Genomic DNA, 72089 nt, shown 5'->3' on the forward strand with positions numbered 1-72089 from the left:
AGTATGAGTTTCGGCTGCACCACTAGTGAACAGACGCTGACTACTTCGCGGTCTACTACAAGACAGACGCAAAGTGGAATTCGTTTCGTTTTCTCCATTACGTTCTTCCGCTCTCTCTGCCGTTGGGAGTTAGTATTCCTCTTCCGCCTTTGAGACTCTTGACCGGGCTTCACCTGTAACCCTATTCAGGGCCCACACAGGGTGCTACAATCTAGAGCCAGATAGTCAGTGTTATTTTTACAACGTGTTACTCCTCCCCCTCCTCCTACCTCATTATTTGCGAGATGAGGCACCGCGCTTGGGACCGGCAGTGTTTAGTTTTTAGTACAAACAAACAAATATTAAAGTATGTAATTATGAAAGGACGAGATAAATACGCAGTTCATTTGCAGGCACAGTCCTGTTTACTTGAGAAGCATAGTCAGCACATGTTATATCAATAAACCCTAATCTGCAAAGTCATGTGAGTTCTATTTTTGTAAAATTAATGAAATTTTCCAAATTTTTCCGGAGAAAATTGTAGTGAAATAAAAACAAAAAAGGAAGTCAGGGCTGAGAATAAACAAGCAATATGTAATACTAACATGCATTGTTTTTCATTCCTTTCAGCCCTGAATTTTTTTAAATTTCACTACAGTTTGCTCCACACACACACACACACACACACACACATATATATATATATATATATATATATATATATATATATATATATATATATATTACCGCTGGATATATTTCGTAAACTACATCAAATACTGACGACTCGATTCCACAGACCGAACGTAAGGAGAGAGCTAATGTAATACAAAAGTGCACGGAAGTATGTTTTTTAACACAAACCTACGTTTCTTTAAATGGAACCCCGTTAGTTTTGTTATCACATCTGAACATATAAACAAATACGTAATCAGTGCCGTTTGTTGCATTGTAAAATGTTAATTACATCCGGAGATATTGTACATAAAGGTGACGCTTGAGTACCACTCCTCCGCTGTTCGATCGTGTGTATCGGAGAGCACCGAATTACGTGGGGAACCAAAGGGAACGGTGATGGACCTTAGGTACAGAAGAGACTGGAACAACACATTGCGTCCACATGCTAACACTTTTTTATTGGTCTTTTTCACTGAGGCACATGTACATTACCATGAGGGGTGAGGTACACGTACACAAGTGGTTTCCGTTTTCAACTACGGAGTGGAATAGAGTGTGTCCCGACATGTCAGGCCAATAGATGTTCAATGTGGTGGCCATCATTTGCTGCACACAGTTGCAATCTCAGGCGTAATGAATGTCGTACACGCCGCAGTACATCTGGTGTAATGTCGCCGCAGGCTGGCACAATACGTTGTTTCATATCCTCTGGGGTTGTAGGCACATCACGGTACGCATTCTCCTTTAACGTACCCCACAGAAAGAAGTCCAGAGGTGTAAGATCAGGAGAACGGGCTGGCCAATTTATGCGTTCTCCACGTCCTATGAAACGCCCGTCGAACATCCTGTCAACGGTCAACCTATTGTTAATTGCGGAATGTGCAGGTGGACCATCATGCTGATACCGCATACGTCGACGCGTTTCCAGTGGGACATTTTCGAGCAACGTTGGCAGATCATTCTGTAGAAACGCGATGTATGTTGCAGCTGTTTGTGCCCCTGCAATAAAGTGAGGACCAATGAGGTGGTCGCCAATGATTCCGCACCATACATTTACAGTCTGTCTGAGCCAGCGAGGATTGACCAGTAATGCATGTTGCGTAGATTCACTGCTCTATGGTTTCTGAAACCCGCTTCATCGGTAAACAGGTAGAACTGCAACGCATTCTCTGTTAATGCCCATTGACAGAATTACACTCGGTGATTAAAGTCATCACCATGTAATTGTTGATGTAGCCGACACATGAAACGGGTGAAAGCAGTGACGATGCAGTATGCGTATGACACTAATTTGACTCAGTCCACCGGCTTCCGCAATGTCCCGTGTACTCATGTGTGGGTTCATGGCAACAGCAGCTAACACACCAACTGCACCCGCTTCTCCTGTGACGGGCCTGTTACGGACCCGTTTGCGTGCTACGACCATACATGTTGCATACAGTTGGCGGTAGGTGTTTTGCAATGTGCGGCACGTTGGATGCTCTCTTTCCGGGCAGGCTTCAGCTGCATTTCGTCGACACTCGCCATAGATGAGTGTCATCTCCGTCTTTTCAGAGTTCGAATACACCATGGTCACAGTTCCTACAACACTACACTATTACAGACGTCTGGTAACACGGTGTACTACAGTTGGTCTGCGTGCGGAGACGAATGCAGAATAACAATAGCAGCAAACGCTACATGCGGACACTGCGACAGCTAGCCCAAACCACAACAGTGCACTACAGCCACACTCGCAAACACGGTCGTCATCGTAAACATGTCCCTGCAGATGCTCCTCGCCGACCGTGGCCCGTGTTTGTTACGACACGCAACTGAACGTCGGAGGTTTCAAGCGTCAACTTCAGGTTACAATATCTCCGAATGTAATTAACATTTTATAATGCAACAAACGGCACTGGTTACGTATTTGTTTATATGTTCAGATGTGCTAACAAAACTAGCGGGGTTCCATTTAAAAAAACGTAAGTTTGTGTTAAAAAACATACTTCCGTGCATTTTTGTGTGGTTTGTATTAAACAATTACACTAGCCCCTCCACTCACGTTCGGTCTGTGGAATCGGTTCGTCAGTATTTGATGTGGTTTACGAAATATATCCAGCGGTAACGTTAGGTGACTCATCCTATATATATATATATATATATATATATATATATATATATATATATATATATATATATGTGTGTGTGTGTGTGTGTGTGTGTGTGTGTGTTTGTTTGATTATTAATATTTGTTGTGGTTGGCAGGTAAGCCAACACCGTGTTACTAAAGGAGGCCGAAATCCACGCGTTTTAGCTCACGCAGGCAGGCGTGAGGTCTGGAACATGACAAGGGAATTAGAATTTAAAAAAAACGGACGTAGCTGGTGGAATACTTAACTTCAATCCATTAATGACGAACGTCGCTCTTGACATTACGTGATTCACAGTATCAATAGTAACTGATAATGGCGCCTTGCTAGGTCGTAGCAAATAACGTAGCTGAAGGCTATGCTAACTATCGTCTCGGCAAATGAGAGCGTAGAAGTCAGTGAACCATCGCTAGCAAAGTCGGCTGTACAACTGGGGCGAGTGCTAGGAAGTCTCTGTAGACCTGCCGTGTGGCGGCGCTCGGTCTGCAATCACTGATAGTGGCGACACGCGGGTCCGACGTACACTACCAAACCGTGGCCGATTTAAAGGCGGTGACACCACAATATTATATTATATTAACATTTAATAATTATTAATACTGCTGAACGTCAGCTACAGGGCGCAATCCTCAAGGCGCAGTCTTGGGCTGTAGCGCATGGTTTTCAGTTTTCGGGAGCCAAGACCTGCGTTATGCATTTCTGCTGGCGACGCACTGTTCACCCGGAGCCGCGGCTTTATCTTGACTACGAGCTTCTTACAGTGGTGGAGTTACATAGGTTTTTGGGGGCGGTTTTTGATGCCCGGTTGACTTGGCTGCCTCATATTCGGCAGCTTAAACAGGCGTGTTGGTGGCATCTAAATGCTCTGCGGTGCCTGAGCCACACCAGGTGGGGCGCCGCCCGATCTACTCTCCTACGGCTTTAACAGGCGTTAATCCAGTCCCGTCTGGACTATGGCAGTCTGGCTTATGGCTCAGCATCCCCATCTGCATTGCGGGTGCTGGACCCAATCCTCCACAGCGGGATACGTCTCGCCACTGGTGCCTTCCGGACCAGCCCTGTGGACAGCATACTTTTGGAGGCAGGTGTCCCTCTACTGCTGTTACGACGCCAACAATTACTTGCTGCTTATGCTGCCCATGTTTTTAGGTTGCCCGGGCATCTAAATTATCGTGTCCTGTTCCCGCAGTCAGTCGTCCGTCTGCCAGAACGTCGGCCCCGGTCGGGTTGTCCGATCGCCGTACGCGTCAAACAGCTTCTCTACGGGCTTGGGTGTTTCCCTGTTCCACCTCCTTTCCGGGCCCCTCTGCGTACACCCCCGTGGTGTGTGCCTCGCCCTTGCCTTCGGCTCGACTTGGCACATGGCCCGAAGGACTCAGTCCCTCCGGAGTCCTTCCGACGCCTCTTTAATTCCATCCTGGCCACGTATCAGGGCTCTGGTTCGATGGTTGCTGGTCGTGTCGGTTATGGACTAACTCTAGGGGACCATTCTGAACAACGTTCGTTGCCGGCTGGCTGCAGTGTTTACTCTGCTGAGCTGGTCGCCATCTTTGGAGCTCTAGAGTATATCCGCTTCTGCTCAGGTGAGTCCTTCGTTATCTGTAGCGATTCCCTGAGCGCTTCACGAGCTCTCGACCAGTGTTTCCCTCGTTCTCGTCTGGTGATGGCTATCCAGGAGTCCCTGCATACTCTTGCCCGTTGCGGCAGATCTGTGGTCTTTGTTTGGACCCCGGGCCATGTTGGGATACCCGCCAATGAAACTGTTGACCGCCTGGCGAAAGAGGCCACCAGTCAACCATCTCTGGAGATTGGCCTCCCGGCGACTGATTTGCGGGCACTATTACGCCGCAAAGTTTTCGATTTATGGGACACTGATTGGCGCAACCTGCCCGTGCCAGACAAACTCCGCCGTATCAAGGAGACGATTACTGTGTGGCGGTCATCCATGCGAGCCAACCGCAGGGACTCAGTCGTCCTTTGTCGGCTCCGCATTGGCCACACCCGACTCACGCACTGTTATTTACTGTGTCGTGAGGATCCCCCTCTTTGTCGTTGTGGGGCATCCTTGACGGTGGTCCATATTCTGTTGGAGTGCGCACTTTTAACTGTGCTCAGGCAGACTTTTGCGCTGCCTGATACGCTCTCTGCGCTTTTATCTGACGACTCTTCCATAGCGGACATAGTTGTGCGTTTTATTGTGTTTTTGTGTTGATTCTTGCTTATGGCGTACGATTTGTCTGATTTTTTTTTCATGTGTTTCTCGGTGGTTGGCTTTTCCCTTTTGTTTGTATGGTCGGCCAACCACCGTCACACACTGTGTGATTTTAGATCGTCTTGTCTGGTCTTTGTCTACGTTTCTCTTGTTCTGTGTCGTCTGTCTTATCGTCTGTTGATCGTTTTTATTCTCTGTGGGTGTTTTTAGTATTTGGAAAAAGGGACGGATGACCGTAGCAGTCTGGTCCCTTTAACCCCCACAAACCAACCAACCAATTATTAATATTTAATATATATATAAATTTTACGAATGTATATACGACAATCTGAAAACTGTTATATAGTGAACTCACTGACGAACGCGAAATCTCTCCGAAACATGTGTGAATGTTGAAGAAAAAGGATTTGTGTTTGCTCTGAACCATGCTTCCATAATTATACATTTCTTGATAACGTTTGTGTTAGATAGCGTTGTATATAGCGTGAGTGCACACCAGGTCTCCTATCGTCTTCCTTAACAACAGCAACAATAAAACAGTCTTTGGATAACTGTGTGAAAAGTAAAAATTTGAATGCTTGTGCCCTTGAACTTGATATCACAGTCGAAATTACGCAGTAGTAAATGCAAAGTAATATACTATTTTAATCCATTAAGTGACAGCCAGGTCGCAGAATGTTATTTTGGAAAAAAGTTGCGGCGATAATTGGTTCTTCGAAACTAAATTTATCTGTCAGCCATAGAAAAGAAATATATAAACTGAAGATTGTATTCCGAAAGTCGTTCTTTCTTCACACCACTAGCGGGTGGATCATTGATAGGAGTTGGCACGGTACTCGTTAAAACTGGTGTTGATATAGCTCCTCCAGAAACGCAATAAAGTAGCTGGAGGAGTTCAAAAGTAGACGCAAGGGAACAATACTACAACATAATTTTCTTTTTCCTAGCTGATTTCCAAACAGCAGAACTGCCATTTCTTCGCAGCAGTTCATTACATAACTGCTAATCTCGTATGGAACGCAGGCTGTGAAATACTGTGCCTGTCAAAAGCTTTCGCGAGAATGATAGAGAATGGTAAACTTCACCTGTTTACAAAGCTTAGATTCGTACAAACGCTGCACTATCCCAGGAATCAACAGAGTGCTCACGACGTTTCACAAGTCCTGGCTTAGGCTGAAGTCTATTTGGTTTGTTGAATTATAGCTAAGTGGGGTAAGAGCCAGAGGCAGAACTTGAGAGCAGGAGGATTACATCCTTGGAGACTTCTCCTTGGATACCCGTTCAGCGACAAACGCCTCCGGCTTTGAATAGCTTCTTTGATGTGGTTTGATTCCTACATTATTCAGGTCACCTCAGAGACGACACTACTCCATGTATAATACAGGCGGTGAATGGACTGTAACGGACTGTTCCTTGGCACTGTTAAGAACACGACTCTACGAACTCTGTGAAAGATTAATGATCGGATGTAGATAACAATACGTGGTTAAAGCTCAGGAAGACACTTTATTTTTCTTTCATTAACGAATTTTGAACTTTTGGACGATTACCAACTGTACAGGGGTATCATGTAAGACAAACTATTTGTATTTTACAAGACATGTTTTACCGGTAAGTTTCTAGTTCGCTGAAAGCTGACATATACATATCTCGGTTTGAAAGTAAACTATTAAGTACGTTAAACGGTAAACATCCGTCCGACCATTAGCTGCATAGCTGCAGAACGAACAACAGTCGCTTGTACGTACATTCGTCAGTCTTAGTACTAAGGAACCCGATGGAGCGAGACATTCGGAGGAAGCTTGTCCAGAGTTACTTGGCTTTCTACCAGTGCTGTAAATGTGACAACAATGTGAAATGAGTGATTTAGTGCAAAGTGCAGCGCCCTATATAAAAGCTAGAAACTCGAATGCATTACTACGGAAAAACAATAGGAAGCATATGAGGACAGGAAGGGAAACATTCTCCGGCGGGATATTTTTTTGTAGAACACTGAAAGACCTGGTTTGCAACCAGGCCTCGTGACGACTTTAGCTCAGAATTATTTAGATCCTTGGAAAGAACAAAGGATGGGATATTATCCCACGTGGTATACAACATAATGAAATAGATTTAAAGAATGATGCAATTTCAAAGAGTACAGATGCAGACGGATGTGATTACCACTAAACCATAAGTTTAATAGATCATGGTAGCAAAATACTAGCACAATTGGGTAGAAGCTGACCTCAGGGAAAATAGAAATGAGGACAACAGAATTATATTATAAGTTAAACTGATGTTTATATGAGATGGTGGCGGTATTGGAAATAAGATGAAAGGATGGAAAAGATTGACTGAGTTAGCGCCAACAAACATTTGCATTTGTTAAATTGTAACTTAGATAATTCCATAAGAATCACTTAGGTCGCCCCATAAAGCGTCATAACAATCGCATTGCCCTACTTGTTATCTTTTAGAGGAAACAGGAACGAGGAACAGATGCTGTTCATGAACAAAGAAATCAGATGTTAATTTATTCTAAATCTAATGCCAAACAGTAAAAATAATACATAACTTAGTTGCTGTTGTGCCAGCGTCAGTTGCTAACATTAGATTTGAACGAGGAATGCTCATAAACTAAGGGTACTGCTGATACATGGTGAAACAACGCTGTGGTGGGCGGTTAGTGGGTTTAAATCACCTCTGGTATGACCATGCGGTGCATTTGCCCTGCGGTCGTCACACGGTGGCGCTGGCAGCAGTCCACATACGCAGAGGTGTGTTGGTGCATGCCAGAGTACGATGCAGCGAGTAAATGTACACACGTTTTCAGACGTGCTAATGGTGACCGTATGTTGAAAATGGCTCAAAGAACACATATTGATGACGTTATGAGGGGTGGAATACTGGGGTGACTGGAGTCTGGTCAAACACAGCAGGTCGTAGCACGGGCCTTCCGTGTGCCACAAAGTGTGGTCTCGAGATTATGGCAACGATTCCAGCAGTCTGGAAAGGTGTCCAGCCGCTACAGTACGGGACGTCCACAATGTAGAACACCACAGGAAGACCGATACCTCACCATGAGTGCCCGCAGATGGACACAGAGGACTGCAGTTAGGCTTGCTCGGGGCATTACCGCAGCCACTGGAACAGTTGTCTCCAGACACACAGTCTACAGACGACTGAGCAGACATGGTTTTTTCGCCCGGAGACCTGCAAGGTGCATTCCACTGACCCCTGGTCATAGGAGAGCCCGCAAAGCCTGATGTGAAGAACACAGTACATAGCCATTGGAAGAGTGGTCCCTGGTTATGTTCACGACGAGTCAAGGTATAGTCTGAACACTGATTCTCGCCGGGGTTTCATCTGGCATGAAGCAGGAACCAGATATCAACCCCTCAATGTCCTTGAAAGGGACCTGTATGGAGGTCGTAGTTAGATGCTGTGGGTTGGGATTAAGGTTGGTGCACGTACACCCCTGCATGTCTTTGACAGAAGAACTGTAACATATCAGGTTTATCGGGACGTCATTTCGCACCAGTATGTCCGCCTTTTCAGGGGTCATGGGTGCAGTGGGTTCCACCTTCATCCTGATGGATGATTACGTAGGGCCCCACCGAGCTGCCATCGTGGAGGAGTACCTTGAAACAGAAGACATTATGAGAATGGAATGGCGTGCCTGTTCTCCAGACCTAAACCACATCAACCGTTGCACTCAAGACATAAACTTTATTTCTTAAAACACACCATCACACGAGCAAGAATCAAAACTCTCAAGGTTTTAACGAAAGACCTCCTTTGATTTAATTTAGATCGGCTGAAGCCACAAGGAAAATCCAAGGCACAAGGCCTAAGCAAAAAATTGAGGTACAGGAGTTCTTCTGGAGTATTCATTTCCTTAGATATTATTTTTATCTTCAATATAAATAGGCTGAAAGCCTTGGCTTAAATTTTTCCCATAGAACTCGGCTGAAGGCCTCACATTAATCAAGAACTGTGTTACGGCTTAAGGCCGAGACAATGATTTTCAAAGTTTAATCTAAATAGGCTGAAAACTCGGCTGAATGCCGCATATCAGCAAAACAATTTAACGGCTAAGGAATAAGAAAAAGAGCTTTGAATTTGAAAAGGGTGAAGGCCTTATCTTAAAATAATCGTGTATAACTCGGCTGAAGGCCTCATATTAAAGAACAACAATCTTATGACTTAACGGAAAGACAAGGATTTTGAATTTTGAATTTAAGAGGGATTAAAACTCATCTCACAGCACGCAGAAAGCAATTTTACAGCTTAAGGCCTAAAGGGAAGAGCTTCTGAATTTCAACTAATTTAGGCAAAAGGCTTTATCCTAAAATGTTTCACACAACTCACGGCTAAAGGCCAAATACGAAACCCAAACAATCTCATGGCTTAAAGCCCAGACAAAGAAATTTCCAATTTTTTATGTAAGCTGGAAAACACTGCTGAAGGCCACAGAAAAATTAGAAAATATTTCTTACAGCTTAAGGCCTAGACAAAATTTTTCAACTTTTGATTTGAGAAGGCTGAAAACTCGACTGAAGGCAACATACTAACTTGAAACCAATTTACAGCTTAAGGCCTATGAAGAAAAGCCTTGCAATTTTAATGAGCTGAAACTCGGCTCAAGGCCACACAGAGTACTTGAGACTAAAAAGGAAATCACTATGTAAAACAAGGAGCGGAGCACAGACGGTTCCCAGGATCGATCTGGGAAGGAACACTAACTTACTTTTAGGTAAGACAGACAGCCAAACCGACAACTTCTTAATCGGAAGGCAACCCAACCGAAAGCCAGCGGGCGAACCGGCCAACAAGATGAGTTCTGCACAACCCGACCAGCAAAACGACAACAAGATGTCAATAGCACAATGAATCCGTACTGGTGCCCAATCCAGCCAAGTCAGAATAAACGTCAAGCCGGCCGTGGTCTTCCTGCGGTTCTAGGCGCTGCACTCCGGAAACGAGGGACCGCCACGGTTGCAGGTTCGAATCCTGCCTCGGGCATGGATGTGTGTGATGTCCTTAGGTTAGTTAGGTTTAAGTAGTTCTAAGTTCTAGGGGACTGATGACCTAAGATGTTAAGTCCCATAGCGCTCAGAGCCATTTTTTTTTAATAAACGTCAAAAGCTACCAACAACACCTCAGCTGTCGAACTACACGCCGTGCTGGACAGCATCAACACGACGAGGAAAATACACTGCCGGAAACTACGTCAAAGCCCAGGGCAGGTAACCGGAACGTCAATGGCCACAAGGCAGAAGAAACTGGTGGTACACTTCATTTAAGTAGGAATGAATTAAATTAAGTTAAACACCACACAGGAAAACTGCTGCAATTGTAGCCAACTTCAATGTACACACGTTGTTGCCCGCGGGAATTTCCCAGGATCAAACGAAGAGATGTGATATCAGTTGAGGCTTGATAGTAGGTTCAATGAGCACTCAACTTTACTGTCCAGGATCGGTGGGCGACGAACTTCGTAACTCTCGCAAGAAGCACCTCACAACCGCAACCGCGCGTGCACGCCGCCAGCGGCTTCGGCCTGACTACGTGCCACGGATACTTCCTCGCTGCTTTGCCCCAACCGACCGACTGCCTAGGCCTGGAAACAGTCAGAGGACCAAATACACGTCGGCCGATGAGACGACCGACCGAACGACCAACCAGCAGTCGTTCCCACTCCAGTCTCCTTCCGTCAGACAGTTCAAGTGTGTCGTCATCGGTCGGCGAGCACTGGCTGTCCGCGCCTCACAGGAGCTCCGTCCCCGACTTCACTGCTGCTGTGTCCCCACTCAGCTCCAGATACAAGACGACCTGGTCGCTCTAGAGATAGTACGACAGTGCACTTATTGATAAACGCTGCTGCCGCCACTCAAGGCAGGTAAGTCAGGCAGTCAGTGACGCCAGTAAATGGAATAAGACAACCAGGCGGCAGTACCATAAGAAAGTATGACAAACAATAAACGGCATGAACACGAGCGGCGCACGACTCAACAGGGTTAATGCAGCTTGAAGTACTTGATTGAACCACTATCCACTTAGTCGAATAGGGAATTTTTCCTTGAGCGATTCATAGTAAGGTAGCTTGACCGGAAATCCCGGCCATTGCTGCCCACACAGCACCTATGAGCCACATACTCAAAAAGCCAAGTCCGTGCTTCCACCGGAAGAATGCTGCCCTACCTTTATTGCTGATATCCGTTGCTACCACTCCGCAGTCAGTAACACTCCAGTCGGCTCACAACGAAACATTTCACAATGTTGACAGAAATACACACTTTCAAATTCTGACGGTAAAATGGATAAAGAGCACATATAACATGTACACACACCAGACCTCAGTTATACAAACATGAAAAAGGAGCAATAGTTGAGAAGGAAGTGAAACAGATTTGTAGCTTATTCCGAATGTTTTTGGGTTAGTGCGTTGAGGAGGCAACGAAGGAATTTAAGAAGGAATTCGTAAAGACAATTAATGTTCAGAAAAGGCAACCAAAATTTTTCAGGTTAACCGATGACAGCACAGGTCTGTCAAAGAGGGCAGGGGACTTGTCTTGAATGAAATGAATGGTGTCTTGAAAATGGGTTACAAGATGGACGTCAACAAAAGCAAACAACGGTAATATAGTGTACTGAACTGAAATCAGATTATACTGAAGGTGTTAGATTAGGAATTGAGCCACTAAAAGCTGTAAATACATTTAGCTGTTTGCACAGAAAAATAACAGACAATGGGAAATGCTGATACGATGAAAAATGATAACTGGCAATTGCAAAAAAAACTTTCTGCAAAGCAGAAATCTTTCGACACACAATACAAATTTAGGTTTTAGGAAGTTTCTTCTGAAAAAAAACTGTCTGAAGTGTAGCCGTATATGGAAATTAAATATGGACAGCAAGCAGTATATACAAGAGAAGAGGCGTGGTGATAAAGAAGAATGCTAAAGAAAAGATAAACAGTTCAAATAACCAATGAAGAGGTGCTGAAGCGGACTGAAGAAGAAAGAGTAATTCCACAACTTGACAAAAGAAGGATTGGGCAGATAGCAAACATCCTGTTACATCAAGGAATATTGAATTTGTGTATGGAAGAATGTGTGGTTTGTCAAAGTGATGGATGTATTTGCGGTTAGCCTGCTGTAAGGAAGGTAATGTAGATACAGGCTGTAGTAGCTATTCAAAGATGAAGAAGGGTGGAAAGGGTATACTGAAAGCTGATGGAACCAGTTTGAGTAATAAACCACGAAAAATCGATGTTTTCCGAGGCAGAAATGAGTGATACAGTTCAAGTCACTAACTAATCGAGGTGCAAGAAGTTTTAATAACGCTATATAATCCAAATTTCCCTATTAGTGTCAATAACAGCTTGGAATCGGTATTGGCATACTGAAGGGAAACACTAATAACTAACTGTTCGAATGGTGAGATCTACATGTAGGTCTTTCAAACAAAGCTTAATGAAAGTATAAATAAATAAGAAGCACCTTCTTCTCCTTTCGGTAGATACGGTTAGCCTCTAGGGTAACACAGTGAGTAAGTAAATTATTCGCAGAAACGATATAAAAATCTACGTTTGACAGTTAGTGAAAAGTGCATGACTTTCTCGGACATACTATGGATCGTCCTCGACACTGAGGGAATTTATCAAAAGAATTGCACATTTTACAAAGAGGAGCAGGTTTTTGGTGCCACTGGCAGGTAAACAGAAACAACGTGTCAAACAACATGAGCGTACACACGTTTGGAACAAACTGTGCGGTCCGCAGTAGCAGACCACCAGGAGAACTGTAGCCAGGGTACACACAGTGAAAATGTACCTGTGTTAAACAGCAAATGTAACATTCCTACAGCGAAGGCTGGAAAACCATGAAGGTCTGTGTGAATGAGTCCAGTTTCCGAGAGAAGGCTACGGGTTTCCATGTTAGTGGCTTTAAGTCGTCGCGGACGTAACTAACCCGGAACTGACAAGGTCTTCTTTTCCGTAATGTATACTGTGACGTGCAATCTGTGTGACTCCTACGTTTGAACCGAGATTTAAGGTGTAAACCATGTGAAGCAGGGGTTTTACATAAATAATAATAAAATTATTTTTCCCCACTTGCAGCCATTCTCTCAGTACTCAAAAATATTTTGGAATTAATTTTTTTCCTGGATTATGTTTGAAATTGCTACTTTACAGTGGAATTTTAAAACAGTGTGTAATCGTACCCTTAAAAGCTTAACCAATGAAAATATTTTATTTTCGTTAACAACCGCATCTAAATCTTGCATAATTTTATGTGGTGTATTGTTACTAAGTGTAAAGAGATAGGTTAAATATACAAAAAGTAGACATAATATAATGTAGGTTTTTTATTATTATTTCGTTTGGCATCAAGGATACATTACTTGAATTGAGCAGCAATGATGTTACTGGTAACAAAATATGCATATACTACAAATAAAATAGATTACATTCATTTATGGTAATAAAAGTTTTAGAGTAGATCGATAAATCAATAATATACATATGGATAAAAACAATAGGATGAGTTATGTGTAAAAGAGAAAATGTTGTTTTTATAAACAGTAATATTGACAAACAGAGCTTCAAATTCTAATAAAAGCCAGGAGATTGCTTCTTCAGAGACCTCTTGTATGCTTGTCACAGTTCCAGCATATTTACGTAGAGGACACCCTGTGACTATGTGGTGTATTGTTTGTCGCTGGTGTCTGCAGTCACTCTTGGCACTTTCAGCAATTCCCCACTTATGCTTCAAGTCCTGGCATCTTCCGTGCTTGGTGCGTATGCGATTTAGGGTGGTCCACGACCTCCTAGGTAAGTGGAATCCAGGAGGGACAGCAATCAGACCTGCAGAATCGGGATTGGCTGCGAACCATTCTTCCCGCCATGCTGTTTCTGGTTGGAATCCTTCAGAAGTAAGCCTTTTTCCAAGTCTCCAGGAGGGTTCCCTGGACTTAAGACGTTGCCTTTGAGTGACATCACAGTCCTGTAGCGGTAACTCGGGATTCTTGGAGCATTTCTCCCATTCTCTTTTCAACGCTGCTTGACGTCGTAACTTCGGTGGTGCTATATTAAACAGAACAGGTAGCCACTCTGTGGGTGTGGATTTTATTGTCCCGGATATGCTTCTCATGGCTACATGCAGCTGCGTGTCTACCATGGCTGTATGAGCGCTGTTCAGCCATACTGGGCTGCAATATTCCCCAACTGAGTATACAAGAGAGAGGGCAGTTGTTTTGAGTACTGATGCCTTAGCTCCCCAGCTTGTGCCGGAGAGTTTGTGTAATATAGTGTTTCTGGTTCTCATTTTTAAAGCTGTTTCAGTTAGGTGTTTTCTACATTCTAGCGAACGATCCAAGGTCACGCCGAGATATTTTGGGAATGGGTTATATAACAGCAACTGATTTCTAAATGAAATTTGCGGTTTATAGCGAGCATGCCTGTTACTCAGATGGAAGGTGGAGGATTCAGTTTTATTTCTGTTGACTTTGAGTCGCCATCCATTAAAAAATTCATCTAGAAATCGCAGATCCTGAGTGAGAGTCATTTATGAAGTTGTAAAATCGTTAGCCTGCGGCACCAAGGCTATGTCATCAGCATAGATAAATGTTCTTGCTTTCGTTTCTGGCAAGTCAGCGACATATATGATTTCGTAGACTTTCCCGGCGTAATAACTGCTGATATTCTTCCCGGGTTTGCAGCCGGATCATTTCGTCCTCCAGACACAATATTTCGGCGGACCAGCTGGCCGCCATCCTCAGGTGAGTTAATGCTGGTGCACTGCCTCGCCGGAACTGAGTTCCAGCCACAACGACGGAAACCTTTATACACCACAAACCGTTCACCGCGCATGCGCGAGAAGATAGCGCCTCCTGGCGATAAGAAGACACGCAGCGCGCCGGTGGAGAAAGACGGCGGAAACGATAAATCGCATCAGGAAGGATCCAAAGATCGAAAAGAAGAACGTTTTTGTTTAATATCCGACAACATCGGATTCCATATTTTGCTTAGAGGAAAACCTCTATCCCTGTTAATAATATTGCTTGCTAATCTGATTTCAATAGATTCTTTAAGAATACATTCCCAATAGCGAGAAGCAGGAGAGATCAATTGTGTCCTGTCGTACATCATTCTGTGTCCCTCGTTAAGGCAATGTTCCGCCACTGCAGATTTCTCGGGCTGGAGCAACCGAGTGTGCCGATGATGTTCCACACACCGGTCCTTAATCGTTCGAATAGTCTGACCAATGTACTTCTTTCCACAGTGACACGGGATTTCATATACACCGGGTTTCCTCAAACCCAAATTATCCTTAACTGAGCCGAGAAGGGCTCTAGTCTTGGCTACCGGCGTAAAAACACTTTTAATATCATATCTCCTTAGAATTCTTGAAATTTTAGATGATATACTTCCCGCAAAGGGTAAATAAGCAACAGCTACAAAAGTATCCTCTATAGGCTCGCGTGACGGACCAAACTGAAGAGCACGGCATATTTGTTGTTCCGTATATCCATTCCGTTTGAAAACAGTTTTCAAATGGTCAAGTTCTTCTTTCAAATGTTCCTCGTCAGAAATGGCATAAGCTCTTTTTACCAAAGTCCGCAAAACTCCACTACGTTGGTGTGGTGGATGACAGCTGGTCGCATGAAGGTAACGGTCAGTATGAGTAGGTTTCCGATACACACTGTGTCCGAAAGTCCCATCGTCCTTTCTTTCAACCAAAACATCAAGAAATGGAAGTTTGCCATCACTTTCAATTTCCATGGTAAACTGAATGCTCGGATGTAGACAATTAAAGTGATCCAAAAAACGATTCAAGGCATCAATTCCATGCGGCCAAACCATAAAAATGTCATCAACATATCTGAAAAAACACTTAGGTTTAAGAAACGAAGTTTTGAGTGCCATGTCCTCAAAGTCTTCCATAAAAAGGTTAGCGACTATGGGGGAGAGGGGACTCCCCATAGCCACTCCGTCAGTTTGCTCAAAATATACATCATTAAAAAGGAAATACGTCGAAGTCAACACATGACGACATAACTTGGTGGTTTCTTCATCTAATTTCTCACTGATTAGTGACAGGGACTCTTCAAGAGGAACCCGAGTAAAAAGAGAAATAACATCAAAGCTGACAAGCAAGTCAGAAGGACCAGAGTATAATGATTTTAATCGTCGAATGAAGTCAGACGAATTAGATATGTGATGTTCACATTTTCCCACATATGGCCTGAGGACCGAAGCTAAATATTTGGCCAAATTATAGGTAGGGGCGCCCAAGTTGCTGACAATGGGACGCAGAGGAATACCACTCTTATGTATTTTGGGTAAACCATACAATCTCGGAGGAACCGCCGCACCAGGATGAAGTTTCTTGATGACATCACTAGGTAAAGAGCTCTTCTTTAAAAGTGAGAGAGTCTTTCGTTTTATACAATCCGTGGGATCATTTTTGATTTTCCGATAGGCCGATTCCTGTAGCAAAAGATCCATTTTGGCAACATAATCCTCACGTGCGAGAATAACCGTGGCATTGCCTTTATCAGCCGGAAGAATGATTAGATCCCGATTTTCTCTCAGAGACCGAATAGCAGCCCTTTCACAAGATGGAATATTATTCCTTGGAGGTGGAGTTCGACGAAGTTTATAGGCAACCTCCTGCCTGATCTCTTCTGCCCTGTCCTCAGGAAGGCGGGCCACAGCTTGTTCTACAGCACAAATAAAATCCGTAATAGGAGTCCTCTTGGGAGTAGGTGCGAAATTTAACCCTTTTTTTTCAAAACAGATAATGTAGCATCATCAAATTCCTGAGTCGTAAGATTAATAACCACCCGTTGACGGGTGTCGTCACCAGACATAATAGGAGAAACAGAGAGACGTTGGAACTTAGATGACTGTTTACCAGCAGCAATTTTCTGCACCGAGTCCGAAAAAGCCCATGAAGCGCTATCCACCCATTCCCACGATGTGGCAGACAGTCTCGAAGATATTTCCAGATGCAAATAAAATAAATCTTTGGATATAAAATCCAATCGTCGACGCGTAAAGCGAATACGTTCCCGTACCAATGCACGACTGGCCCGCTTCTTGATTTTGTTGGCCGCTTTTGTGTCAATATAATGATTAATTCTGGCGAATTTAGGGATAATACCCTCGTCCCGACATCTCAATAAAAACACAAGTGCACTCAGTAACTTCCCTTTCTTCTTGCGAAAATTATCCAACTTTCTAACAAGACTCACCATCTCCTCCCCGTAGAGGTTTTGGATGTGATTTCGTAGACTTTCCCGGCGTAATAACTGCTGATATTCTTCACGGGTTTGCAGCCGGATCATTTCGTCCTCCAGACACAATATTTCGGCGGACCAGCTGGCCGCCATCCTCAGGTGAGTTAATGCTGGTGCACTGCCTCGCCGGAACTGAGTTCCAGCCACAACGACGGAAACCTTTATACACCACAAACCGTTCACCGCGCATGCGCGAGAAGATAGCGCCTCCTGGCGATAAGAAGACACGCAGAGAGATTGTATGGTTTACCCAAAATACATAAGAGTGGTATTCCTCTGCGTCCCATTGTCAGCAACTTGGGCGCCCCTACCTATAATTTGGCCAAATCTTTAGCTTCGGTCCTCAGGCCATATGTGGGAAAATGTGAACATCACATATCTAATTCGTCTGACTTCATTCCTTTTTAATGATGTATATTTTGAGCAAACTGACGGAGTGGCTATGGGGAGTCCCCTCTCCCCCATAGTCGCTAACCTTTTTATGGAAGACTTTGAGGACATGGCACTCAAAACTTCGTTTCTTAAACCTAAGTGTTTTTTCAGATATGTTGATGACATTTTTATGGTTTGGCCGCATGGAATTGATGCCTTGAATCGTTTTTTGGATCACTTTAATTGTCTACATCCGAGCATTCAGTTTACCATGGAAATTGAAAGTGATGGCAAACTTCCATTTCTTGATGTTTTGGTTGAAAGAAAGGACGATGGGACTTTCGGACACAGTGTGTATCGGAAACCTACTCATACTGACCGTTACCTTCATGCGACCAGCTGTCATCCACCACACCAACGTAGTGGAGTTTTGCGGACTTTGGTAAAAAGAGCTTATGCCATTTCTGACGAGGAACATTTGAAAGAAGAACTTGACCATTTGAAAACTGTTTTCAAACGGAATGGATATACGGAACAACAAATATGCCGTGCTCTTCAGTTTGGTCCGTCACGCGAGCCTATAGAGGATACTTTTGTAGCTGTTGCTTATTTACCCTTTGCGGGAAGTATATCATCTAAAATTTCAAGAATTCTAAGGAGATATGATATTAAAAGTGTTTTTACGCCGGTAGCCAAGACTAGAGCCCTTCTCGGCTCAGTTAAGGATAATTTGGGTTTGAGGAAACCCGGTGTATATGAAATCCCGTGTCACTGTGGAAAGAAGTACATTGGTCAGACTATTCGAACGATTAAGGACCGGTGTGTGGAACATCATCGGCACACTCGGTTGCTCCAGCCCGAGAAATCTGCAGTGGCGGAACATTGCCTTAACGAGGGACACAGAATGATGTACGACAGGACACAATTGATCTCTCCTGCTTCTCGCTATTGGGAATGTATTCTTAAAGAATCTATTGAAATCAGATTAGCAAGCAATATTATTAACAGGGATAGAGGTTTTCCTCTAAGCAAAATATGGAATCCGATGTTGTCGGATATTAAACAAAAACGTTCTTCTTTTCGATCTTTGGATCCTTCCTGATGCGATTTATCGTTTCCGCCGTCTTTCTCCACCGGCGCGCTGCGTGTCTTCTTATCGCCAGGAGGCGCTATCTTCTCGCGCATGCGCGGTGAACGGTTTGTGGTGTATAAAGGTTTCCGTCGTTGTGGCTGGAACTCAGTTCCAGCGAGGCAGTGCACCAGCATTAACTCACCTGAGGATGGCGGCCAGCTGGTCCGCCGAAATATTGTGTCTGGAGGACGAAATGATCCGGCTGCAAACCCGTGAAGAATATCAGCAGTTATTACGCCGGGAAAGTCTACGAAATCACATCCAAAACCTCTACGGGGAGGAGATGGTGAGTCTTGTTAGAAAGTTGGATAATTTTCGCAAGAAGAAAGGGAAGTTACTGAGTGCACTTGTGTTTTTATTGAGATGTCGGGACGAGGGTATTATCCCTAAATTCGCCAGAATTAATCATTATATTGACACAAAAGCGGCCAACAAAATCAAGAAGCGGGCCAGTCGTGCATTGGTACGGGAACGTATTCGCTTTACGCGTCGACGATTGGATTTTATATCCAAAGATTTATTTTATTTGCATCTGGAAATATCTTCGAGACTGTCTGCCACATCGTGGGAATGGGTGGATAGCGCTTCATGGGCTTTTTCGGACTCGGTGCAGAAAATTGCTGCTGGTAAACAGTCATCTAAGTTCCAACGTCTCTCTGTTTCTCCTATTATGTCTGGTGACGACACCCGTCAACGGGTGGTTATTAATCTTACGACTCAGGAATTTGATGATGCTACATTATCTGTTTTGAAAAAAGGGTTAAATTTCGCACCTACTCCCAAGAGGACTCCTATTACGGATTTTATTTGTGCTGTAGAACAAGCTGTGGCCCGCCTTCCTGAGGACAGGGCAGAAGAGATCAGGCAGGAGGTTGCCTATAAACTTCGTCGAACTCCACCTCCAAGGAATAATATTCCATCTTGTGAAAGGGCTGCTATTCGGTCTCTGAGAGAAAATCGGGATCTAATCATTCTTCCGGCTGATAAAGGCAATGCCACGGTTATTCTCGCACGTGAGGATTATGTTGCCAAAATGGATCTTTTGCTACAGGAATCGGCCTATCGGAAAATCAAAAATGATCCCACGGATTGTATAAAACGAAAGACTCTCTCACTTTTAAAGAAGAGCTCTTTACCTAGTGATGTCATCAAGAAACTTCATCCTGGTGCGGCGGTTCCTCCGAGATTGTATGGTTTACCCAAAATACATAAGAGTGGTATTCCTCTGCGTCCCATTGTCAGCAACTTGGGCGCCCCTACCTATAATTTGGCCAAATATTTAGCTTCGGTCCTCAGGCCATATGTGGGAAAATGTGAACATCACATATCTAATTCGTCTGACTTCATTCGACGATTAAAATCATTATACTCTGGTCCTTCTGACTTGCTTGTCAGCTTTGATGTTATTTCTCTTTTAACTCGGGTTCCTCTTGAAGAGTCCCTGTCACTAATCAGTGAGAAATTAGATGAAGAAACCACCAAGTTATGTCGTCATGTGTTGACTTCGACGTATTTCCTTTTTAATGATGTATATTTTGAGCAAACTGACGGAGTGGCTATGGGGAGTCCCCTCTCCCCCATAGTCGCTAACCTTTTTATGGAAGACTTTGAGGACATGGCACTCAAAACTTCGTTTCTTAAACCTAAGTGTTTTTTCAGATATGTTGATGACATTTTTATGGTTTGGCCGCATGGAATTGATGCCTTGAATCGTTTTTTGGATCACTTTAATTGTCTACATCCGAGCATTCAGTTTACCATGGAAATTGAAAGTGATGGCAAACTTCCATTTCTTGATGTTTTGGTTGAAAGAAAGGACGATGGGACTTTCGGACACAGTGTGTATCGGAAACCTACTCATACTGACCGTTACCTTCATGCGACCAGCTGTCATCCACCACACCAACGTAGTGGAGTTTTGCGGACTTTGGTAAAAAGAGCTTATGCCATTTCTGACGAGGAACATTTGAAAGAAGAACTTGACCATTTGAAAACTGTTTTCAAACGGAATGGATATACGGAACAACAAATATGCCGTGCTCTTCAGTTTGGTCCGTCACGCGAGCCTATAGAGGATACTTTTGTAGCTGTTGCTTATTTACCCTTTGCGGGAAGTATATCATCTAAAATTTCAAGAATTCTAAGGAGATATGATATTAAAAGTGTTTTTACGCCGGTAGCCAAGACTAGAGCCCTTCTCGGCTCAGTTAAGGATAATTTGGGTTTGAGGAAACCCGGTGTATATGAAATCCCGTGTCACTGTGGAAAGAAGTACATTGGTCAGACTATTCGAACGATTAAGGACCGGTGTGTGGAACATCATCGGCACACTCGGTTGCTCCAGCCCGAGAAATCTGCAGTGGCGGAACATTGCCTTAACGAGGGACACAGAATGATGTACGACAGGACACAATTGATCTCTCCTGCTTCTCGCTATTGGGAATGTATTCTTAAAGAATCTATTGAAATCAGATTAGCAAGCAATATTATTAACAGGGATAGAGGTTTTCCTCTAAGCAAAATATGGAATCCGATGTTGTCGGATATTAAACAAAAACGTTCTTCTTTTCGATCTTTGGATCCTTCCTGATGCGATTTATCGTTTCCGCCGTCTTTCTCCACCGGCGCGCTGCGTGTCTTCTTATCGCCAGGAGGCGCTATCTTCTCGCGCATGCGCGGTGAACGGTTTGTGGTGTATAAAGGTTTCCGTCGTTGTGGCTGGAACTCAGTTCCGGCGAGGCAGTGCACCAGCATTAACTCACCTGAGGATGGCGGCCAGCTGGTCCGCCGAAATATTGTGTCTGGAGGACGAAATGATCCGGCTGCAAACCCGTGAAGAGTATCAGCGACATATAAATTGAAAAGTAGGGGGTCCAATACTGATCCTTGTGGTAGTCCATCATTTAAATTGTATACCTTGCTTATTTGACCTTTTAGGTGAACTTGGAATTTCCTGTTGGACAGCACGTTATTGAGTAGTTGTGCAATTATTTTACATGGAATTATTCTTAAGAACTTAAGAAGCATGCCTTTCCGCCACACTGTACCATATGATGATGTTAGGTCAATAAATACGGCCATTGTTTTCTTCAGGTCTTCGAAGCCCTTCTCTATTTACGTTGCCAACGCTAGCTCTTGATCGCTACAACTGCGGTCTTGTCTGAAGCCAGGCTCTACAGGAATGTGTTTCAGGGTAGCTGGTGCAATTCTATTATAGAGTACTCTCTCCAGCAGTTTATAGCAGACACTTAGAAGTGCAATGGGTCTATCTATAGTCTTCAGGATTGTTACCAGATTTTGACAGACTCAAGATGGCAATTATTTTAGTTTTCTTAAAAAGATTTGGCAGTCTTCCTGTTGCGAGAATTTCATTAAACAGTGCAGTTAGCCACTGCACTGCACATTGGCCAGCATGTTTAAGGAACTCCGGGTATATGCCATCACAACCAGCCGCTTTACCAGATTTCAGAGTATCTAGGGCTGAAACAACTTCGGCTGCAGAGATTTTCTGTGCAAATTCGGAAGGCTGTGCTTGAAACATTTTAGACTTTAGCACATGTTTTATTTCTTTGGCTTTCTGTTTGTTGTTGTTGGTTGGTGTTCTTGTTATATTAACAATCCTGGCTGCTATTTTGTTAGGATTTATTTTGTCTGATAAGATATTAACTTTTGTGGCACTGCCAAGCATTCTTAATAAATTCTAAGCTTTCTTACTCGAGTGTTGGAAAGACATGTTTTCAGTTAGTTCCATCCATTTCTCATGCCTAGCTGAATCTAGTGCCGAAATCAATTCATCTGCTACCTTGGTATCTCGAGTCGTTTTAAATTCTTCTTACAATTCTTGACATCTAGGGCTCCATCCAGGAATGTAGTTATCTCTGTAGCCTCTTGGAATATGTTTTTTGCCAATGGAATGAATTAGTCTAACAAAGCGGTCGTAGTGCCTAACTTTAGGTGGAATAAACTGAATAATATGATCAACCTCTTCAGAGAATTTTCCCATTTGGCTTTTTGGCAGTTCCATCGTGGCTTTAGTATAGACTTCACAACTGGGATTTCGAGTCCAATTTTCACCAGTACAGGTCGGTATTGGCTTATGGGAAATCAGTGAGCACCTCCCTGCTGCTCTGTAAGGGTAATCCTTTGTTGTTAGTGGTAACGAAACAGAGATCGGGAGTGTAGTCCTGAGCCCATCTAGCTGAGCGGAATGTCCCTTTGTCCTTCCCGTCAAATAGTAAGAAAAGTCGGTCCATTTTAGCCCATTCTGATACTTTCTCACCATCTTCATTCGTGGTTCTGTAGCCCTATTGTGTGTTATGGCTGTTAAAGTTTCCAATTACTATTCCTGGATGTGGAATATTTTGAGCAGCTTCATTTACCCATGGTTGTGCTGGGGGCTTATATATGTTCACAATCTCTGTGTTGGCTACTTTCAGCATGATGGTATGGTTGTTGTTTTCCGTTCTTGTTTGGACATCTGTTACCTCTTCAACATCATTCTTGATATACGTTGCATATCCGTAACTTGCAAAGTATGTCGCAGCAGCTAACGTGTGGCCACGGAGCTTACACCTGGAATGAAGTTGGGTTTCGTCTGAGCAGTGGGTTTCCTGTAGTAGAACAACTTCCACCTTGTTTTCAATCAATATTTGACTGAGATACTCACTTTTTGCTCTGCCTGTTCCCTCTATGTTTAGCTGTAAGAGCCGGAGGGTATTCCGTAAGTCCTTTGTCAGGTAGTTCTTGGCAGAACTGTTTTGCTTCGTTGCTATGTATCCTCTAATGTAGGTAAGGTTACAACACAAAACCATAAAAGTGCAAGTAGGACTCTGGGAGGTTCCGTATCCACTTAATTCTGTATATAGATAGTTCATCTACAAATTTTGATGAATAAGTTAACGAATATCAAAATATGTAGCTTAAATAACCGTATCTTTTGACAACATTGATTTAGATGCTTAAAGTTTCACACCCCCAAGTGACCATAGATCTTAATAGTCGACCTCAATTTCAACTTGATACTTTCATCCGGTCCTGGAGAAACAAATCTTAACACTCGGACACACGGACAGACAGACGACAAAGTTCTCCTACAAGGCTTCCATTTTTACCGAATGAGGTACGGAAGCCTAAAAATGTTCTAGATCATTTAGTGTAAGATAGCTATTTCGAATTCGGTTCACTAATGGTCACAACATTCTTTCCTTTTGGAATCAATTCTTCCTCAGAATTTTCCTAAGCTCTCCTAGCACCTAATACGATTTTTTACAAAATAAAAATTGATAGCAATTTACCTGTTTGCTGGAATGTTCTCGGGTTTGAGAAACCACCCCCTTCCTTGACAATCTCCTATGAGGAAAAGGCACTCCGTCCCTGTCCATTTAGGTAATGAGGTACGATGAGGTGATTAATGAACTCCTGCCAATTTAATATCGTGGAGAGCATACTGTTGGGCCGCACACAGATTATTGAAAACCTATTGACAGTTATGGTGATGATATTTTGACAGACTGACGTTCCTGACGATGTACATTAAGCTAATGAGATTCGTGGCAGCAAGGAAACAACAGAATTCTCATCGACAGAGAAAATTCTACTGTGATATTCTTTCTCAAATTATGGTTATGTAGACTTGTAGCAGTAAAGAGACGTCGTGGCTTCTATCGCCATGAAGTGTCTCAAGGATTGTTGCGAACTCCTAGCAATACTGGGCAAATTTACAAACGGTTCGTTAGGATATGTTTGCATGTAAAACTGCTTTTGTCTTTCTGAACCGATGTGAACTAAATGAATGGATATATTTGTGAGAGACAAGGCAAGTACACAAATTTCTTACTTAGTTCATGTACACCCAGTACAAGTCGTCTCCACTGTTTAGGGTAGACGTATACCACGTTTTATCAACGTAGCAGAAGTAATTTTAGGTTAACGTTATTCTTTTCGCATTTTCTTCAAAATCTAACATACACATATACAGTTTTCATCAGTTGGCGATTTTGATGCAATTCTTTTGGAAAATGAGTAACTTCTGAAGGAATTTTACGAATGTATTTATAGTTATTTCTATTTACAAAGTTTTGATTGCATCATTAGATTTAAAGCTCTTGTTACAAATTCATCTTACAATAAATTCCTGTTGTATTCTTGTTTCTCTTTTTATGTACACGAATTAGTACTGTTTCTCGTGTATAGACTGTACGAGTTTAAAATCTGTTGGTGCTGTTGTCTGTCATGTGTTCATCATATGCAGATTCCCAATTACGAATGGCCTCTCAGTATTTCATATTCCTATTACGCCAAAAACGATTCGCGAGTTCGATAGCTGATTTTGACTATAATAATATGCTAAGAAAAACTTGTAAATGAGTGTTGAGGAGTACATTACATTTCGGATGCCATAAAAAGACTTTTACCAGTCCTAGTCAAAATGGGTTGTTTGTTAGGGTCGTGGACGAACTTAGCATTGTTCGGTGTATTCGTATTCTCTCTATCTATTAAGTGAATAATTTCACTTCCTTAAATATAGCCGCATCGCAATATTGATGGGCATAAATGTTATAGTTCATAACATAAAGAAAAATACGACTATCTCATTTCATTCCATCATTTGTGAAGAAAAAGTTAAATGTTAAAAGTTGCTTCCACTTTCTCCAATGCAGCATGTTGAATCTGGCGTTTTTAAATCGAAATTCTGTAAATATTAGTGTTATCCATACAGGGTGTTCATTTCAAAGGAAGGTACACAAATATCTCGAGAACTACACATAGGATCTACAGAAGTTATAATTCCAAATTTTTTTGTCTCCGAGAATGACATCTAATGATACGACACACTATCCTACCCAAACCCCGTTCGGGGGTGGTGTGGTAAATATTGAAATCTTCAATGGGAACACCTGTTTTTAATGCAGATTGCGTTTGTACAACAAAATCTGTAGGCGTTTCGTATGAATTGAAATGGGTACCCAATCGTAATTTATGACATGCTACTCAATGGCCCTTGAATCCACCTCCACGATGTGAGGGTAGGACAGGCAAGTATTTCATAACATCTAACTATAAACCCCATTCGCAACGTTATACTCCTCCCACATATCGAACAGGGGACTACTCATCGCATCACTGTGGCTGTGGCTCGAGGTGAACACTACTCTACTTTTCCAGTTAGAGTAACAAATGTTCTAACTTAGTACCGCCAACTTAATGATCCGATTTTCAAATGGCTGTCCGCAGGACAGAAGCATATCTGCGGGAATGTCAGCAGAGGCATATCTGATGGGTCAACGATGACTTGATGGCCTATTGGCACTTGTTGGTACATCGTATCTTTCAAATGTGGCTGCCTAGCAGACCAATTAATAGGACCACCTCCGCCGTTCCACCTGCCAGTGTAAACACGCTCTGATACCTACAGTGCTTCAATTGTGAAAAGAGCTGGGCAACCATCGTGCTGAAACCACACACGTTGTCGAACATCCAGCGCAATATCCTGCAGTAGTAGTGGCAGCTCCTGTTCCAAAAGCATTATATATTTGGGTCCATCCAACGTGCCGTCGATAAAATAAGGACCAATGTTTTTGGTTCCCTATGATGCGACACCATACGTTAACCAACCAAGCACGTTGATGGTCAACTTGCTGTCACAACTGAGGATTGTCTACATTCCAGTAAGGCGGCTGGAGTGGCCGTGCGGTTCTAGGCGCTACAGTCTGGAACCGCGCGGCCGCTACGGTCGCAGGTTCGAATCCTGCCTCGGGCACGGATGTGTGTGATGTCCTTAGGTTAGTTAGGTTTAAGTAGTTCTACGTTATAGGCGGCTGATGACCTCAGAAGTTAGGTCGCATAGTGCTCAGAGTCATTTGAACCATTTTTACATTCCAGTAATGCATGTTGCCGCTACCATGTTTTGTGAATGTAGACTTAATGGAAAATAGTACCTTGGCAAAGAACTTGTGGGACGTTTGCATTTGTTAATGATACCATTCACTAAAGGTTAGCTTGTTAGCGAAAGATGCGTCATTAATTTCTTGATTCAGTGACATATGTTGTATGTGACTCTTACGATGATGCAGTACTGTGACAACTCTACCTACGCACATACTGGAACTGCGGTGTAACTGCCAGGCTTTACCCGTGGTTTGTGGTGCTTTGCCGCTAATACAGTTATTCCATTAGTTGCTCCTGAAACACTTCTGCTTCGTTTTGTTTTGTCAGTTTGTATGGTGCCATGAGACATTAAGGCGTTCACGACCTTGTACAAGAACGAACAAGATAAACCTTTCTCTGGGAAACGCAGCAGCCTCAACATTTCTTCTACATTCTTCTTAACTCAGGATCGTTTCAGTTTTTTCTTCTGTGGTTGCAAGATACATCGTCCACTTGTACGTCTGTTCTCCAAATGACAGGTAGGTGTGCAGGCAGTAAACACTGTGTAAATATTCCACTGTTTAGAGCCGCTATCTATTCTACGTTTACACGATACGCGAGCTCCGTTCGCAGTGTACTGCCTGTTACGATGCATCGTAGTTCGCATCCAGTAGCCCCTATTTGACATGCCGGAGGAATACAAAGTTGCGAATGGGGTTTGTGATTTCTAATATTCTTTTATTACATGTATCTCTCTGATTCCCAGTGTGCCATGAATAAATTTGTTTAACTAGTGTGGATGTAACTTACTGTCGTCTGCAGTGGTGTGTATCAACGAAAAAAAAACAGCCTTTCAAAAATTAAGTAAGGCATTGGTGTGTTACGAGAGGATGACCGTAACTGACTATGAACCAAAACCATAGTAAACCAAACCGACTGATAGCTCTTGTTGAGTGTACCTTAAGCCATTGGGGTAAGCAGAATGTAATTGCTACCAGAAATGCAAAGTATGACATTGATACTAGCTTCCGTAATACTATGTTGTCACAAACATTAAGAAATGGTAGTAAACGGTAGAGCTGGCAGTGGCAGAAAAAATTTTCAGCCTTTACATATTGAAGAAACACGGATCTAAGTAAATAAGACTAAACAAAAGCCGATATGTTGAATTTTGTCTTGAAATGTTTTTTCACAAAGGAAAATAAAAAATGGTGTCATCTTTGAAATAGCTGTACTGGTGCAAAGACTAGGGGACGCCATGGCTCCAACCAGTGGTATCGAACATTAGTGAATTTCGCTGAAGGTGCAAAAGATTGACGAATCCCTGTTGTATTCTGTACACAATTTGTGAATGACCTCAATGACAGTGTACTGCAGACCCATCAAGGAGAGAACTGTATCATGTTATTTAAATAGAGCGCAGGTCATAACGGTCCTAAAAAATGACTACAGAACTGAATAAATACAACGCACATAACTTACCTTTCTTTGTATGAGATTTATGGAACACATCGCGCGTACAAACTTATGCAACCAAAATAAAGTTGTCCATGAAAATTTCCGATCATGCATGAACTAACACGCATTCTTTGAACACGATATCATCACTGCTATAGGCACAGATAACGAGTTTGATTTGGTTTCACTATACTGACGTCTTTTACAGGTAATATGACGGTGTAGAATTTTTAGCCATTTATACTATTAGACAGAAAATACGCTGGAATTTCAGTAAGCTTTTTCTAATTTATGGACTCACAAATAATACTTGGTTTGCTCGGAGAAATGTTACATCACGTGAGATCATAGTGCTGGACGTGGAATTGTTTTAGGTAAAGAGATATTACCCAAAGTTCGAAATGTAAGCAAGGGAATCTGTTATAGGCGTCCGCCAAAAATTTTGAAACGTGAAAAAATTTAACAGGGTGAACACCGTATTCGCTTTGAGCGTGTTATGGAATTCCAAGTAGTCTATAAATGATGGACCTGTTTCACTTATCTGTTAGCGCCCAGCTCAGATACAAGAAACTTAGCTTTTTTATTAAAGTGGTTTCCAAGCTGTAAAGGCCAAGGAAAGGTTGTCTGAGAATGTATTAATGGAAACTGATTGGCTACTTCGGTATACTGACGCAATCCACGTGAGTGGGAAAAGTCACACACCCGTTTATTCAGAACTTTAAAGGACAGCTAAATTTATGATTCATGATTACCAACAGAGAGGTGGATATTTCTGCTCATATATTCCTTATAACATTCGAAGACTCATGATATCATGCAAAGATCGCAAAAAAAAAAACATTTCTACTCCTCTTGCGTAAAAGTGAGACATGTACAGAATTCTTGTGTTACTGTCTAAGCGTAGTTCCAAGTGAAGAAACCGGTACAGACGAGTTCAACGATCAGTAATGAAATATATGGCAGCGGCACCGTAGGAAACCTGAATTGCCATTATCTGTTGAAATACTTGCGAAATGCGTGCAACGACGGATTGGAGAGACATGTGGTAGGGGAGATAGGGTCACGTTCCAACAAAAAACGGTTATTACTTTTGATTATTTTTTATTATATACTGCTTAAAATTGAAAATGCTGCTGAGAAATCGCAAATAAAATGTCGGATTAGACCGTTAGAATGGCTACAGTAAAATACAGAGGAAATGTTGACATGTGTTTCAATTTACCGACGGCCGCGGTGGTCTAGCGGTTTTAGGCGCTCAGTCAGGAACCGCGCGACTGCTACGGTGGCAGGTTCGAATCCTGCCTAGGGCATGGATGTGTGTGATGTCCTTAGGTTACCTAGGTTTAAGTAGTTCTAAGTTCTAGGGGAATGATGACCAATGATGTTAAGCCCCATGGTGCTCAGAGCCATTTGAACCATTTTTTTAAATTTACCCTACCAACTGAGCACGTTGCAACATACCAAATTTTTACTGTGAAGAGGCTACTAAGTTTGAAATATCTGACGATACAGAAATGTCTTATTTGCGTCCACAGTCTGGACACACGTAGAATGCACCACTATTCCCACATGGCCAATGAGACGACAGTTTCCATGTAGTACACTTTATCCTTCCCTCTCCCTTTCTATAAACATCACCACATATCGAACAATAATTTTGTTCTTTTCTTCTTCTTCTTCTTCTTCCTCTTCTTCGGAAGATGGATGAAACTGCAATTTTCTTTTGCTGTTAGTTGTTACTTCCTTTTCTCCTTTTTTTTCTCTTTCAATTCTTCGCTGCCACCTCGTGATTTCTCTCTTATCTTTCTTTCTCTAGAGCCTGTTTTTCTGATTTATCTATTACGATGACACACTTCTCTTCTTTCTTCCACAGTGGCTCTATTTCATTGATTCAGCTTTGGGAAGAGAGCGAATGCTTTCAGAAGAAAAAGGTTACTCTGCTGAAGTACCTGGAACAGTTAACATCATTCGTCACATTCTGTGAGCTAACCAGGGCATTTGAAAGTTTTTCTTGTGGAACTGGTCTATCAGTCACAAAAGATGCAGAAATATCATTTTCTTGGAATTTGTCTGGGTCAAATGGGAATATGCCTGTTGCTGAGAATCCGGAAGTGATGTTTGCTGGTGTGAAAGTGGCGAGAAAGCAAATTATAAATTGTTAGTGGCTTTCCTGGATTTACTTTCAACAAGGCATCGATTCCCCTAGCACTCATCGTCTTGAAAGGACCATAAACGCTTATATCAAGGGGCTATAATTTCTGAGAACAGTGGGTAGGAAATGATAGAAGTACTGTTCTTCCATTTATTAAGAGCATCTTTACTGAGATGGGACGAATGGCTGTCCAGCAGTAGTAGGACATTAGCTTCTATTGTTGGTCTGGTATACATAACAAAATGGTCGAGAAATGTTACAGAAAATTGCTCCACCATCCATCCAGAACCTGTTGCAGCACCGAATCATCCAATGGACCCTTCATGGATAAGATTATCTTTAAATTTTTTTTTTAAATTAATCGCAGGTGGACTGAATGTCCCTTGTGCATATATAGAAGCTGCTAACATTATCAATTCTCCCCATTCAGTAGAGCTCAAAATTCCAGCTTGTTTCACACGTTTGTGCGCAGCTTTCTTGTTTGGCTGCATCATTATAGTTACACCAATGTCATCCATGGTCCAAATTCCAGAAGGGGGAAGAGGGTACCAAGGATAAACATCTCGAGCCATGATGGGGCTCGCGTTGGTGACGTTGCTAGGTTGGCATCGTTTAGTTGGTGTAGTTACAGTTCTTATCTTCTTCTTGTGTTCATTGGCGCTACTCCGTTTGCATGTGTTGTCTGTCCGCTAGTAGCAGCAGCGGCGGTTATCGATATCTAGTAACGGTGGTATTATCTTTGGGGCGACATTGTGTGGTTTCCATGTTGTGTGAGTCGGAGTTTGGTTGGGGACGGACGAGTAGCCAGGTCCACACAGCATGAGAACGCACTGGGACCACAGGCAGCACGCATGCACTGCCGGAAGGAGGGCTGTAGCACACAAGGGGCGCCGAACCCAGGACATTTAAGTTGACTGGGCCATAATTCAAGTAGTGTAACATCCACCATTGTGAAATCTCGCCATTTGATTGCGTATTGCTGCTCTCGGTGTTGCTGAGACGAAAAGCATCGAGTGGAGCGTTTGGGGAAGGCGAACCCAATTAATCTTACTCCACTGCTTATTATAAATTGTTGTATTCTATATGTTATTATTTGTGAAGTTCAACAAGTGGCATTTTTCCTGCATAGTGGCCGCTAATTAGACAATTATATCCTAGCAGTTAGATTTTGATGATTCTTATTTAAAAATATTTTAATAACTGTAATTGCAAGTTGAAGAAGTTAACTGGTTCTTAAAAATTGACTCGCCGCTATGGCCGAGCGGTTCTAGGCACTTCATTAAACGACTGTGGGGAAGTGTATCGAACGGCTGGGCGGGGTGGACGAGCGGTTCTAAGCGCTAGTGTCTGGAACCGCGCGACCGCTACGTTCGCAGGTTCGAATCCTGCCTCGGGCATGGATGTGTGTGATGTCCTTGAGTTAGTTAGGTTTAAGTAGTTCTAAGTTCTAGGATACTGATGACCTCAGATATTAAGTCCCATAGTGCTCAGACCCATTTGAACCATCTTAAATGTTTGCTGTTCAAGCCTTCAGCTGTGAATCGTTTATAAATTATTACTGTTGGGCATTTCAGCAGAGAAATAATTTGAATTTGTTGTCATTAATGCCCTCAGTCTTGGAAAGCTTATTAATTTAATGTCACCTTCTATTTGTTGTTGTTTCTAAACAAAGTTACATGATTGAAAAAAACTAACCAAAATTAATTGATTGCGGCCCCGTCCACAATTGCAACCCAACCCTGCCTGCCTTGGTACCAGTTCCCAATCTCCTAACTTCTGTAAAAACTCTCCAACATTTTTTATATTAAATTCTGTCTATTCTGTCTGTCTTCCCAGACTTGTGCTTTCAGATTGTCTGATGGAAAAGATCATTGTTTCTCTCCAAAAATCCTGAAAGCCAATCGGCCCCAGCTATTTCCTTTTGTGCCCAAGATGATGGCATTTTCAAGTTAAACTATTACGCACAAAGATACCCCAGTTTTTGTACTTCCTCTTCGGTCAACCCGAACACAATTTCGCTTGATCTCTCAATATAATCCATGAGTAATTTTTCATGGCTGTCAGAAAACTCTTTCATGAGTTTAGAGTACACACAAGTAGCGATTCCGTCCATTTCAGTAGCAAATATTAAATTCTTTTGCTGTTTTCCTTGCAGAAAAATCCCCTCACCTCCATTTTTCAGAACCAAAGTCGCTGCTCTCTGCAACATGTCTAAAGGTTTCAAACGTTTCTCTGTTATGCGTTGGTAATGACGCATATTCTTTACCTCTAAGTAAAAGTTTAGACTGAGTAAACGAAAAATACAAGAACAAATGAAAGCAAAGCATTACATTATCAAACGTTACATTATCAACCTAACCAAAACCAGGGTAAGTTGCAACATCAGGTTGCAAAATGGTTCAAATGGCTCTGAGCACTATACGACTTAACATCTAAAGGTCATGTCTCCTAGAACATACAACTACTTAAACCTAACTAACCTAAGGACATCACATACATCCATGCCCAAGGCAGGATTCGAACCTGCGACCGTAGCGGTCAAGCGGCTCCAGACTGAAGCGCCTAGAACCACTCGCTCACTGTGGCCGGCTACCATGTTGCAATATGGTCCTTTCTTTCCTTTACTGTGTTTCAATGCCCCATTTGAGGAGGGCTGGCAGTAGCATATGAGCTGCTCTTCAGCCGAAAGACAGTAATTATAAAACAATACATTTGCAATAACAGAATGAAGTAAATATATCGTACATAGATATAAAAAATTGGGAACAGTACGGAAGTGAAGAGACAAAAAGGAGGGTGACTGTAAAATGGAGATAAAGACAGTAAAATTTAGTGCACATGAAAAAACCACACACTGGGGCAATTAAAGAACACAAAGCGAAGTATGACCAGAGCATAAAAGTATCGACAGATAGGATAGCATATAACAATCACTGACAGTATCACTACATACAAGACCAGAGCACAATTAGAATCACAGCCCCGGACACACGGGAAAACAGCACCAAACACAACAATGATGTAGTGCACTGGTTACGCTTAGTGTACTGAGTGGATCTGCCAATGGCATATAGACGTGGGAGTAGGGAAGATGGGAGGAGAGGGGGGAGAAAGGAATAAGGGAGGGAGGGAAGGAGAAGTGGGAGACACGCAGGGGGCGCGCCTAAGAGTGCCAGGGAGAGAGAAGCAGCCAAGGAAGTGTTGCAGGGACTTAGGGAGAGAAGGAGGAATATCAGCTCTGGGAGAAGGAGGGGAGAGGTAAAAAGGAGACCCTGCGGACTGGTAGGAACAAGGCCAGGTTACAGTTGGAAATGAGGGTAGGTGTCATAGCAAAGTTCAACATCCGGGTGGGGGAGGTACTGGAAATTGCCCTGATGAAGGTGGAGAGAGGGAGGGATGTGGCGACAGAGGTGCAACGAGTTGGGGTGGAGAGGAAAGAGGAAACCAGGGGGTGGGGATTCAAGCCTGCAGACAGTGTAAAGGATGTGGACACGTTGGAGGAAAAGGAGGAGGTGTGGGAAGGGAATGAGTTCATACAGGAGTCATGTGGGGGAAGGAAGGCAGATAAGGAAGGCAGGGTGGAGCGCATGGTGTTCCAGGATGCAGAGGGCCTTGAAAAGTGGGGAGGGGCATAACAGAGGATAGAACAGATGAGGGATTTGTAGGTGTGGAGGATGGTGGAAGGATGCAATACCCATGTCCAGCCATATAGGGGTTTCAGGAGGCATGGGCTTTCTACTGGGTAGTCAGGAGGTGAGGAGTCTGGGTAAGGTGACGGCTGAGGGTGAGGCCAAGGTATCTCAGGGTGGGGATGAGCTGGATGAGACGACCATAAATGGCGAGGTAGAAATCGTGGAGACGAAAGGAGCAGGTGGTAACGCTTATGATGATTGCCTGGGTTTTGGAGGGGTTGAGACGAAGGAACCACTGGTTACACCAAGTGGTGAACTTGTCAAGGTGGGTTTGGAGGGTTCATTGGGACTGTTGAAGGGTAGGATAGAGAGCCAGGAAGGCGGTGTCATCAGCATATTTGAGAAGGCGGACAGGTGGGGGTGGCTTGGACATATTGGCAGTGTATAGGAGGTAGAGGAGAGGGAGAGGATGGATACCTGGGGGATGCCAGCAGTGGGATATGGAAGTTGGTGTTGTGGAGGGAGGAAGCGACCAGATGGACAAAACTGATAGGCAGGGTGTAGGTTTGGAGTTTAAAGAGGAGAGTGGGATGCCATACGCAGTCATGCAGTAGGCATTTTTGAGGTCGAGGGATGCGATCTGATTCGAAAATACGTGGACAAAAGTCACACATAACATGCTTACATAAACACAGCGCAACATGAAGAACAAGAAACATGGAATCCTGTACTTCAGCAATGAATATAAAGTGATCTAATATTACCAGATATCTTGTAAATTATTAAGTCTTCTCAAAACATGGCTCTCCATCAGATAAAAGTGACTTCCATCGGAACAGATTGTGACACCCAAAGCTGTTCTCCACCTTACAACCTGTCACAGTCTAGAACTGCTCTCGAATAGTAACTATCTTCAAACAAGCTTGCAAACAGCGAACTCTTACAATTGGGCGAGTCCGAAACTGTTTCGCAATAGACGGCATTCGACGCAATGACATAAGAGAGAGATTGCGGAAACCATGAACCAGTATATACTGAAACTGGTTAGTTCAAGATCTTAATGAATATATGGAAATAAACGTCGCGTCTTACAAAATGGTAAAAGATATTGGGATAAAATGGAAGGGCCGTCTAACAGGTACCTTTCAATAAAAGAATATTTAAAAACAGAATTGATCCAAATTAGGGCCAGAAGTTAATAGAGCTCTAAAGACGGTCATATATACAATCACTTTATCATCATATAAGGAAAATATTTGTAAGTTTTCTAACATCAGGTTAATGTCGATTATTGTATATAATATAAAAAGTAATTTATGTAATCTGGCGAATAGTGTCGAGGATTGAAAATTTTATATTACATTAAGATACATCACTAGTAAGATAGCTCTTGATAAGGAGGCCAGATAGCTGCAGAGGGGAAGCACGCAGGATGGAAGATTTGGACAATAATTGGTCTGATTATGGGAAAGAGGACACTGTACTGGGAGTTGAGTAGTGAAGACTTCATGTGGAAAAGCCGAGCAGATAAGCACGTGATATTAGTTTCTTGACGAAAGACAGCCGCTTGGTCAAATCACAAGTTTAGCGAGACCAATCAGTGTAGGAATCAGATGTTTTGTCGAAGCACATTTTGTTTTGAAATCTAAAGACTACATGATTTTTCTTGACGTAGGAAGTGACAGACAAAGGAAATGAAGCCTGTTCTTGGCCCTTAAATGAAAGAAATTTTGAGACATAGTGCGATCAGTCCCTGTGTAGATATTTTCAAACCCACGCTATTATTCCAAACTCGATAGAGAGCCCAGATTTCGAACGCCGAGTGTCAAGTGAAAAATGAATTTATAACTTATTTGTTTAACAGGTCGTTTTCAACGTCGCAATAACTACTACTTTTCAAGTTTGACATTACTGACTAACGGGTTAGTGTTAAATTCTTCATTTTTGTGGCCGTGGTGTCCTTAGTTGTTTCACGAATCTTGAGGATATTTTCGTTCTGTCGATGCAACTACAAAAATGTGTGGCTTCTTCCATTAGATGCGTTTTGCTTTATTGAAGTAAAGTGTCACCAGTGGTCTGTAATTAAGTTATTTAGATTATGATTTGCTTTTAGATGGAAAAACAGTTCGTTAAGAATAAGTTGATTTGAACTTATGGTGATGTTTGGTTGCTTTCTCACTTACATCGGGAAATGCCATCTGCTAGCACACTAATAATTTTGGTCTAATTTTTAGTTGTTCTCCGGCACCATGCATTTCTTACTTTATCACAACACACGTTTTTGAACACCACTGTATTGTGTTTGTTCTTGTTCTTCTAAGAATGTGTTGTGCTTTGTGTTGTGTAGTGTTGCCAACATGACCTTTTTTATTGTTTTGAAGGGGAGGGAGAAACCACGATGAGTGGACATCAAGTGTATAAGCAGTGTGATGGAGTGTGAGTTAGAGGAAAAGATGAGTATTAACAGAAATGTAATTTAGGAAGGGGGCGTTGTGAAAGAGTGGCAGGGGATGAAGGACAGAAAAGGTTCTTTTCTTGTTCATGTAATTTCATCAATTATTTTACATACAGTCTGCATTCCAATATTTATTTGGTCATTGAGCAAGTCTTTATTTTGTGTTAACACCTTTTGTATGAGCAAATTTTCTTGGAAAGGGAGGAGGTGTCTGTTTCACAGATTTTTATGATATTCGTAACTTTTTCAATATTGTTTGGTCTGTGGATTTCTTGTTTTAGGTGATCCGCAAATTCTGAATGATTTGTACTGTATTTAAATCCTCTGATGTGTTCTTTGTACCTAGTGTCGAATGTCCTGTCAGTCATTCCAAATTGTATCTTCTCACTTGCTTGCTTTCACTGTGCAGTTAATAACACAACAAAATTATTTTGAATTGAATTAAGAATACTAGATACAAGTGGAATGTTAACCCATGGGTTCTCCTATTTCTGGAACATTAGATAACATTTTCATTAATTAAATAGAAAAATTAATATCTGAAGACATAATAACAAAGAAAAGCTACAATGTCATCTACTCGTACAAATACATGGATGACATAATATGTGTGGTAGATGAAACTAAAAACTGGGTGCAGCAAGCACTCAAAGACATAAAAGCTGTACACAAAACATAAAGTTCACAATAGAGGAAGAACAAGAAGACTCACTCAACTTTCTATACATAACCATAAGAAAAGACAACAATAAAAACACATTTGACATATACAGAAAACCAACAACAAGTGATATTATCTTAAATGCAACCTCAAACTGCCCACGGAACCACAAATAAGTAGCAATCAGATACATATTAAACAGGCTGAACAGGATCCCCCTAAACACTTCTGATTACCAGAAAGAGCTATCCATTGTAAAACAAATAGCATAGAAAATAGACACAAGGAAACAATGGTAGACAAAGTAAACAAAAAAATTAAGAGACAGATAATGAAAAAAACTAACGAAACAACACCAACTTATACAACTTGCACTATAACAAAAAAACTGCCTTCAATGACCTACTTCAAAAAATGCACACATAAAATAGGTAACATATTCAAAAAACCAGGCATAAACATTGCTTACAAAACAAACAATTCAATACAAAAGCACATCCCAAAACTGATATCAGAACCAGACAAATACCAACTCTGGTACCGAGCGCTGCAGGTTTCGAATCCGCGCCAGACGGCATGGACCTCGATTACCACTAGAGGTCTCTGCAGCCGTCGCGCTGTAAGCTGTGGCTGCGTGCTCTCCTAGCCGACGTTTAATGAGAGGGCACCACTGTGGAGCACGTGGTCCCAGCGACCAATAGCGACGTACCCTATCGTGTATTTAAGGGGGTGCCTCTCACTCAACGAGTCAGTTTTATATTAGCCTGAGTCTCTGAATACCTCGCTTGCAGACATCGTGTTTAATTTGCATATTTCCATGTACGAGTGGATTGTTGATTTCGTGAGATTTTCGCTTGTGACCCTGTTGCTTCTTGCGTGTTGTTGTTCCTGGTGTTTTGCTCGGTCGTCTGTCGTTGTGCGTGTCTATCCTTTCCCGTTCGTCTGTCTTGTTTGCTCGCGGGCTGCTCCCGTTCGGTCCTGCAGTGCTTTCATTCACGGCCAGCCTGGGACCGTTCCGATCGCATTTAAAACACTAACAATCTGGTATCTATCAGCTCATCTGCCACGAGATTGTGAGAAGATACACATTGAAATGACTGATAGGACATTAAACACAAGGCACAATAACACATCAGAGCACTTAAGTACAAATCATTCAACATTTGCGGATCATCTAAAACAAGAACGCCGTTGACCAATCAATATAGAGAAAGATTTGGATATTGCACATATAAATATTGGATGCCACACTCTATATAAAATAACTGATGAAATTACATGAAAAAGAAAAGAGATTTTTCCGTCCTTCATCGCCTCCACTCTCCCACAGTCTCCCCCTCCCCTCCCACTCCCACCCCTACCACAATTTCATTTCAGTTTCTGATCCTCACCTTTTCCTCTAACTCACACTCCATTACACAGCTATACACTTATGTCCAGTCATCATGGTTTCTCCCTCCCCTTAAAAAAATCGCTCCATCTCTGTTTATTCCCTACTCTTACACATTACATAAATACACAGAAACATAATTTAATGGAATTAAACACATATAGTAATCTAATAAAAAAGCTGTAGATCAAAGACAAAGTAGTGGAAAAGGTATGTTGTCAACACTACAAAACACAAACCGCAACACATACTTAGAAGTACAAAAACAAACAGATTGCAGAAGTTTGCAAACAAGTGTGTCGTGAAAAACTTAACAAAATGTATAGTGCTGCAGAAGAACCAAAAATTAGACCAAAATTATCAGCGATGTGCTAGCAGACGGTATTTCCCTATGTGAGCGAGAAATCAACCGAAAATCACCCTAATGGCAAATCAACTTATTTTTAATGAACTGTTTTTTGATCTAAAAGCAAATCATAATCTAAATAACTTAATTAGACATCTCTGATGACGCTTTCCTTCAATAATGCAAAATGCGTCTAGTGAAGAGAATCAAGCACTTCTGTAATTCCAACGACAGAACAAAAGTATCCTCAAGGTTAGTGTTAGTTGCCACTCCAGACATTTCCCATGTAATAGAGTTTTAATGAGGAATGAGTGCTATATAGTTGCTATAGTGTCAGTTTAAATGTTGAGATAATATGAGACTGGTGCAAAGACTGTGGACCAGCAATTGCAGTAGAGTGCACTCCATATTAACGTCGTCGTTGTTCTGAAAAAAAGCGCCTTACGGTGCGACACCCAACATATCGTGCAGTTTCCGAAATCTCTTGCCAATCCTCTGGGCCATCACAATCCGGGATAGCGCGCCTTCTCCATTCTACTCACGACAACACCCCCACTGATGCTACATGCAATTTGCGTCTGTCTGATTAGCAGCCACTCCTCGCTAGTTGACACTGCTGTCGTCTGGACTGGTTTACGTTGGTAGTAGGCAGTGCTTTTCTTCTAAAAAATGTTTGAGGGTGCTCCGACATTGGATATAGTGCAGCGAAAATTACTAATAACTTAAGCATGGGATACCACCCGTCTGCTTTTAGACATGACGTCATCGACATGTTGGATGCAGGAGAACAAGGAAAATAGTTTGTTAGTTTTCTGCTCATGTCTCACCTCCAACTGAACTTGCAAATTTCAACGAAAGAAAGGACACACTGTAAACCTTCGCACAACCGACAAGAGCGGAACAGAAAGCTCAAACGAATAAACAACAAATCAAAGATGGCGATGAACCGCTAAGGATCATAGTAGCGGGGCCGTAGAGACATCTATCTGTAACTCAGCGTTTGAGCGTACGCATATCCGTTTAGCACTACTATCGCCCACTATTAGGCACTACATGCTTGTCAAACTGGCTGCCAGCGATTCAGTTGTCCAGAACGATTGCCACAGCTGTGAAATACTTGAAACAGGCAATGACATCGAATCTCCCACCAAAAACTGCACTGGTATCGTTTGTATTACAATTACCAACACGAACAAATGAAAAAAAATTATGTTCGTGAAAGATATCTTTGGCACCCTTCCAACCACTCAACATCGTAAACAAATTACTTTGTTGACGAAAAAGTTTAGGGGTACGCATCCCCCAGGTTTCCCCCAGAAAAACAGCACTGGTAATCGGTGGGTGGCTATAGCGTCCTGGCTGCTCAACGTAAACGGTAATAATAATTTTCTACGATTTGAAATCTGTCACAATGTGACAAGTGCATTTTTTTCTTTGTGCGTTGCTATTCACCGGCTTACTTTCATGTCTGCGGGTGACACAACCAACAATGTCGATTGTGCACTGTTGACATATTACTTCAAACGCATCCTATATATCTGGAAACTAATACTGTTAACGGGAATAAACAAAGCTAACCACAGTTCCCTGGAGGCTAAAATGTTTGATCACTTGAACGCTGTAACAGTGATGATTACCTTTATATTAAAGTGATTACTTACTTTTATATTACCAGCATTGACATCAATCTGCCACAGACTGAAAGCTATGAAAGTAAATGAAAAACAAAGGGAAACAGTCGTACAAACACAGTGAAGAAAATTCAAAGTCGTAAAGAATGGAAACCTATCAGCACAAAGCAACGTAAAATTATATTATGGATTTGTGACCCAAAATTCTGTCCACATAGTTATAGAAATCTATTTCGTTGTTTTCATACGCCGTATTTAGACCAAAACATCTCGAAAACTCAGAACAATATGTTCCTTAGAATTATTGTTTTGCTGGATGTGCAAAAATTGATGACTTAGCTTATAATGAAGGTTTAAGAAGACACATGAAAACAAAAGTCTCCTCCAAACTGATGAAGAATTTATTAAAAACAACACAAACAGCTTTCACAGAACTTTCAAACAAAGATTATCAAAGATACAAAGCACCCACCCTCCAATTTCGAGATGTAAATGGGACCATCGCTCCCAATAACAGGGAAAATTGCAAAATGCTAGCAGGCTACTTTGAGAAACTCTTGAATTGTGAACCCATCCTTGAACAATTTTAATCCGTTCCAAATAACCTTGAGAATCCGAATTCAGAACCACAGACGACTGAAGAACTAAAGAAGGGTCATTTCAAAACTTAAAAACAACAAAGGGTCCGGAGAAAAACAAATAGTGGCCGAACTATGGAAAAAGGCTGACAAAAATGCAATTACATCCCTTCAGTGTTTTTTCGATAAAATCTGGAAAGATGAAGAGATCCCCACGGAATGGAGAACAGCTCCCATCCACTCTATCCACAAGAAACGTTTGAAGACAGACTCCCACAATAACACAGGATTATCACTGCTGGATGTAACATAGCAAATTCTTTCTAAAGTCTATTTGAACAGGGCAGAGCCGCAAATGGACCCGCAAAACGGGGAATACTAGGGAGGTTTTAGAAACGGTAGATCATGTTCGGAAGAAATACTAGACTTCAAAAACATCATGGCATACCAAAAATCAAGGGCAAAGACATACGTAATCTCCTTCAATGATTTCACAAAAAACATATGATTCGATTGATAGAGAATTTCTGTTATCAGTCCTGGAAGAAATGGGTTTGAATAAGAAAACAGCTAATATTATAAAAGCTACCTTTACAAATATATTCTCGTAAGTTAAATTTATGGGCGAATTATCGGAACGCTTTGAAATAAAAATGGGAGTGCGACAGGGGCATGGGCTTTCACCATTGCTGTTCACTGTGCGCTTGAGAAAGCAGTCAGAAAATGAAACACAAATATCAAGAGTGGTATACGATTGGGTTGGAAAAAGAAGAACCATAAAGTAAATTGCCTTTCTTTTGCAGATGATATGGCTCTGTTTGCTGAAACAATGGAAGAACGACGGGAACAAATCCTTGAACTAAAGAAACAAGCACCTAGAATAGGTCTTCAAATCTCCTTTGAAAAAACTGAGATACTGACGAACATCAAACACTCACGTAAATACGTCAAAGTTCAAGAACAAAAGATTTAAATAGTAAAAGAACTCAAATATCTCGGAGAATGGATTAGTTGGAATGCTGGGGAAAGCAAATCAATGGAATCCAGAGAAGGGAAACTTGAATTGGCCTTCCAACTAACAAAAAATACATACAACAAAAAATCCCTTTCATGGGGGTCCAAAATTACACATTGCAAGACAGTGATTAAACCAGAAGCACTGTACGCAGCAGAAACACTAAACATGAATTTCACAGGCCAAATGGAGAAACTTGAGACAAAGGTGAGAAAATATTTAAGAAAAATCATAGGACCAAAATTTCAATACAATAAGATTATATACATCAAAAATGAAACTCTCTACAAGAAAACTGAAAAACTTTCAGATACTATGCGAAAAAGGAGGATAAATTTTTTATGGTCTTCTTCTCAGAATGAATTCCAACATTTAAGTCAAACAAATCTTTGACTTTTCCGTAACCGCAAAACGAAAACCAACTGGTTTACAGAAATTGAGAAAGACGTAGTAGAATTAAAGATTTCAAAAAATTCACTTATTGATCAAACACCTAAATTGATTACTAGAGATGAAAACAAGGTTCCATGACAAATCTACACACAAGTCTAAACCATTCATTTCGAAAAAAGAGAGGAAAAGAAGGCCAGAAAGAATGAAGAAATACTGGGCCCTAACAAAATATCAATGCACGAACAAATAATTGATACAGCGTACCCCGAAGAGGGTAAAACGAAAGAAGAGAGAAGTGAGACTTTACTCCAGATGTTAAGTCCCATAGTGCTCAGAGCCAACTGGACCATTTGACATGCGTGTTGTAAGTATTCTAATCTTTCTTCACGCTACCTGCGGGATCGAAACATAGGGGGTTGTGATATATTCCTCGGTTCATCAATTAAAGTTCCTTTTGGAACTCTCTAAACAGGTTTTCTTGAGATGGTTTGTGTTTATCATCAAACATGTGCCAGTTAGGTTCTTTCGACATCTTCGTCGAACTATCCTGTTACTATTCATACTGTCCTTCTCTATATCTGTTCAATATACGTTTCCAGTCCTTTTTGGTACGGGTCCCACATACTTGAGCAGTATTCTAGGATCGGTCGCACGAGTGTTTTGTATGTAGTCTCCTTTGCAGACTGACCCTCGCCAAGGAGTAGGACAGTGCTGTTTCAATAGCAGTTTACAAATAACACGGAGCTATCAAGACAGACGTCGATGGACACAAGTTTCGGGCTGTGAAAGCAACTCCTCTGTGGTGACGTTTCTGTCTGCGGTCAAAGCTACTGGATGAAGTCCCAGGCACTAGTTCTGTTTAAAATATTGTCTTCTTAGGTATGGCACTTTATTATGGCGGTCGGAAATTTTGTGGGGTTTGAATTTACGTTTGAGAATGCTACACTATATTAGTGCAAGTTATGTAGACGGGGGTATAGTCACTCATTTAAGTGCGGAATGCTTACAAGGGGAGAGGCGTACGCCACCTTTATATTTACTGGACTCCAGTTACAAGGGACACATTTAACTCTTGGAAACACAACAACAAATGTATAGAACAACATTCGATGATAAAAAAGAAACAGTGGTCTGTGGCAAAACGAAGCATTCTATCGCAAGTGATATTTTAATACAGAGAAAAAAGTAACACGATATCAGAATCATACAAGGTAAATTGTACATAATTTAATGACGTCACAGTGTCATTAAATTTTCAATCAACAGTGTGAAAAACCCTGTGCTTACGGTATTTAGAACAGCGCAAAATACACATATCCTACACACTTGATAATGCTTATTTTAGTAATCCTAGTGCAGATGCTGGATTTCGATGAATTGGTTAAAACAAAGTGGAAGAAAAACAGTTCAAATGGCTCTGAGCACTATGGGACTTAACTTGTGAAGTCGTCAGCCCCTAGAACTTAGAACTACTTAAACCTGACTAACCTAAGGACAACACACACACCATGCCCGAGGCAGGATTGGAACCTGCGACCGTAGCGGTCACGCGGTTCCAAACTGAAGGGCTTAGAACCGCACGGCCACACCAGCCGGCTCAAAGTGGAAGAGAACAATGCGCACATCTCAACAATGTCACCTTTTTACCTTCAAAATCACTTTCGCATTCAACCAGTCCAGTATCAGAAGTTAGACTAATTACATATTCAAAGGACAATAAGCATACGTCAGTGTTATTATCTGTATTTTGCCCGGCATAATGAACATAGGCATATACTTTGATGCAGAAAACTGATTGTAAATCACAGAGTAAAGATTGATGATGTAATAACGATCGCGTATCTTCACTTACGGTTTGGCTCATTACAGTCTTACAAAATCAGCAATCTTTCTGAGACAGAATTTACGTTGCCGAAAGAAGTGTAAATCAAGGGACTGGGAATAATTAGCAGTTTTCCGTGGCTCACCAGGAATCACATTGCAAAAGACCCTTTATCACTTATTACATTTTCACCAAGTACTGAACTTAGCAAACATTTCAATATGTTCTTTAGTGATTTTGGCAGTTTTCCTTGCCTCCATGTGAATGCTTCCTAGGCATGTTGTTTCAATTTTCTTTGAAACATTTGGCCCTAAAGGGCCTTGTACCTCTTAAAGGCATAACTTAGAATGAGATTTTCACTCTGCAGCGGAGTGTGCGCTGATATGAAACTTCCTGGTCGATTAAAACTGTGTGCCGGACCGAAACTCGAACTCGGGACCTTTGCCTTTGGCGGACAAGTGCTCAACCAACTGAGCTACCCAAGCACGACTCACGCCCCGTCCTCACAGCTTTACTTCATCCAGTACCTCGTCTCCTACTTTCCAAACTTAGCAGAAGCTCTCCTGTGAAGTCGAAAGGAAGTTTCAGTGGCATAACTTGTTTGCTAGTCCGCCTGTCATTCGTAAAGTCAAATCAGTGGTGTAGCGGTGTTTAGAGCTATAGACAGACTGCAACACACCGACTGCAGTTTTCTCTCCTCTCTAAGACAGTGTCGAAGACATTTCGTGCTGGACTCGACTCTGGTCATTGTACCAAACATTTATTTTCTCCACACCCTACGCTATGATAAACATATTAACTTGCTCCACAACCTGTTATGGCTCCTGACGTGTACTGTGTCCTTCGTGTGACAAATGTAGTGATATCACTGGATGAACTATCATTTTCAGCCTTAACACCAGCGATAAAATACCGAAACTTCGAAATTGTCCAAGCCAAGCGTTTTAAACGCTTCTAGTACCCGAATTTGCAGATGCCAATAGTGAACTGTGGATCCATATGATCTTTCTCTATCAAACTGCGATCTTACATCTTCTTTTAACCTATTTAACTGCTACAGTTTCTTTCCTTTGAGACGAGCTTCTGCTCGCCTTTTGCTGAGCACGTAATTTAGATTTAATCTGCATTTTGATTTACTTTACATGGACTTTTACCGCTACATTGGTTTGCTATACGGACCGAAGCCGCGAGTCCAATAGTCTTCACAAATGTTGTCTATTATGCTGTCACCAACATCTTCTAATGCACAGGGATTCGACTGTTTGGGTGGAGATGTTTCGTACTCACTCTGAGTGGACTGTTGCTATTGTTCTGGAAATGAAAGCCGTGTACTGCCTGAATAACCACCTTCAGATTCAGATTCTTCCTATTCTTCAAAACTATCCACCGGAATGTCATCTATTTCTGTGTCATCTTCATTATTTCTGAACTGTTATGTTATTCACTATATTCGCTAACTCTCCATCCCCGATTACGATTTCATTTACATACTCAGCATGTCACGGCTTTGTCCCCAATATTTGAACTAAATTCGTAGTATTAATTCTCTTCATGATATCCGTGTACACAGTTTACACAGAAAGAATGCAAACTCTCCAAGAGACACATTGGTACTGTAACTGTACCATCCACGCAACTCAAGCGCTTCACACACACACACACACACACACACACACACACACACACATGGGATTCAGGACATCTCAGACCTTTACAAAGCAACAGCTCGGATAGCACATTTGCTTACCACCTTGTAACCAACAATCACGACACAAACACAATAGAAACAGACTTAAGAATACTAAAAACCAGCCGCAGCCTATACAGCAAACTGGCCATTGAGGAAAACTTCCATATACAGAAGACAATAGCAGAAGGAAAACAGGTCTTAAACGACTACACTACACTCTACAAGGGCACACTATTTAACACATTAAAGGAACTTTACAAATAAAAAGAGCACAAACAGGTACAGTCTACACACACACACACACACACACACACACACACACACACACACACACACACACACACACACACACACACAGAGAGAGAGAGAGAGAGAGAGAGAGAGAGAGAGAGAGAGAGAGAGAGAGAGAGAGAGAGAGATAAAATGCAAACAAAATTAAAATTTGGCGCCGAACTATCGGGTGAACAAATGAACACTGATTGGGCCGGGAGACACAACAAACCACAATCACACTCTGTTTTGGTGAAATGAAAGGTATTTTACTACGTTATTTGTGGTAAATACTTGTTATAATTACGTGTGCATCACAACATCTCAGCATGATGCGGAGAATGGAAGTGCTTGCCACACGAACAAGTAAGTATAAACGAATATATTCGCGGAAACATCGCGACAAACTATATTACATTCTAGAAGATAGGTTAAGTACTAGAAAAAATTCATTTGGTTGCAGATGAAAAGCTACCTGTAGTAATTAACACACAAGTGATCCAGAAAATTCATGCACACCAAATGTAAAAGTATTTACGAAAAGAAACGATCTATTGTTTGAACTGAAGAAGCACATAATTTTATGATCATTTAACAAAATTGTTCACATTACAGAATAAATAAAAGTGATAACCCGCCGATGATGGTACGGTGGTGCCTAAACATGTTTGGGTACTGAGAAGAAACGGTGTTTTGCATAACTGGCGGACCTCACATCCAACAATTTTAACTGCAAATGCGGCCAACACTAGGAGCTGCAAATCAAAATGAAGAATAAACAGGATATGTTCGTAACTTGAGAGTCCTTCAACCGCACCGCCATTGACTGTGGTCACACGAGTGTGTCCACACAAACAAATGATATACCAAGATACTACTAATAAAAACACCTTATCACAAAAATCACAGAAAATAAACTTGTTTACAACCAATGTATACTGGAACCCAATTCCATATATATATACTCTCAGAATGTGATATTCCAGACTTGCTTTTAAAAATGAAATTACGTCGTCGGCAATAACCAAAAACACTGAAATTATTCAAAGTCAAGTTGGATGTCTATCACTGTTGACAATTACTGCACGCAATCAAGAAATCATACTCACCGACATAAACCATCCCAGGAACTCAATGTCTGCACTGGGCTCCGACAGAATGCAGTCGCAGTTACACAGAACAGTGTTCTGAAGACAAATGACACTTGCTACGTATTGCGGTCATTGATCTGGTGGTGCTTGTGGTCGAATATAACAGTGTAACCTGTAGGCTCCCTTAGCGTCATCATTTATGTTGAAGCACGCATTTATGGAGGAATTTCCAAATTTTTGTCCACTCCCTGTACATGCGCTGTACGCCAGTAAGTAAATCATAGTTCCCCAAACCCCTATCACTGTATATAAAATTCTTCAATCAGAGAAAGCACGAATCACTTGACTCTGGGACAGACCGAAGCTACCATCAATGAGGCAAAAATATAAATGTTTTATTAATTTGGATCCAAAAAACAGTGTTGACAGTTTAGACTGCATCTCAGCTCGGCATCGGCTTACCCTGTGTGCCGAAAAGAAACCTACTTACTAAATGAAACGTACATACAAACTGATCACATACATTACTTTAAAGACAAAAACAATTACAACCTAATGGACGCTGGGTGCAGGTTTTGTGACAAGGTTATCTGAAAAAAAAGTACCATTCAGCTGTGAACGTTGACGCGGTAAAACGTACAATTCACTGTAGTCCAAATTTCCGAAGCACATTAATCACATCCGCAAGTTCAGTGACCCAAGTATAGAACCATGTGAATGGAAGGCTCACACAATTCAACTTCAGGAAACAATATAATACACGAATGGACGTCTTATCTGTTTATCATGCTAGCGGAACCATTAAAATTACATGTTACTAGGAAAGATGATACATTGGCTAAAGGAACACAACGGGAACTCAAGTGGCAGGAAATAACTTGAATCTGAAAATAACATAAACTGGATCAAATTACGATTAAATGAGTACACTAAGGCACGAGTAAACATTAGCTGAACCATTTTCCACGGTACTGCAGAATTGCAAACGGATAAATACAGGTTACATGTATGGATCACCACGTGAAACTCATTACATGCTGCGCTCGTCCTTCCAATCCTATCGAGAAATCGCCACGCCGCGCGGGGTTAGCCGAGCGGTCTTGGGCGCTGCAGTCGTGGACTGTGCGGCTCGTCCCGGAGGAGGTTCGAGTTCTCCCTCGGGCATGGGTGGGTGTGTGTAAGCTTAGGGACTGATAACCTTAGCAGTTAAGTCCCATACGATTTCACACTTTTTTTTTTTTTTTTTTTTTTTTTTTTTTTTTTTTTTTTTTTTTTTGAGAACTCGCCACCAACTGCCTGCCATGTTTTATTCAGCTGGCCGAGTTTTGCGGGAGAAGTTCCGCAATACCACGTACCGTCAAAAATGCTCTGAGCACTATGGGACGTAACATGTGTGGTCATCAGTCCCCTAGAACTTAGAACTACTTAAACCTAACTAACCTAAGGACATCACACACATCCATGCCCGAGGCAAGATTCGATCCTGCGACCGTAGCGGTCACGCGGTTCCAGACTGAAGCGCCTAGAACCGCACGGCCACACCGGCCCTCCTCGCGTACCATTAAGCTCATCATTTCTATGCGATAGCGTTTCCTTTATTCAAACTCTACAAGTACCCTAAGCTTTGCAAATAAATCTGTAGTCAATTTCTATAAGGTAGTTGCTAATTATAACTCAGTACGAGCAGCACACCAGGTAAATCTGCACGGATATACACAAGCTGCACGGACGAAAGATTATGGAGTAGTACATGCACTCTTCTATCAGTGCAGTTTCAGGTAAATAACATGTTTACTGTATAACTAACAAGTCTCGTAACGTTTCACAATTGCTAAATATGTGACAGAGATACCGTCTAATGTAGGGTTTCCTTGGGAATTGTGTCAGGGCTCAAATTTCGGCTCCTTGTTCCGATCCCTTCCGTTTTAAAGGTACGGAGCTCGAAGTTCATGTAGTATATGAATGAGAAATATATCGAAATGTTCCTCAACGATTTTTTGAAACTTTTACACAATACTATAATAACCATTCGGAAGGACGCAGTTTCAATATTACAGTTTTTTCTCCTAAATACAAGGTGTATTGTAATTAATGACGTAAAAGCGTACAGTTGAAAGTTCACAAAACTAGATACAAAACGTCTCAGTAAACATACGTCCGCAAACTAACCGCTGGCGATATAATTGCGGCTTTGTGGTTTCGAGCCACTGCTGAAGTGTAAACTCAGCACACAGGTATAAGGTGTTACCTTTGTATACATTCTAGAGACGTGGAGTTGTAATCACGCATATGAAAGTACACTACACAGTCAGGGTGCAACTCACGTTTTTTGTTTGCTAAGCGTCAGTTTTGTTGTACGAGTGTTGGTGGTAGCATAGGACTTTACGGTAGGGAGTACGCGTTTCTGCGTTCCATGTGTGACGGGGTTAGCGGTTATACGCACGGGGGGTGACGGGTGGAGGGTTGCACGCTTGTAAAAAGGAGCACACCCCACCCGAAGGCACCCCGAAAGTTGAACGTTTACACGGGTGCACCAGCGCCTTCGAGAAACTGGGAGTTTTGCAAAAGATGCGGAACTGGATAGTCCTGCATGAATTGCACTTGTGGTTGAAGATCTGGTTCTGGAAACAGGCGAACGCTGTCCACGAACTTCGACAGGGAGACGTGCCATACAAGTCCCTGGAATGAGTCACCATAGTGTTTGGAGAATAATTCATTGTACCTGTACCACGTCCAACGAGTTCAGTGTCTTAGTGAGACAGACTTTGGTTCTGGACTAACGTTCTATCAGTGGATGCAACGCTACTTTTCACAATAACATTTTATTTACAGATGAAGCAGGATTCACCCGTGAGGGTTTCTTAATTACAAAAGTTATTATGTTTTGATTCATCAAGGCTCCATTCCACATGTTGTGCATGAGTATTCACAGTAGCGACGTTTCTCAGTGAATGTGTGTCAAGGGTCACTAGGTGATCGCCTCATTCGGCGGTAAATTTTACTAACGGAATTATCCACGGTTTCGGCAGTGCCATCTTTCAGGAATTAATAAACTCTGCCCGAACAAGCCATGAGGGACCAACGGTAGCGACCGGTCGTCCTGTCATCTTCAGCGCACAGGCGTCACTGAATACGGATATTGAAGGTCATGTGATCAGCACACTGCCCTCCTGGCCGTATGCCAGTTTACGAGACCGGAGCCGCTACTTCTCAATCAAGTAGCTCATCTTGCAGGATTGTTTGAGGATATCTCGTTAGTTTAACGCCAAGGGCTGTGCGTCATGCATAATGGAGCAACGAGACATTTTTCTGCTATGGTGAGACGACACCTCACGTGCCGATGGGGCCAAAGACGAAATGGGCGAGGAGAACTTGCACAGTGGCCTTCAAGATCACCTGACACACGTGGTTGGGGCCGCCTTAAAGAAGTAGTGTCACTCTGCTCAACACGGTTGAAGAAATGGACCAATGATTAGTCAATGCTTGTCAGGAATTTCTAAATGATCCACGCTGGTTTGAAGGGATTCGAAACTCATTACAGTAATGAGTACAGGCCTGCATCCTTGTAGGGAAGTACTTCGAACACGTCATTTACTACGAGGACAGTGATGCAACCGCTGTCGTGTTCATTCAAAGCATCTGCACTTCTACAAACGTATTTTTAATAACTTATCTTAATGTTGTATAGAATTGTTACTATTTCATATCTGCGATAACGTTTAGACAGAAGCAAATCAGTGGTAGCTTGTAACCACAAATTCGCAAACCTATGATTACTAGGACTTCTTTGCTCTCGTATCGTGTAGTTTCAACAGTATGTGTGTACGCCATTAATTATAATACTACCTGTATATTGTTTCTACGTACACATGTTTCGTCAAAACAACTTCTGGGGAGGGCAACCAAGTTCAGAGACATTAGGAATATTAATAACAACTCCCTACACTCAACAACCGTTCAAATTATCATACAAATTACAAAAATTAAAAGGTCACGAATGATGAGCTGTTTCCAAACGCCGCATAGCTGTATTAAGGTGCTTTACTCGCACCTGCCGGTCTCACGCCAGTATAGACACATCTTCAGGTTTATAGTGGTTATATTTGCAGTGAGTGAAAGCTGTTTCAGTTGCGGCCAATGGACTATTACAACTAGTTTCGACTGATCAGAGGAAATTCTTCTCATTAGCTGGATGGGACACTCGATTTTATTATGACAACTCACCATTGTGGTTTGACTCTTAACGTGGATAATTACCTGAAAGTTTGTACCCCGTAATTGTCCATCTACATTAGGGAAAGACAACCATTATAAATATGAAGATGAGTCTATACTGAAGTGAAATCGGTAGTTGCGAGTAAAGCACATTCATTGTGCTTCCCTCAGGGGACTCAGCATTCATTTGCTGGGTACGGGTTTGGCGAACCCGGGGTCCTCGAGCTGTGAACTGCTGTGCACCGCCAGTCTGCTGATACCGTAAGCTCTGGGCATGCTTCAGCGACCACCGTGTGGCGCAACGGTGGAACGTTGTGTGTCGTAGTGACCGGAAGTCTTGGCTTCATTGCCTGGGCCGGCCTCGGTGGTCTCGCGGTTCTAGGCGCGCAGTCCGGAACCGTGCGACTGCTACGGTCGCAGGTTCGAATCCTGCCTCGGGCATGGATGTGTGTGATGTCCTTATGTTAGTTAGGTTTAAGCAGTTCTAAGTTCTCGGAGACTGGTGACCACAGTCCCATAGTGCTCAGTGCCATTTGAACCATTTTTCTTCATTGCCTGGATCGCGAGGACGGTACATACCTCTATAAAAAAACCTTCATTCTTAAGGTGTGCAGCGCGCCGATAAGATGCATGGCTGTTGAGGTGGAATAGTCGCTAGCGGGTAACCTCTGGGGAGCCTGCCGCACCTCAGTTGTACAAGGCTTATCCAGGCATGTGGGGCTCTGTCTGGATGGACATAAGTTTCCCTAGCTGCCAGTGGGACGACCATGGATACCACGAATTCTTCCACTTTTTCTCCTTCTAATTTTTCGCTGGCCAGTGGGATGGATGGACCGCTCGTAGGCACTACCAGCCAACCAAACAAGAGGGCTAGGGTAGCCAGTCCTCCTAACTCAGGGGTCAGCAAACGTACAGCAGTTCAGAGTAACAGAGCACATACTGACAACCAGAATGTGTTTTTAATAATAAAGAGGAAAGAGGGTCCCTTTGAAAAGGTTTCGCCATTCTATATCCAAAAGGGTCTAGAAGGAATAGCTGGAACTTGAAAATCAGTGAAGCGTTTACGGAATGGGACACTGCTTGTTGAAACATCAACTGTTCAGCAAGCAGTTAACCTTCAAACAGCTAAGAGCTTGGGGGAATACACTATCGATACAGAGCTTCACAGCACCCTGAACTCCAGTAAGGGTGTTGTTACCTGTAGGGATCTCGTTGACATTCCTGTAGAAGAATTAAAGAGTGAGTGGGCTCAGGAGGGAATTGTTGATGTCCAGAACATCATGAAAAGGGTAGATGGGAACCTGGTGAAATCTGACTCCTTCATTCTTACTTTCAATTCCCCCAAACTCCCTGAACACGTCAAGGCAGGATTTCTTCGACTAAACGTACGGTCGTATGTCCCAAACCCAATGCGCTGTTTTAAGTGCCAGCGTTTCGGGCATACAACTCTAGGGTGTGAAGGAGAAGCGATGTGTCCCAACTGTAGTAAGGCTGCCCATTACGGAGTTGACTGTTCGTCTCCTGTCAGATGTATAAACTGTTCTCAAAGCCACCCTGTTTGGAGTAGGGACTGTACAATGTTCCTAGAGGAACGTAAAATAGAAGAAATAAAAACAACTAAGCGTATTACCTACAGTGAAGCCAAAAAGATCTTTAAGGCCATGTAGCCCCCCACATTCGTTACGTCTTTTGCTTCCGTTGTTCAGAAGCCGCCTCCAAAAGTCGATGCATCTACACAGACGGAGGTTGTTAGTGTTGGCACGAACACGCGCACATGTCAGTGCACTTGCAAGGCAGCAACTGTATCTGCGCCTGTAGCCCCTCCTAGAACAGCAGAGAAAGGTACAGTAGTTAACATTGAAGAACCCCAGGCATCTACGATGGCTGAGGCTGTTCCAAAGCCCAGCATGATCATAAACACCCCAGCTCCAGTCCCAGCAAAGCCCCCTAAACAAAGGAAAGCACACGTCAAGTAGCACCAACAGATTAAATCGGCTGGTAAACCCTCGGATCATGTTATTGTGGTCCCACCAGACGCTTCATCAGACTCTTCCCCAGAGCTGATGGAGTCTGAGAATATGGGACAATCATCTCGCCCACACTGCTGAATGGGAAGTGGTTGATGACTAACACGGCAACGAACACTTCCCCATCTGAATACACCTGACACATGCAGTGGAACTGGAAAGGAAACCGCCTCGATGGGTGCTCGGTAGAGCCAAGTGGGCACTGTATAGTCAGCTAGCCCAGTTTGAACATCGGGTCAGTATCTGGGAATGGGTGGATCATATTACTGAAGTGATCCACGGCACCAGTGAAGCATCCATCCCACCAATCCACAGGACAACCGAAGCGGCAGCCTGTCCCTTGGTGGAGCGACGAATGCCGCTCTGCAATCAGGGCTAGGCGGGCAGCTCTGCGTAGGTTCAAATGCGGGCCAACTGCAGAGAACCTTGCAGCCTTTCGGGTGGCGAAGGCAAAGTGTCGTCGGATTATACGAGAGAGCAAGAAGAGGTCGTGGCAGCAGTTCCTGAACACCATTAATCGTTCTACACGAAGGTCCATTGTATGGGAGACCATCAGGAGGAATTCTGGGAGAGGTGGTAGGTGCCCTATGGCTGCTATAATGTGGAATGGTACTCTCCAAACGACCCCAACAGATACTGCCCAGTCTACGGCGGCTCATTTTGCAGCTATTACTGCAACCTCCAGTCAGAATCCGGCTTTCCAGTCCTACAGACTGGCTGCTGAGAGGAGCAGTATTGACTTCCGCTCAACCACTACAGAAGATTACAACTGCCCATTTTCCATGTGGGAACTGGATTCTGAATTGTGTGGGGCTCGTGAAACATCCGGATAGAATCCACCATAGCATGCTGCGGCACCTCACAGGGAGAAATAAAGAAATCCTCCTCCGACTTTTTAATCTTGTTTGGATGTCCGGTCACTCGTGGCGTGAAGCAATTTTAATTCCTCTTTTAAAACATGGAAAGAACGCACATGCCCGGGTAGTTACCGTAGTGTTGCCCTCACTAGCTGCGAGGGAAAGACCTTGGAGCGGATGGTCAACCGCAGTCTTGTCTGGATGTTAGAATCCAGACAACTCCTGAGTCGCTTTCAGTGCCTGCGCCAGCATCACCTGTTGGGAATACTTCTGACATTGAAAAGGCATACGACACTACTTGGAGGCATATTATCATCAGGCAGCTCCACGAATGGGGTTTTCTTGGATGTCTTCCCAATTCTATTCGGTCCTTCCTGTTATTTTCGGTAGTTGTTTTGAACAAGAGAACGGTGTCCCACAAGGTAGTGTTTTCTGTGTGACGGTCTTTGCTATTGGTATTAATAGTATTACCTCTGTTGTGAAAAGTCCTGTGCAGTGTTCCTTGTTTGTGGACGATTTCTCTGTATTTTGCTCCTCTTCAAGGCTTGCAACGACGACTCGTCAGTTGCAACTCACTCTCCGACGTTTGGATGACTGGGCACAGAAGAGTGGTTTTCAGTTTTCAACTGATAAGTCGGTGTGTGATCTTTTTAACCGTTCTCGTTCCATTTTTGACTTGTCTGAGTTGAGGATGAGGGACACCGTTCTGAATTTTAAAGACACGGTGAAGTTTCTGGGCCTCACTTTTGATTCTAAGCTTACTTGGCTGCCACACATTAAGGAACTGAAAAAACGGTCTCTTTAGGCGCTGTCTATTTTAAAATGCCTTAGTCACCACAAATGGGAAGCAGACAGGACTTGTCTACTCAGGTTTTACAGTGCCTTCGTGCGGTACCGGCTTGATTATGGATGCACGGTGTATGGGTCTGCATGACCCACTTATTTGAAGCTGTTGGATGTGGTGCACCATGAGGGTATTCGGCTGGCCACTGGGGCGTTCAGAACGACCCCCATACCGAGCCTGTGTGCAGAGGCAGGTGAACCGCCACTTCACCTCCGGCGGCGTCGACTAATGGTGCGCCAGGCCTATAAAACATTATCCACACCATACACGCCTGCATACCACACTGTTGCTCGGCCTCCACTGGAAACGGTTTTTCGCAACCGGCAATGAGCAACAAGGTCCTATGGGATTCGTGCAAAGGGATGCATTTCAGAGATGGGTGTGGCCGGTTTTAATGTTTCATGTCGAGGTTGGAGCAGATACCCACCTTGGCTCCTCCAGAGGCCCAGACTGATTTTAGATTTGGCAAATTTTAAGAAAGACAGTACATCAGATTTTACTTTTAAATCTTTATTTTTTAACATTTTAGATAGGCATCATAATTTTACAGTAGTATACACTGATGGCTCCCAACAGGGGGATTTTCTTGGCTCCTCAGTAGTGTTCCCCGAACGTGTCATCAGGATTCGCCTTCCCCGGGAATACACTGTTTTTTCTACAGAACTTCACGCGATCCTGAACGCACTGGAGCAGATACGATGTACTCAGGGCAAAAACTTTCTAATTTGCTCTGACTCAATGAGCGCATTACAGTCACTGCATAACTACCCAGCGGAGAAGTTGGAACAGCTGATTTACGACCAACTGTACATCCTCCAACGACAGGGCAAGCAAGTGTCCTTTTGATGGGTGCCAGGGCATGTGGGCATACGGGGAAATGAACAAGCTGATAGAGCTGCCAAGGACGCCTGCGGATTACCGGAGGTGACACAATGTTCTATTCCTTTCCAAGGTATTGTTTCTGTGCTGCGGCCGAAGTGTATGCAATTGTGGGAGGAGAAATGGCTGGCGGTGAGGGAAAATAAGCTGCGATTGGTAAAACCCACCATCCAGCCGTAGTGTTCCTCCTGCCGGTCACCTAGGCGTGACGAAGTGACCTTTACACGTCTTCGCATAGGGCACTGTCCTCTTAAGCATGCCTTCTTATTACGACAAGAGGAACCCCCGCTGTGTGATCCCTGTGGCGTACGAATCACTGTACGCCATATTTTAGTTTAGTCTGATTTATACCGTTCTGTCAGGGCGGAAGTGGGGATCTGCTCTCGATTTTAGCCGGTGACGAGGCGAGTGTCAAAAAAGTTCTAAGGTACTGTGATGTTTTTGGGCTTCAGCCTAAAATTTTAGGTTGGAACTTTTAGTGTGTTGCCGAGTGGCTGACCACTCCTTCTTATTCTTGTAATAGGCCAGTTCCAAACATGTGCTATGTGTTTCACTTTAATCCCTTCCCCTGCGTTCTCTTGCAGTTCTCAGTTTACGTATTGCTTTCCACTTTGCTACTGTTGACGTACACACTGCCTATGTAGATTGTCACCTTTAATTTTTGTCTTATTTTTGCACTTGCTGCATTTTAATGACACTCGTCCGTTGTTGTTTCCGTTCGGGCGCTAAAGACTACACTGTTGAGCGCCCATAACACCATATCATTCTTGATTTTTTAATTGTTGTAATTTTTATGATAATTTGGACGGTTGTTGAATGTTCATTTTTGTTATTGGTTTTCATGCTTGTTTTGTTTCCTTCCTCGCTGACAGTTTTAACAAAAAACTGCATATTACGAAAACTGTACTTGAACTTAGATCATAGAATCCTTTTTGAATATCGTCCGAAATGGTGTAATACTGCTCGCTCGCAGAAGAAAATTATGCGGGAGAACGTGACGGAAGCTAGTGTCCCTAACGATTTATGCATTCAGACTTAAGCTGTCGTAATGCAACCGACTGCGCGGTTACACACGAAACAACTACTTTCACGCAGCAAAGCATAACGTTTTCTTTACCGCAGACGGTGTGTTAACGGAAATAATGTACATTGTTGTTTCAAAAGAATTTACAGCCAATTTCAATATCGTGTAGATACGTGAAAAAAATTGCTGGAGATCTTATCGAGATTTTTGACGTCAACATTTCCCCTTTATACACACATGAAAAAAGTTTAGCATCACCCCAGTTCCCTGAACACCTGAAGACAGACGTTGACTGTGAATATTGTATCACAGACACAGTCCCTTTGGCTGTTCACAGATGTAGATAAACCCAATCAAAAATATAAACAACCACTCATGGGCAGCGCCTATCAGACAGAGGGGTCCGACAGTCGATTAGTTCCAGTCATTCCATCAGGAAAGAGGTACACGACTCGTGCTGTCTGTAGCTCAACCGTGCCTAGACGGTCAACACCGCGGTTCGATCGCGTCCGCATTGTTACCTTGGCCAGGAGAGCTCTAACAAGGAAGTGTCCAGATGTCTCGGAGTGAACCAAAGTGATGTTGTTCGGACATGGAGAAGATACAGAGAGACAGGAACTGACAATCACATGCCTCAAAAACGCCTTCCAAGGGCTACTACTACAGTGGATGATCGCTACCTACGGATTATGGCTAGGTGGAAACCTGACAGCGACGCCACCATGTTCCGTAATGCTTTTCGTGCAGCCACATGATGTCGCGTTAGGACTCAGACTGAGCACAATAGGTTGCATGATGCGCAACTTCCATGGCGAGGTCCATCTTTTCAACTAGGACACCATGCAGTGTGGTACAGATGGGTCCAACAACATGCCGAATGGACCGCTCATGATTGGCATCTTGTCTTCACAGATGAGTGTCGCATATGCCTTCAATCAGACAATCGTCGGAGACATGTTTGGAGGCAACCCAGTCAGGCTGAACGCCTTAGGCAAACTGTCCAGCGAGTGCAGCAAGATGGAGGTTCCCTGCTATTTTGGGGTGGCAGTATGTGGGGCCGACTTACGCCGTTCGTTGTCCCGAATGGCGCCATAACGGGTGTATGATACGTGAATGCCATCCTCCGATCGATATGCAAATATATGGGCAGCATATTGGCGAGGCATTCGTCTTCATGGAAGACAATTGGCAATCAAAATGGTGGTAACACACATTAAACCATAAAAAAGTACCAATCAGAAGTTAATACAGAACGAGGCCATAGTTACGAAAGCCGATAAAGGGAATTCGATAGTTATTTCCACTAAAACTAAATATATAAATAAAACAGAAACGTTTTTCGATGAGAAAGGGATTGTTCCACTTGAGACTGATCCCACTCCCCTGGTCCATAAAGAAATAAGGGTTGGGCTTCAGAACACTAAAATGTTAAGAGGCGAGTTCTGCAAAATTTTGCTTATCAATATGAATCCCAGACACCCAAGATGAAAAGTCAGTTTAAGATTCACAAATGTAATCATTAGATCTGTACGATCGTAGGCAGTACCGGGAGTGCCTACCACAAGTTACCTAGATTTCTGCATCAGAAAATAAAAGATAATTTTGTGTTTGCAAAGAATTACGCCGTTAAAAATTCTACGGAGTTGGATCGCGTAACGTGCTCTGAAAACTCCACGTTTGTGTCTTTCGATATAACAAGTCTATACACTAATGTTCCGGTGGACCAAACCATCCAGATTTCAGAATGTAACTTGCATCAATATAAGAAAATGTCGGGCAATGAAATAGATGAGTTAATGAACCTTCCGCGCATTATGTTGAAACGTAATTATTTCATATTTAACGGAAAAATATATTCCCAACCATGTGGACTAGCTATGGGAAGCCCGCTGGCTGGCATTCTGTCTCAAATTTTTCTAAATTATCTAGAATGTGGTTTTTTCGCCAGTAACGTAGACGTAATGGCTAATATAACCTATTACGCAAGATATGTAGACGATATTCTTCTTATAATCGATGGTAACCAAAACGACATAGACAAAGTTTTCCTAACATATAACGAGATCCATGAGACGATTAATTTTACACTTGAAAATGAATCCCCTAACAGATTATTAAATTATTTAGATCTCACCCTCACGGTAGTAGGTAGCAACATTGTGTTCAGGATTTTTCGTAAAAGTACATACTCTGATAATACCATACCGGCCGATTCCACCCATCCGCAAGCTCATAAGTTAGCATTTTTTCAGTCTAGTGTACATCGTGCCCTGACAATTGCCCTCTCTCCAGATGCTTTGAATTAATAACGCTTGAGGAAATTGCTAGAAATGATAGTTTCAAGGCTGACTTGGTGAGGCAAATGTACAACAAGAATCTAAATAAAAGAAATAATGCGTCATCCACGTTAAATGATGAGGGAGAAAGTGAATCTGCTGCCATTTTATCTATTCCCTTCATAGGCAGGGTTTCTTACAGATAAGGCTGAAAGCTTAAGAATCATGGGTTTAAGGTAGCAATTTCAACCAATTATAATCTGAAAAAAACTCTGGTCCATACATTGCAAGCATCACGTGACAAACTATTTCGCTCTGGGGATTATAAAATCACTTGTGGCGACTGCACGAACTACTATATAGGTCAAACAGGCAGAGCTATTGCTACTAGATATAAGGAGCACATTCCAACCAAAAGTGGTGACGGCACACGAGGTTTCTCCTTTGCCGAACACCTGATCCAAAAGGCACATGCGCCTAATCCCCTAACCAGCACAGAGCTACTTCATCATGAGATTAAAGGTACTAGATTAGACGTCCTGGAGGAGATTTTTAAACATCTGCAATTTGATAAGGATAACATCGTTAATGATCAACGTCAGTTGAATGTTTTATGCCATTATTTAGAATATCATGACCCGACAATGGTTGATTCGCAGGAGCCGAGCAGTATTTCAGTGGCGGTGTGACACAGATGGTCGGTGTTTGATATACTTTATTTTAGACATCCCTTAAGGTAGTAGCTAGCATTATTGCGTTTGACCACGTAACATTTTGGTATAAGATTCCCATATGGTGGTCTTTCCACATACGGTGCTTACATAATGTGGCACACATGGCTTCAATAATTAATATGGCCGTATCTATCCCATAGACAACAGTCATATTTGTATAAGTGGTTACTAGCCCACAAACGATGAAATGGAGCCTCAGGTGGCAGGATGAAGTTTAGCTGGTCCGTCCCGACCTTTTAGGGTAATTCCCTTTACATTTATTTATAGCTGCAATCCAGAGACGACTTCATCCTTGTACATTTATAGTATGCACATGGGCATATTAGTAACTATATTTTATTTCCTTCCAATTTTTCCTTGTGCCAAATATGCCGATTTCCCAAGTCAAGAGTCCACAAAAATAAATAAATAAATAAATAAATAAAAATAAAAAAAATCGTAGGTGTCTTCTCGGGTCAGGCGCGTTTTATTATATCACATCTATTTAACAATAGCCTTTGACATAAGAGGCCATAATTCTCTTTTGTAACGCACAGTGAAATTGACCTCTGTCGGTTGATAGAGTATAAGGGCGATGAAAGGGCGTTGTACTAACGTATTATTTTTGTAATAAGATAAAAATTAATCTTGATAATATTCTTCATTCAGTGTGTGTCAGCAATAAGAAGTATATCTACATCAACTGGTAAAAACACCTACTCGACCATCTGTGTACAGGTTATCCGAAATTATTGCATTTTGGCGTATGCATACTACAGTTTCGCTGTTTTATGTCATATTTAATTAATTACTACTGTTGCGTTGTGCAGCATTCGTTGTGAAAGGGCCGAGATATTCTAATAGTGTAAGTCGGGGTAGTGTGTTCGCTCTCATATAAATCCATGCATAGTTTGTTTCATTTTAGTCAATACCTGGTGAAGAGGCTTTATGTTTCAGAGTTTCAGCCATTCTAAAAGTTATTTGTTTTAAGATGTAACTGCGTTGGTCTTTTGGCTTTGACAGTCATTGTCTCAGATAGACGTGCACAATGTTCCCCTCCATGTTGATATGCAGCGCGTCATCTAGGTCTACTTAGTTTCACGTGAGCTGTCGAGGCCCACCACACGGCGTCCATAGAGGAGCTTAAGTTATGTTGTGACTTAGTACTTACGTACCGCATTTTTTAAATGTGACTACGCCTATACACGCTGTTTTACTTTTATTTCTAGACCATGTCCTCGTAGACATATTAAAGAATCAGGTTTATCTTCTGAAGAAGACTCAATTACTTGGGCTGATACCTAGGTAAAAGTTGTTTTCATTACCGCAGTCGAGGTTGATAGTTTCTTATACACTCTTGGAAATTGAAATAAGAACACCGTGAATTCATTGTCCCAGGAAGGGGAAACTTTATTGACACATTCCTGGGGTCAGATACATCACATGATCGCACTGACAGAACCACAGGCACATAGACACAGGCAACAGAGCATGCACAATGTCGGCACTAATACAGTGTATATCCACCTTTCGCAGCAATGCAGGCTCCTATTCTCCCATGGAGAAGATCGTAGAGATGCTGGATGTAGTCCTGTGGAACGGCTTGCCATGCCATTTCCACCTGGCGCCTCAGTTGGACCAGCGTTCGTGCGGGACGTGCAGACCGCGTGAGACGACGCTGCATCCAGTCCCAAACATGCTCAATGGGGGACTGATCGGAAGATCTTGCTGGCCAGGGTAGTTGACTTACACCTTCTAGAGCACGTTGGGTGGCACGGGATACATGCGGACGTGCATTGTCCTGTTGGAACAGCAAGTTCCCTTCACGGTCTAGGAATGGTAGAACGATGGGTTCGATGACGGTTTGGATGTACCGTACACTATTCAGTGTCCCCTCGACGATCACCAGAGGTGTACGGCCAGTGAAGGAGAACGCTCCCCACACCATGAAGCCGGGTGTTGGCCCTGTGTGCCTCGGTAGTATGCAGTCCTGATTGTGGCCCTCACCTGCACGGCGCCAAATACGCATACGACCATCATTGGCACCAAGGCAGAAGCGACTCTCATCGCTGAAGACGACACGTCTCTATTCGTCCCTCCATTCACGCCTGTCGCGACACCACTGGAGGCGGGCAGCACGATGTTGGGGCGTGAGCGGAAGACGGCCTAACGGTGTGCGGGACTGTAGCCCAGCTTCATGGAGACGGTTGCGAATGGTCCTCGCCGATACCCCAGGAGCAACAGTGTCCCTAATTTGCTGGGAAGTGGCGGTGCGGTCCCCTACGGCACTGCGTAGGATCCTACGGTCTTGGCGTGCATCCGTGCGTCGCTGCGGTCCGGTCCCAGGTCGACGGGCACGTGCACCTTCCGCCGACCACTGGCGACAACATCGATGTACTGTGGAGACCCCATGCCCCACGTGTTGAGCAATTCGGCGGTACGTCCACCCGGCCTCCCGCATGCCCACTATACGCACTCGCTCAAAGTCCGTCAACTGCACATACGGTTCACGTCCACGCTGTCGCGGCATGCTACCAGTGTTAAAGACTGCGATGGAGCTCCGTATGCCACGGCAAACTGGCTGACACTGACGGCGGCGGTGCACAAATGCTGCGCAGCTAGCGCCATTCGACGGCCAACAGCACGGTTCCTGGTGTGTCCGCTGTGCCGTGCGTGTGATCATTGCTTGTACAGCCCTCTCGCAGTGTCCGGAGCAAGTATGGTGGGTCTGACACACCGGTGTCAATGTGTTCTTTTTTCCATTTCCAGGAGTGTATATTAGTTTATCACGATTGCTGACTGGGCTGCAATGTTGGAAGTACTAAAAAGTTTTTGACGTGTTTATATTAGAAGAAATTAACGACTTTTTAAAAAAGAACTGTAGTCATAGTGAAGAAGTAGTATCGGATGAGAGTCAGTATTACTTCTGATAAAACAAAGTTGCTAATAATGTTGGCGCCTTTATTATGCGTGCTGCTGTTATTCAATAGGTTTTATGTTCCTTGGATACAACACCAGAACGGCTACGTCGTCTCGACTGTTACCTCATCTTCTGTAGGCTATGGTGGAACCGACAGTAGAGGACTGCGCCAGCTGTGGTGCAGTCTCGTGGACAGAAAGCCAGGTCTGACGGACGTCTGTCATAATCAGGCACTGTCCCCCCTCCGGGGCCGCTGGCTGCCGCGTGTAATGCTGTTAGCCGGACGATATCGATGGAACAGGGCGGTAACCGCTACCTGATCCGATTACCTCCGACAAGGGTCAGTGGCTAATTCCTCATCCCGGAATTGTGCCCACAATGGCTCTCGGATCGCATTGCACACGTTTCTTCCACATTAATTTTTAGTCCTGGTGTATCTCTAAAATATATCGTCCGATATACACCAAAAAGTGACATAGGGTTGCTCTGAATCAGTGGAAATTGCTAATATCGGTATATACACTGACTGATACAAAAAATGAGGATACAGAGGAGTAGGAAGAAACGAAATGATACTTCACATGTTGCCAGGATATGTGATGTTGCTTCAGCGATTACATATTGCGATCAGTATTACGAAGAAATTGACTGTGTCAACGACATATCAATATGACGCCGCACCCTCTCTGATATGTATGTATCCATTGATTCTGTCGGAAAGCGTCTCATAAAGACATTGTAACCCTACGAAAAGCAAGCTTGTCCTCAATCATTTGATATTCTGGATATTGGCACAGGGATGGTATTAATGGCCGATCTGGTCCGCGTATATTCTATAAGGGATACGTATGTGTTTCTCGCCCACAGGGGTACCTAAACATCACGTAGAAATGACTTAAAAGACATGTCCTGTTAAAAAATGTTACAACGATACTGTCGCATGAGGCGGCAGAATGTCGTTACGTACTGTTGCGTCGTCAGAGTTCCTTCAGCCAGTACCCGCCGTGAACTGTGGTCATAACCGGTAGCTTCATCGACCAACACAGTGCAACAGCATTCATCAGTTTGTGGCGTTCGCTGTGTTATTCAGTGGTTTGGTATGTAACTAATTTGTAAATGAAAATGATAATCTTATTTTATTACATTGAGTAATTACTAAATAATTTTTCTCACGGCTAAAGATTTGGTCAAGTTGCTAAAGAAATCCAAGTTAACATTCTGTTAATGTGTTGTCTGTAACCTGTGTAAGTGGCACTAAATCACAGTTCATACAACAGATTCTATGCAACGATTGATTATGATGGAAACAGTTATCTTCAGCAAAATGATCATTAAAACTACCGAATATCAGCCGCACACAACACTGACGTATGTTACCTGAAACAATTTTCTTCGCAACTCGTGCTTTATTGATTTCGGCTCCATACATCAGCTAGAAAAGTTTGTTATAAGGATGCTGCTATGAGCACTGTTTTTAAAGAACCAATATGATTCGAATTATTATCATTAAAATGAGTTCTGGACCACCGATGCACATTTATTTTTACACATTCGTGTTACCTTCGGCATTTATGTCTGCAGAGTTGCGTAATTTGAATTTGCCGCTGAGATAATTGTTAAGATGGTGGCAGACACTTGATAGAGACTTTCTCCTGTTGGATCAAATAGGATAAGTATTTGAAATGCTTATTAAACTTTATCTTCGTATTGTGCACTATGTAGACTTCATCAAGCAGACATTTGATTTTTTTCTAAGGAAAACACTGACAAAAAACGCGATACAAATCGCTGTCACCAATGGCTGCGCTCCTTGGAGCGGAAAGATATAATTAACACAAATAATGCTTACTGAGAGAGGAATTAAAGTTACAAATAATTATTCCCTCAAATTTATATTAATAATGAACTCTATTCTCAAGTAATAATTAACAAATAATTACAATTTCATAACAGACCTCAGATTGATATGCGTCTTACGTCCTGAACCTACAAAAGCCAACCAACAAAAGGTAAAAACAAAGGAAGACAAACGCAGATCATAAAATGAATTTACAATTAACATTGTCTCTGTATGATACACATCGATATGTCCAATTACATCATAAAATATTATATAATTAATTAATATTTATCATCGTTTTCACTGTTTTCTTCATATGTCAAATACATAATGTTTATACCTGTTAGAGGCATAATTTCTTCTCGTCGCACTGTAGCTAAAATTTATCTCGTGGATGTTACAAGTTATCCGTGCTTTGCAGTTACATCACCATTCCATCGTCTCCCTACGCATATGATAGTAATTCCCTACTACGGCTGCTGCTAGTCTTGGAACAATTCTGTGGGATGACTCACAGTGACAACACGTAGCTCATCCCTTGTAGTGGTCTGCCAGAAACTACGTCTGTCCTCACACTCCCATGGAGCCCATCGCTACTCTGCTTTCACATTAGAATGCCGCAAAAATCTGGATATTGCACGATTCGATAACTAGCCAAATGGAGACCTAAAATGAACTTCCTTTCCAATTCTATCTGGGACTGGTAACGCTGTCACACATTTATTCGCTGTATCTCCGCGTCTTTCACAGTGATCAGCAAATATCTGACGCCGTTTATGCTCACTATGCATCCTACCACGCCTTGTAACAACAGTAAGTATGAAAAATACTGATACACCCTGGTGGCCGTCCAATCTATGACAGAGTGACAGAGAACTGCGGCTGTAACAATTTAACGACGGTACGTCCATGTACGAAGTTGGATTGTCATCTGAACACGTCCTCTAGGCGCTGTTAGCTTTTTTTGGGCGGTATAAAATCCCACTGCGGCTACAGTGACATTCTTTAACGATACAAGAACCATCGGGAAATTTCATCTTGAGGCTTTTTAACGTGAACGATCTCAACCAGATGTTAAAGGGTAACCTACAAACATGCAGTTTTCTTTGAGTCGTGTCATCAGGAAACTTAGTATTAGGGGCTAGTAGACTGACTGTGCAGCACAACAGAGAAAAATGATATAGCAAGTTACACTGCTCGTAAGTCGGCTCCAGATGCTGATCTCTCTGGCGTCACGCCTTAAAGCAAGCAGGAGGCTCGCAGTTATCCTTCCACACGTGGCTGTAATTGTCCACGTCAAAACTCCTAAGGAGTGGAAGATTACTCCACCGAAGATGTTAGTATTATTTGTAAAAGGTTCTGGCTGAGGTATAGTATTATTCACTGGAACATTCACCTCTACTAGCTAACGTATAGTTTTGTGTTGATCATATATCCTGATTCTCATTAGATGAGTTAAAGTTACTGGGTTCGAAGAACGGCAATAATTTACATTTTGTTAAAAATCAGCCAGCTCTAGCGGGTGATACTAACGGGAATGCAGTAGACATGTCATTATTCAGAGGTTTCACATATAATTGACGGATGTTAAATGTTAACGTGGTTCAGAATTGTGGAATGGTCAGTCTTGCAAAAAGAGACTTGAAGAGAATTCATCAAGAAGTTGTTTAAAAATATTTAAAATAGGATTGCAATTGACTAACATTATATTAACTACTTTGAATAAAGTAATGAAAAAAGTAAATTGATCATCCAACGGGTTATAAATATTTACACTAATAATGTTATTGCCAAAATAGACAGAAAAATTTTCAGTAAATGGCTGAAGAAGGAAAGCATTGCATATCATATTTAATATTTCTAATGATGAGCGCAAGCGAATAGTAACTGTTCGTTGCACCTTTGAATAAACATTTCTTCCAGTAGCCAAAAACATTAAAAAAACAGTTACATAAGCGTTCATCCATGTTTTCTCTATCCGTTCTTTCAGTGTACTAATGTTGTTTGCAATTCTGCGTGTTTAGTTTGATACGTTTCTTGGGTGGCGAGTAAACAATTAGAAAATCAGATCGACAAGTCTGATCATTATTCAATTAACCGCAGAGGAGAGAGAAAACTATTTACTGTGTCGAGACGTACCCTTGGTTTATGGAGACAGTGAGTGACTATTGCCGAATAAGACACAGTCTGATCCATTTATATGAATGTGGGATTTTATGTTTTATGGTGTCGCTACTGATGACATCTTAGTTCTTTAAGCAAAATATGGCAGCTATGCTACAAATTGAGTACACGGAGAGGTCATCAGTTACCTGAATGTTTGAAGTGCAGGTTTATGAATGTCATTCTCACAATATTTCTCAGTGGGTTGTTTAGCAAACATATGTGACTGTTTTCTGTGGATTCAGCGCATTGAAATCCATCGAATAAGCTTCATGTTACGTTTGAGTATTGACTAAAGCCGTTGGTGTTCCATTGTAGGCCGAAGACATGCTTCAGTTTTTCAGTGATTCGGTAGTTAATAGCACAGTTACAGAGTCGCCAGGAGAAGCCAGCGCTGGTGATGGACTCCCTAGCCAGCAGGTGTGGCCGAATGGTTCTAGGCGCCTCAGTCTAGAACCGCGCGACCGCTACGCTCGCAGGTTAGAATCCTGCCTTGGGCATGGATGTGTTGTCCTTAGGTCAGTTAGTTCTAAGTTCTAGGGGTCTCATGAACTCATAAGTTAAGTTCCATAGTGCTCAGAGCCATTTGAACCATTTGATGGGTTCCCTCTACTGCATACACAAAACTGCAAAACAGCCTAGTGCAGTCATGGGAAGGCGACGAGCGACTAACAGTGACACAAAACACCAGTCTAGTGAGGGACAAAGAAATAACAACAACCTGGAACCAGCGCCCAGAGCCGTGGGCAGCAGTTGCAGTAAATGACTTCACGTGCAGTGTTGGTCACACATGGTTTGCTGTCTGGTCTTGTTGCATCCTGAGGTGGCTGGTTCAGAAAGCTGGCAGGAGAGCAGCATCACCTGGGAGGAAGTGTGACAGCTAACTGGTAGGCAGCCGGTGGCCGTAGCCCCATGTGTGTGAAGGATGGTGCAGACACTGTCATCCGCGTACTGGAAGCTAAAGGAGAAATGGGCAGTCTGAGGGAATCACTGCCGGAGCGCAAGTGATCAGACAAGACGGGAGTCAAGTGCAAAGACGGGGTGACGAGGTTCACACTGATAGCAGTAGTAGCAGCCTGGTGGAGTGTGGTCCACGCCAAGGAACCACACCAAGCGTTGGCTTTTGCTCCTGGACAGTGGACAGTGACACACGTCTTGCCTCCAGGGTAGGTCGTGCTGACGAGACAGAATCAGATGTTCACCACAGTCTGTGCTCGTCACCAGTAGTGCACAAAAAGAGTGACGTTAGGTACTGGGTTTAGTTAATGAATACTGAGCAACGAGCAGGCCACTGTGGCCGAGCGGTTCGAGGCGCTTCAGTCTGAAACCACACTGCTGCTACGATTGCAGGGTAGAATCCTGCCTCGGGCATGGATGTGTGTGATGTCCTTAGGTTAGTTAGGTTTAAGTAGTTCTATGTCTAGGGGACTGATGCCTCAGATAATACGTCCCGTAGTGCTTAGAGCCATTTGAAATGAGCAAGGATGATTTTTCTTGTGTCTCTATATTACTCACGCTCTGTGATTTACTGAATTACGTTGTTAGTAAATGTGTTTAAAAATTGTTAGGTATTTACACCCACATAACCTCCAACCACTATCTACTTGGAACGTTTCCTGCACCACAGGTTGCCTTGCTGTTTTATTCTAATGATCAGAAGGACATAAAGACATGGGCTGAAATAAATAAATGAGGAAAGTTGATAACTTGAGTTGGACTCAGGACTGGGATATTTCCGTTTCCCGCTAACGGTCGCCTCGGCCATCTGGACACAGTCTCTGACCGACACTAATTTCCAACTTGTCCATACATCACTGATGAAGTTCCTTGTCCCCATTACCCCCACTACTTGCATGGACTCGCTGATTCCCGTCAGAGTTCCAGCGCGTTCGTGCTTCTGCTCTCAAGCGATTATTGGGACGTCTTACCCAAGTTACACATATGCAGAGTCTGTTCTTTAGGATTCCGGTATCGAGCGCCGCGGCTTTCAAATCCGCACCAGACTGCATGGACCTCGATTACCATTAGAGGTCGCGCCTCAAGCCATGGCTGCGCGTTCTCCTGGCCCGCGTATAATGTGAGGGAGCCACTGTGGAGCACGTGGTCCCAGCGGCCAGTAGCGACTTACCCTATCGTGTATTTAAGGGCCCACCTCTTACTCAGCGAGACAGTCTGATATTCACTTGAGTATCTCGACATTTCGCTTACAGGCATCATGTTTACTTTGCTTACGTCCGTGTATGAGTAGACGTTGTTGATTTCGTGAGGTTTCCGTTTGTTACCCCGTTGCTTATTGCTCGTTGTTGTTCTTTGTGTCTTGCTCGGTCGTCTGTCGTCGTGTGTGTCCTTCCTTTCCCATTTGCCGTCTTGTTCGTTCGCGGGCCGCTCCCGTTTGGTCTTGCCCCGTTTTCGTTCACAGCAACCCTGTGACCGTTGCGGTCGTGGTTACAACAAAAACCTGTTCAAAGGAACAGCCACCATTTTTTGATGCTGCCGGCATGTCTAATTATGATCCAATTGGAATAAAGAAATTAGATACTAATGGGCACTGAAATACTTTAATAAAGAAAGTTGAAAATTTGTGCTCGACCAGAACTCGAAACCAGATTATTCTGTTTCTCGCGAAGAATAAATGGTGGGTTTATGACGTAAGTAATCTGTGGATAAGTTGGATATTTGAGTCGGTCAGTGACTGTATTTCGATAGCCAAGGCAGTCAAGGTAACCGTTCGCGATAAACGGAAAAATCCGGCATCGAGTCCTGGGCCAGCACAAATTTTCAACTTTCCCCGTCAGCAAATTTCTTATTCTTTGGATCATGATCATATATGGCTGCAAGATCAAAAAATGCTGTCTGTTTTCTCGGACGTGTCCAAAGGGCATTGCATACTTACATTTTATTTCTCTTGTATTCCTTTCACGTTCTGGAGTTATTAATGGTTAAGTCTGCCTACCTGTTTGTGCCCTCCATGTTATTATCAAACTACATTTATTTAAAGAAGCAGTAATTTGATTGTGTTGAATGTTACATTTGATGTCAAGTTAATGTGTATTTGTGTGATTGACCTGGTGATTTCTCTTTGTTTTTCTTATTACACGCTCTGATTTGCTGAATTGTGTTCTTAATAAATGTGTTGAAACCTTGTTAGGTATTTGCTCCCACACAACCTACAGCTACTCCCACCGTTCCCTCGTACACATTCATTCGATTTTTCTTTCCTGATTGTCCTGGACTAGTCACAAATAGTTTCTCACTGTCTATTAAATTGCCCTCCATTGTTTGAGGTGCAGATACCTCATTTAGAATGAAGCGTTTAATCTCATCTAATTTGTACGGTGCACCTTAAGGCCAAAAAAAAAAAAAAAAAGCAAATTGGTCACAAATTGTTACCGTCGGAGAATGCAAAATTTAAACTTTGGGGGCCGGTGGATGAATGTGTGATGGTGCAGTACAATTTCACCACGCAGCTGGCAACGCTAGTAAAGAGGGGCCATGTCGCATGTCGCACAAAGCCTTGGCGAATTTCATTCCGTGAACTCGGTCGGACAGTAACAACGCCTCGCCGCAAGGTCCGCGAAAAATATTCGCAGATGTGAGCATTAGAGGGAGAGGACGAGTTGTTGGGCTCAAAGAAACCTGTTGGGGTAACCGGTGAATCGCTGGACATTTCAATGGAAGCGATGGCACTATTCGGCGATGTTTGCAGGAAATGGTGAACCATGTCCGAACATCAAGGACGAATCGGTCGGCCTAGAAAGACGACAGAAAGAGAGGACCGAGATGTCGTCAGAGAGGCACTCAGACCCAGATTCATCATTATTAACCACCAAACTCGCGACTGGTGCTTTAGTGACCTCAAGGACCATTAATAGGCGGCTTGCAAATTGGGGGCGCCGACTACCATTTATCTCGGTACAACAAGCCCGTATGCATTCTTGTCGCGTACATTTGGCCTGGAATCTCATTTAATGAGTACAATTGTCGTCAGTGATGAGTCCTTCTTGGAACTGAGCAGTGATGACCAGTGAAAACCTGTATGTAGACGCTCCGCGCAACACTGAGTATGATCGTCATAGTCGACAGTCATACGGCCCCACAACCATGGCAGATGGTCTAGGTTGCTGCCATTTCATTTGGTAGCAGGACACCTTTCTCAGTCAACCGTGACACTCTTTCAGTACAGCGGTCATGAACGATGTTCTACGACACGTTTTGTTGCCCTTCAAGTCAAGCCGCCCTGTGCTTACGCTTCAGCAAGATAATGAACGCCCGCACTCAGCTTTCCGTACCTTACTTTGGCCAGCAAGGTCATTGGATCTCTCCTTAAATGAGAACGTTTGAAGCATTATGGGCAGGGTCCTCCAACCAGTTCGAATTTGTGATGATCTAACGCATAAGTTGGTCATATTTTGTCACGATATCCATCAGGACACCCAACAACTCTATCAATGAGTGTCTAACAGAGTAATTGCTTGTATAAGGGCCAGAGTGGACCAACGCGTTACTGACTTGCTCAATTTGTGAAGCTCTTTTTGATGAATAAATCAACAATTTTTCTGAAACTGGAATCATTTTCTTGTGTGTACATGTACGTCACACCTACTGATATCCATTTCGGTAACTCCTTCGAGGTGCATACCTTTTTTGTCTTTGTATTACACCTGATTATATTTATTAAAGCTAATTTTATAGCCAGCGTCTGTTAAAAGGTTTCGTGCATTCCACTGCATGACACCTTAATATATGTATATCATTTTATGATCCAAGACATCCATACTCAATATTTGTTATTCTATATCGTCCTTGTATTACGCTGATTATTGCCTCATAGCACGCAAACTATTGTGCAATAGAATTGCATTGAAAACCTACGCAATGTTAAAGAGGATATTGTTCTTACATAAAGAAAAAGCGAAACAGATAGGAACCACAAAAAGGCTTACCAGCACCAAAATTTTGGCGACGGTAAGCAGTATTTCACTGCAAAAATTGTGAACCGACTAAATCTGCACTTACATTCATACTCTGCAAGGCAATATGAAGTGAATTTATAATGCCACGTAGGGAAATGGTATGTGAACGTTC

Source organism: Schistocerca gregaria, chromosome 6 (assembly GCF_023897955.1).
Source record: "Schistocerca gregaria isolate iqSchGreg1 chromosome 6, iqSchGreg1.2, whole genome shotgun sequence".
Classification (NCBI taxonomy): Eukaryota; Metazoa; Arthropoda; class Insecta; order Orthoptera; family Acrididae; genus Schistocerca; species Schistocerca gregaria.